Source organism: Gymnogyps californianus, chromosome 1 (assembly GCF_018139145.2).
Source record: "Gymnogyps californianus isolate 813 chromosome 1, ASM1813914v2, whole genome shotgun sequence".
Classification (NCBI taxonomy): domain Eukaryota; kingdom Metazoa; phylum Chordata; class Aves; order Accipitriformes; family Cathartidae; genus Gymnogyps; species Gymnogyps californianus.
The window spans coordinates 29,549,762-29,621,850 of record NC_059471.1 but is presented as its reverse complement, the minus strand read 5'-3'; the positions used below and the strand labels follow the sequence as shown (position 1 = coordinate 29,621,850).

At 42.3% G+C, this 72,089-nt stretch overlaps 1 protein-coding gene across 1 annotated transcript; it reads left to right on the top strand.

Annotated features, from left to right (window-relative positions):
* The first annotated feature begins 56,673 nt into the window (after positions 1-56,673).
* FAM124A (family with sequence similarity 124 member A) lies at positions 56,674-70,385 on the top strand. The gene is made up of 2 exons (XM_050915148.1): positions 56,674-57,468; positions 69,582-70,385. Exons 1-2 carry the CDS (start codon positions 56,674-56,676, stop codon positions 70,383-70,385), a joined length of 1,599 nt encoding a protein of 532 aa, XP_050771105.1.
* The last annotated feature ends 1,704 nt before the right edge of the window (positions 70,386-72,089 follow it).

Below are 72,089 nucleotides of genomic sequence, written 5' to 3'. Positions count from 1 at the left end.
TTTTGCCACTTTTTCAGCCTTCTAATACCAGCATAGACACAATTCCCACTGCAGCTGAGAGCAGCCTAGAGATTGTTCTGAAATACATTTGGCTGCTTGAGATCTAGTACTTGTATAGAGGTATTCCATTACTGATTATCTCCAAAATCCTACTCAGTCCCACAGCTAGGTGATAGATTATGTTGACTTTATGCTAGCATAGACCATTAGAACTATGAAAAAAGATGAAATCTCTCCCCAAAATTACATTTCTGAGATGGAAAAAGTTTCTGGTCATCAGTACTAGCATAGAATAATAATAATTCAATCTACAGATTGATTTCATTTTCAGAGCGAAAGGCTACAAGGGGATTTTAATTTATTGTCCTGAATGAGTGAGGTAAATATCTGTCATAGTTATTCTAGACACTGTGTTTACTAAGTTAGGAAAATGAGATTGTTCCAGAATAACCCTATTAAAAATTACTTAGATTTGCTACACGGGATACTGGTCTTTGGTTATAGATATCATACAATACCAGTGAGCCTCAAAGAGGCACTCTAAGTGACCTCATAGTCACAAAATCTGTGATTCAAGAAAATCAGTGGGAGCTCAAGGAATTATTGACAAAGAGTTGAGTCAGTAAGCTCAATGGGAACTCCACCAAGCAACCACTTATAGGATCAGACATTGCCTTTCAATAGCAGATTGATTTCTAAGCTCATCTGGACTTACAAAGAGCTACAGGGTAAAGCAAAAATAAAAAACAAACCAAAACCCTGAAGATTCTGTTCATGAAACCACAGAAAAAGATACATCTGTGAAGAGTAAAACTGATGATATACACCGTGATTTGAAAAACATTTCATATGGGCCATAGATTTTCCTATCCTGCTTCAACTAAGTAGTTAAAACATATGCTGACATCTCACTAATTTAAAAAAAGGTTGCAGGCTCTTGAGAGGGTTCTCAATTTCAAGCATGTTCATTCCCAATTTTTAAAAAAGCTTACTGGGACACATTCATTCTGTGCCAACATATGTGTGGTTCCCATTGTTCACGGTAGTGTTAAAATAAGGAAGGATTAATAAATGCATGAGACAATACAGTAGCTGTATTATATACCAGAATTTCATTTGGAGTAATAAAGTGTCATTTACAATTATTTCAGACATGAGTATTTTATTCTATGTATTGGTTATGGGCAGTGGCAATACACAATCTTCCTTTCCTATTGTAAAAATGAATATTAATTTGTTTTCTTCAGAGTATCCACTGTAATTTAAATAGCTCCACGGATTCAGAAAGTTAAAGGACAAAATAATGGATATATTTAAATGTCACAAATGTCTCTAGTGTGTTTTGTGAGAAGAGGAATGCCCTATGTCTTTTTAAGATATTTTCCTATAACGCATTTGAAACATGTTTCCTGAGTAGTGCTTTATTTGTTTATAGTCAAACTCTGGTCCCCGTGTACCTGTAAGTGTCCCTGTTTAAGTAAATAGCAAGGCAATTATAATTCAGCCACCACAGATCACAGGTCTCTTCCCCAGTGTTACGGCTGGGGACTGAATATGCTACCGTTATCTAAGACAGCTGGTAGTTAAAAACCAGGGTCTTATTCCAGAACTATTTGCTCCTGCACAAAGACACTCATCAAATGGCAAATATGGTTGAAGAAGAATATTTAGTCTGTTAATTCAAAGTACCAAATTCACGGGCAGCTATTAAATCATAAATAAAGACCTCCCAAAGAAGGAGCTTGTGAGAAGCAGATCAAATAGACCACACTAATCAAATAGACCACACTAAATATTTAATGGCATCTAAGATTACTAACTTCGACAAGGCAATGCTCATACCTTGTTTGTTCACTTGGCTACTTGAATCTGACTTCACTTACTCAGTATTTTTTAAGTGACTTTTTTTTCCATTACTGCTTTCAATGTTTCTGTTTTCTTTGTAGCTAGCAGAGTGATCTAAGTTCCATAGACCACCACCCAATCACTCCCAAAATTGCTTTTGTCATCTAGCCCTGGCATTCTGGCAATTCCTGAGCCGTCATGACTGGGTAGGAAAATCAAGTTAGAAAATCCAATGTATGTGTTCTGTTTAACTAAATTAATTATACGGTTGACCAAAACCCCATGAAATCAAATTTACAGATACATACAATTAAAAGAAAATCACACATCTTTTAAATTTTTCACAATAACTTATTTGTCAGAATGCATTCTTATCTCCAGAATAACATGATATCATGCATACAAATCTATCTACTTGATAGTTACATTTCACCCAAGTGACTGATACAAAGGAATGTCAAATCATCATTGAAACAAAGTAAAGCTCTGATGCCAAAGAAGAAAACCATTGACAAACTGTAGATGACAAGGTATTCTTTCTCTATCATAAAGTTGTATCAAGCTATTATATCTCATTCAGGATAATATATTTCATTATATTTTTTAAATTAAAGTGAAAACACTTTCTTCGCTTTTAAAGAGAAAAAATCCACACATAAATATGTGAGTTGCATAGTAAAGTTATTGAGCCTTGTGTTATTTCAGATAATTCAGAAACTAAAGTGCAGTTGTCAATCTCTGTTGAACTCTGCCATGTCTATATAGCTACATAAAAGAGTAGGTTGTTTGGAGAGAGCTAACTGAAACAGTCCAAACAGAGGAAGAGAGACCAAACAATTCATCACAACAGGTATCTACACTTTGCTCCCTAGTCCCTTACTATTTACCACTTCATGTGTTCCCTTGAAGTTCTGCAAAGACACAAAAAATACACAATCTCCTAGAGATTTAAGAGAAAATCGACAAATGCAGGAATGTTGAGACCACAGCTCAATACTAAAGAAAAATAACATCCCAAGGTTTGATACTTGCATATGGTGGTTGTAATGACACTTACTGTTTCAAAGACCACACATACTCGAAGAGATTAGATGGTGAGGTGTTCCCAAATCATAGATCAGGTGCTGAATGTCGGTGCTTTTGTGGGTAGCAAGAAACATCCATTATTAGAGGTGCAATACCACAGGACTCCTACCTTTCATTGCCTAAAAGGGAAGATGGAAGAAGAATGGACCTTGTTATTAAGCAAAGAAGAATCCTCAGGAATGGTTGTTTCTTCTCTTTCAGCCCATGAAGGTAACAGTCTGGAGTTCGGCCTCCCCAGAACTGCTATCAGCAACTGCTTGATATTATTCCTCTTTTGGGAAGTTCTCAAAGTATGGGAAAGGAGAGCACTTCTGATACCAGGCATTTGAAATAGCTACGATTGCTTCTCTGAGGCATGAAACTGGAGAAATCAGTTTCCCAAGAATGAAAATAAATATTTTCATTTGAGCTGACTTAGATGTAAATGCAGTGAAATCTAGATGTGTTGCACATGTCAGATTTAACGGTGACCTTTTTTTTAAGGGTACATGCTTGAGCCGCACTGTCACCTGGGCAACTCTGACCTGCAAAACCAGCTGAGTCAGAAAATCAAGGCTCCTGTCAGAGGATGAATAGAATTTTTTGCAAATCTGGAGCATCACCTTTCCATCTAATCTAAATTTGAATCTAAGTATTTCCATTTGACTTAGATCCTGCATATTCTCCATACATTTTCACCACATGCAAAATTTGCATTCTTTGAATAGGTTTTGTTGCAGCATGAGCACTGACTGCGACCAACCAAAGCAGTGACTGCATTCCTATCAGGCATGAGAAGATAAAGAAATGCCATTCATGTACAGAGAAATGCTTAGGAAATTATTACACAAATGAGATATCAGTCAATTTTTATTTTTTTATTTCCAATTTGTTATCCTGGTGTCACTGTTGGGAAAAGTTTTGTGTGCATCCTATGACAAAGCAATAAAATGCACTGTAGTGAAACACTCCCTGCTTTAGAGCTATCTCTATAGCTGTTGCCTGGCAGCGTTTTCAGAGGGTGAGAGGTTACCACACTTATCCCCTGCTGTATCTAGCCTCCTCTTTCCCTTTGTTTCCTCGAATAACCCTGCTGTCATTAAAAACTCCATCTCTGTGACAAGCTTGACAAGGGAACTTTGTCTTGTCTTCTGTCACACAAGGTCAAGGGACAACCAGTTGGCCTTGCTTGTTTCATTGGAAGAATTCATGTCCTTTTAGTAGAAACACTGTTAGGACCTTTCAAAGCTTTGTTAGTCTTTGTTGAATTAGTTATTGTCTCGCCTCTTGAGTCTTTTGTTCCAAAGATGGCTGAAGAATTATTGTGATGTCTAGCTTGTTGCCTGTCACATCCATCACCCATTGATAAAGTCTGCCAGGAGAATGTGATAAATAGCTAAGATTCCTTCCTGATAGCTCAGTGAGGAATGGATGTTGTAAGCAGCAGTTCTTCAAGTTAGTTTATAGAAGACAAACATTTAAATGACCTGTCTGTCTTGATCTTTAACTGGATCATCTGTTTCTCATTCCAATTAAATTTTAATACACTAGTTTCCTTCCCACAAAGGAAGGCTATAGGAGGATTTATGAGAGGGGACAGTCTGGATCTTTCGGTAAGTTGAGAGTTGCCAGACCATATCAGTCATCTCCAGGCAAGGCCCACTCATGATACCTACAGACATTTTTGTAGGCACCCTTGGATCCCTACTTCCTGTTTCTATCTCCTTCCTACTCTGCTACCCCAATGAAACAGGGCAAAGACTGCTTTAACTGGAGAAGCAAAGAAGGAGCAGTTTGGCTGGGTATCTGAGGGAGAGAGAGACTCAGTACAAGTAAGATATCATATGAGCACTAGAGAGGATGGAAAGAAAGAGAAGAAATACATCCTGAGCACCTCCCAATAGTTTTTTTGAGCGTATGAGCTATTTTTCTGCTCAGATCACAATGTCCCTGGGGGAAAATATATCTCTATACAGCCTAACACACAGTGGTCCTGCCCTGCCCCTGCCCCTGCTGCCACGACATAATTAATAAAAAGGAATTATTCTCCTTCCTATATGTTTCTTGAACGTATCTCCTACTACGGCTCCTTCAGCACTTGCAAAAGGAGTTTCCAATTGGAGCAACTCTGGTCATGCTAAGGAATACAAGGAGCCAGTCAGGATCCTTTCAGCATACACCAGCTACACCTGCAATGACACCCTACAAGGACTGAGTCCTACAAAACCATCACTGCTATGAGTGCACACCACCGGCTGTCTGCTCCAACAACTGCTGTTACCACTCCATGCAATGTTGGAATGGAAAAGGTTTTACTGATAACAAGTAGCGCTCTGAAGGGGAGCAACCAAAACATGCAGGATGATTATTAACCAGGATTGGCAGCAGCAGGTTTTGTTGCCTCTCTCTGAGCTGTCAGTAAAGAAGTGGGAGAATTCAGATTCCATGTTGTTCTTGCTCGTTTGCCAGCTTTAACAGGAAATACTGTTGCTGGTAGATATGAATTATTTCTCCTCGGCTACTTTGATCTTCTGCCTCTGCTCACTTCCCACCTACCCTTCCACTGCCCTTGTAACACAGCCGTGCCAGTCTGTATTCAGTAAGACACATTTAAAGGGAGGGGGAAAGAGAGGAAGAAGTGGCTATCCAGCCTCACCTACCACTTTCAAGCTACACTTCAAAAAGCAGTTCCCCTATACCCACTGTGAACGGTCAAATCATACACTCCTTAGAGCTGTGGCTATTTGCAGGAGCAAAGAGAGTTCATTTACATCCTCCCAGGAATTTTCAATCAATTAATGTCATCTCCCATAGTAGCTGACCTACTATGTGGGATCTAAATATGAGGGAAAAAATATCATTCTAAAGCAGTGGCTGCACAGAAGTTGTAAAGAGACTCGCCACCAGGCTGTTGGGCACAGGGTAGCTGCTGCTGGAATATCTAGATTCAAAAAGGCTGCATGAAGCCCTTTGGCAACTTACAAAAGTGGACACTTGAGGTGTCCCTGGAGTAGACACTGCTTGCAGCGGGTTCACAAGTTTTAAGTAACTTTGAGATGGCTCACCAATAATACTAAAGGAAGTAAGACAAAAATAACTAAACCTTTATCTACTCATGTTCTTAAAGCAACCTGAAAAGTCTCAGGAAAGGTACCTGGGTAAGATTTCAGTCAGGTCAGAAAAACCACTGAGACATGGGTGCAGGTGGGCATGTGTGCTGAACTGGGTTTGCAGTTTAGCAAGATGTTTGCAGTAATTTGTAAAGCCAAATGACACTTTCCAGGCTAAGCTACTCATTAAATTCACAAAGCTTGCAAGTCAACTTAGCCTGTGCTCACAGGAACATGGAGATTTATGCCTGCACCCTGAAATCAGGTAGAACATGTGCCTTTGACCCAAGGTGGGCAAAGTACAGAGGTGCTAACTATGTTTTTCTCTGAGACCTCCAGGTCAGGCAGGAGGGAAGTGAAGCTAGGTTAACTGAAATGGAAGGAAATATTTATGTGAACTCTGGTGAACTGAAACAGCTGAGTCTTACAGGCCTGTAATCTGAGCATCAGGGCAAACTGAAAGGGACCGTCAGAAAGGAAAGGATTGAGGTAGCCAGCATTCCTCTTGTGATTTTTTCTAAAACCACTATTAAGAAAAAGCATCTCCAGGAAACTGTGGTAGTTACAGAAGCGCACAGGCCAGAATAACAGATCAAATTGTGGCCAGAGCTGGCAGCAAGCAAAGGTCACTGCATTTCTGAGTCAAAACACAGTCAGCAAGGACCTCTTGGGGATCCTTAACACATCCACTGGAGCTAAGCAGATACAACAGGAACATCCAGAAGAATTTGCTGCAGTGGAAATGAACTGCAATCTATCATCCATAATTTTTCCTGCATAAAGAGAAATCCAATTGTCTGAAAACATAAGGCAGCAGAAACTGAGTTGATATTTCAATTTAATTCACTTCAGTTCACCTTATTGACTTCAACAGTATGCAGAACACTATCTTTTATCACTCACGTGTCACTGTTCTTCATTTTTTGCATAGTGAATATGGTTATGGCTATTGATGTGCTTATGAAACATACACTTAGATTCCTCCACAGTGTGTCTGGATGTGTGCCTGTGGATATCAAGAATTGTTCTGTGGTGGCTGGGTGGTTTTTTTCGGGGGGGGGGGGGGGGGGGGGGGGGGGGGGGGGGGGGGGGGGGGGGGGGGCTGGGGAGGGGTCAGGGGGAAAGAGGTAGGCTAATCTTGCAAAAGCAACCTCCACAAGGTCACAGACCTCTTTCTTTACAGAGTTCACTGCTGTTGCAGAGCCTATAATGTCATTATAGTTTCCAAGAAGGGCTCTATTTGTTCCATCTCTTTGGTATATCCTTGCAGAAGTGATTATGAGCCAGATTACAATTCTAAACCACGTGAGAGAAAAAAGATTATCAAGAGCTCTTGAGAGGATGATCATAACCTGGAAAATGTCATTCTCCTCACCCTCCATGACAGGCACATTTTTTTCTGAAAAATGAAATCTGAAAATACAGATTACCGTGCAGAGACCAGGCTTTGCTTTCTGCCATGCCTGAGGCTGTGGGTCTGGCTCACAGCTCATGCAGTACACCCGACTACTGCCAGTACATCTGCAGAATGTCTTGCCTGGCTTTAAGTAAAAGACAACACCCACGCCAGTGAACTGTATTCCCTTCTTGCCTGAACTACACTGCTCGTCCCAAACCTCGGAGATGTTGTGGGTTGCCTGGCTTTTTTCTCCTTTCATTTTCTTGCTTTTCTGCGCAGTCAGTTACGGTTTGGAACAAGAAGGGGGATGCTCACAAGGACCTCAGCCATCCTCATTCCCATGATCTGCTCCTTTTGCACCTTTTAGTTTTACCACTAGATGGAAGCCTTGACCTCCAGAGTTACTCCGTTAGATTCCTGACCATTCAATTGCACACCCGAGCTTCTTGGCGAGCTGTTTATCTACACTGAGTCAGACATTCAAGTAACAATTCGCTGGGCTTAGCCATTTCTGTAGATCACTTGTACATGGAAGGTATAAAACCATATAAACCTCCCAGGTGTGGTAGCATTCTCAGATAAAACTGTAGAGGTTACTAGGGCTATGTAAATCTTTACTAATGATATGGAGCCAGATTGGATTGGCCGTGGATAAGCAAAGGGAAGAGAATGGAATCACTGGTTCCCACCAGTCTCAGCACAGGGAGTAGTCACCGGAGGTATATAGTTCGGGTTGCAAAGCCTCTTGCAGGCTATTCCTTTCAGCAGCACTGAGCTCCCTAGCACAGTACTGAGGTCCCAGGACATAACATAAACAGTGGCTATATACTCTGAGGTTCCTACAACGTTTCTTATTGCAAGCACCACGTGAATGAAGAGTGAGGTTTCAATTGTTACTATAAGAAATTACTCACCAAATACTTCCTATGAATGAATATTTTTTATATCTTATTTCCATGCAGCTCAATGTGAATTTTTAGGTTCAGTATTCAAGGTGTTTAGGATGTACAGCTCTCATGGGATCATTCTCTGACTGAGGAAGTAGCTCTCAGTAATGGGATACGAACTGCTGAATATTCACGATTATGAACTCAGAATTTGCTTTTGAAGAAAACTCATGTTGGCTGTTAGCCAACATCAATGAGATCAATGGGGGATATTTCTGCTCCCAAGTGCCAAGTCAGATGCTGAGAACTCTACTGTTTTAGCAGACAGCAAATTCACTTCAATACTTAGACAAAGCAAACAGGAAACACAGTTTATAGAAATTTGCTTAGAAACTCAGAAGGCTATTTCTGAAAAGAATTTCTGATGCTCATGCATCATTAGTCCTTACTTCTATAAGCCTATAGAAAGCTCCAGGGGCAAAGGGGTGAAGTTCCTTGTTTCTTGCTCTTCAATTATTTTTTGAATAAAAGTGCAAACATCTGATGTGATCTTGCTGTTTATCCCTGTGGTTGTTCTCCCATACAGTACTACAACTGTTATTTCTGTAGTGCTACTAAACTGCAGAACAGTTTAGATTAGATGGTGTGCCTGTCAACTGGTGGCATGTGAGGCTACATCTGTGCAGGTACATCAGATAGTGAAAGGTCAGACTTCTGGCTCTGAGGGCAACAGACATAGGATGGATTATGTCTACTTAAATAAATTATCTTCTTCCCCCACAATATCTGGCTTTGTCTTTAATGCCAGCTGGAAAGATTGTGCTGTTGCCCAAATTGTGATGGGCACTGTTTGATGGAGTGCTAGGTGATTGTCCTGGTTTTGGCTGGGATAGAGTTAATTTTCTTCTTAGTAGCTGGTACAGTGCTGTGTTTTGGATTTAGGGTGAGAATGATGTTGATAACACGCTGATGTTTTAGTTGTTGCTAAGTAGCGCTTATCTTAAGTCAAAGATTTTTCAGTTTCCCATGCTCTGCCAGCAAGCAGGTGTGCAAGAAGCTGGGAGGGAGCACAGCCAGGACAGCTGACCCGAACTAGCCAAACGGATATTCCACAGCATGGAACGTCATGCCCAGTATATAAACAGGGGGGAGTTGGCCGGGAGGGGCGGATCGCTGCTCGGGCATCGGTCAGTGAGTGGTGAGCAATTGCATTGTGCATCACTTGTCTTTTCTTGGGTATTTTATTTTTTTTGTTATATTCCTTTTCATTACAATTATTATTATTATAATATCATTATTATTATTATTCTTAGTTAGTAGTGTATTTTATTTTACACTAGTTATTAAACTGTTCTTACCTCAACCCACGAGTTTTACTTTTTTTTTCTCCTCCCCACCCCACTGGGAGGGGGAGAGGGAAGCAGATGCGTGGTGCTTAGTTGCTGACTGGGGTTAAACCACGACAGCGATACAAGCTAAAACTGCTGAAAAGCATGTAGCCAGTGTGGACAATCACAGGCTAGTCATGATTCCATGGTGCCATGGACCTGTTTCATCTACCAGTATAGGCATAGCTCTTGAAGTCTAGGCCCTGAGCTGGTATAGATAAGTTAATTCAAAGGATTTACACACATTCACTCTAGTCAAGGATTTGGTACACACTAACACAGATCAGTACAGGTTAGGAAAAAAAACCTCTATGGATTTGTTTTCATCATAACACACCTGGGAATTTCACATTGCCATTTGCAAATGAATTGTGTGCAACACAGACAGCAAAACCAACCCTCTGATGGGCTTCATGGGCAGCTCTTTTCTCTTGGGCTCTGCTTGGAGTTAGGATTGTGCTGTCATTACTCTAGATGTCACTAATCCCTTCTGTTCATTTGAGTCAATCTGCTTCATAGTCCTGCTTTTTTTTATTGGGTGTCTTTTTTGTGGATTGGGGCAGGAAGGGGAAGATGTACCATCTCTGTGAAACAACTGCATTTTAACAAGCAATACTATTGCTTATTACAAGAAGAAGAATGCCTTATGTGTATGAGCTAGTCCACACCATATACATGTTATCTCAGTGGGACAAACTACTTAAAGTCTAAATGTAGTATGTCCGAACTTCAAAAAGACACTGTAAAAAAATTACTTTTCTGGAAAATTGTTTGTTTGGTGCAACCACAAGTAACACTGGGGATTATTGTAACTGAAAGGGACGGAAAATCTTGGGCTTGGGCATGGTTTCTTTGTGTACGCATTCCCGTTCATTCCTTGTGGAGCATACAACATGGGTTAGGGCATAGTCCTGGACCAGCTGGAGTTTCTGGCTAAGCTCGCCTCAACTTCGGCATTACAGGACAATAGCCTGAACTAATAACATTCAGCTTGTACACATCTTTTATATGGTAACAAGGAAGGGAAGAAGCTATAGCTGAATGCAAAAAAAATCCCAAAGCACCAACTGGCAGGAATCATGAGTGGCTGCACCATCTGAAAATACGTTGAATTAATTTCTGAAACCAAATGCACTTCAGGAGTGCCAGTGTCCCTTTAAGAAGTGCCATTTACTGTGAAAGCCATTTGGAGAAAAGAAGCAAAAGTCTCATTGATAATGGTATCAGCATGGAATGAAGGATGATGTCACTGTATTTCATCACTGCCTTCTGTGGTAGAGCTTGTGTTTATTGAATGGAAAACTGTAAATAATATGTGGTAAGCTTCTATAAATAGCACCTTTTTGTTATATTAATCATTTTCAGTTTTCTGTGATTTGCAGATGCCTCGGATTTTGCAAGTGGAAAATGCACATAAACAGAGTGGACCCTGCTGTACGGGAAGAGGTGAGAATGCCAGTCTGATGACTAAAATTTGAATTCATAATTGATTTCAGTTTTATTTTAATCTATAGTTATAACACAGTCATATGAACACTCATTTTATGGGCCAAACTGCTTAAATCTTTTCTTTCATTAATAAGCCAGCTGCTCCCCAGACATGCACCAAATTCAGTAGATTCACAATCTGTTCCTTAATCTAATTACTAATAAAGGCGTCCACAGAAAACTTTTTTGGATTGCTCAATTTTATGAAGTTTAATGTAGTTTTACCAGTCAGAGATATAAGTCAAAGGCTGCACTGGTTCCAATGTCTGATACAATTAGGTTAATGGCATGAAGCCACTGGAGTGTGGGGATGCAGGCAGACTGCTCTGTGCCCAGGAGTCAGAGCCATGGTCATATTCGCCCTTGCTGTCAAAGAGAAGAGAACAGCAGTGACAACAGTGGCTAGAAGGATCTTTCTAGAAATAAAAACTGTCAGGCCTTCCTCACATTCTCACGTTCGTAGGCAGCTGACCTACAAAGTACTCCCACTTCCCAGAAATTTCAGTAGGTTTTTCTGGGTGTGGACAGAGAACTTTTCACAAAAAAACCCGAACAATGTGGTCTAACGAAGATGTGAACCGCTCTGCTCCTCAGGTCTGAGTCTTTCCTTATGCAGGCAGTAGCATGAGAACATAAGGAGAGATCAGAATGAGGTCTCTCTGCAAGTGAGAACTCATCTCAAATGACTTGCACACCCCTGGAAAAGTCCCTAACTTGCTAAACTTCTTGCAGCAGCTTCCTAAATACAGGAGTTTTCTCCCCATTTCCTCCCTGCTCCTTACCTCCATTTTTGTGGAGTTTTTTCTTAGTTTCTATCAGCCTGCTTCCAAGCTGTGTTTTAATTAAGCTATAATAAAGTCAATACTGGAATGAGCGGCATACTGTCCTCCTTGACCATTGTTCTGGCTATATAATGGCTTACCTCATTCACCCTTCAAGTTTGTGACCAAGATCAAAGATGCCAAGTTTGATGTCACATCTATACACTCCTCCCACAACTGTTTCTCTTCTACAGAGGTGTAGATACACGCAATTTCCACCTTGAACAATACCCTCTGTCATGTGGACTTGCCTGTGGATTATATGGAAATTATTACTAAGTATTACTGAGAGCCTAGTTTGTATAGACATGAAGCATACTTTCATTAGGGCAGTCAGATTTCAGCTATTTATAGACTGGTTCTAGCTTTTTCTTTTCTCCACAGAAAAAAAAAAATTACTCTCAGTCATAATACTGTTCTTGTTTAATGTGGAAAAGGAGGTGACTAGGAAGGACTAGAAAACACAGAGCAGATTAGGTGTAACGTTCTCATTAGAGAGATGAATGATCACCATGCAACCACTCGTGCAAGCGTCAGACTCTGACTTCTCCCTGGCCCTGAGGGCCAGATTATCCAGTCTGTTAGGGATGTGCTATGCTGCATAAGCATGATAAAATCTCAGTCAGAGCCTTAAAGGAGCTAGAAATGCCTGGAGAGAACCCCTTAATACAAACCAGAAGTGCTGTGGAGGTGGAAGGAAGGTATCTCAATATGACACCACTCAGGTCCCAAAGTAGTCTGTGTTCACATGGCACTGCACCCAGTTTCACAACCCCTGTTTCAGATGCACTGTTACGTGAACTCAGCATGATTTGGGACTTGAACTGGTAAGTCTGCATGGCTTGGGAGTGTCCACACCAGCTGGGGAATCTCAGTACTGTGCTCCATTCCCAGGTACAGACATCCCTTCTGACATCTTCCCTCCGCAGAGATGGACGGGGAGATGTCAGACAAGGACCTCTGCCAGCACCACAGGAGTGGAGGTCGCATTAAGGACATTTAATTGTGGAGTGGGAAAGGAAGTGCTTGATAGTTTTCTAGCACACAGGCCTAGGCTCCCACTAAGTGACAAAAGCTAGAGTGGATTTCTAATGCTCTACAAGCAGTCCCTTTCTTCTCTTGCCCATGTATAACTTCAAAGCAGTGGAAAAAGAAGTCCATCATTTAAAGAGAGATATTCTTACAAAAGAGCTCTTGAGCTGCTGGAGGCTTTTACTGTAACTTGAGTGCCTCCAGGAGTCCTGAGGCATACGACTTCTAAAGATTTTATTGTAAAATGGAATTCGGATAAACACCAGTAGCACCTCATCACTGAACATCTACCTTCCTTGTGGCTTCTTTCTATCTGCCCTGGCCACCCTGCTGGAACTGATCAGTGACCCATGAAGATCAATAAAAGATCACGTAATAACAGTATACATACAACTCAGCATCCCAACAAACTGCTTGTTTGATCATTGTTGTCTAGATCTTAATTTTGTGAATTTTCTGCTTTAGGGCATGAAATCCGCCTTGCAGGTGCATACATGGGCTGTTGATTTCACTAACTCTAAGCAGTGAAATTAGGTGTTTAAGATACCACCTACTTGCAAAAAGTGTGCTGGCTAGTACTTGGAAGGGAACAAATTCCTCTGGAGGTGACTCAGAGGACCTATTTCTCTTCACTGACTTTGAAGGAAGTCCAGAGAGATAAGTTTCCCAGCCTAGGTGTCTAAACTTCAGCAGTTGGACCACTTGCCATGAATCTTCTCCAAGAAGCTCTCCTACGTGGGAGCGAGGGAGATGTCCCAGAGCACAGCCACAGTCCTTCAGCACCATGTCCCCAGTACTGTGCAGGGCAGCAGACAGACAGCCCGCAGCCAAAGGCCTTACTGCAACAGGCATAGCGATACCCCGTTCCCTGTCCCCTAGGCAGGGCACTCAAAATCAGGAGAGCTCCCTTCCGTGCAAGGGCTTTTTGCTCACCTGCAATGCAGAGGAGTGAGGGCTGGTCCTCGTACATTTCTTAACTGCATGGAAAAAGAAAAGAAAGCCAAGCTGTAACTGAGGAGCAGCCCTAAAATTAGTTCAAAAAACAATGTGATGAATATCACGGAAAGGTTTCCTCTTACAACCAGATCTGTAGTAATAGTGAGAAAAGCAAATAGCAATGTCTGTCTGTTACAGACTAAATAAATATTCTGCTACTGAGGATGCTGTTGAAAGTTGAGCTTGCACTTGGCAAATAAAGAGATCAGATTAGCAGCAGGATTCATAGTCTTTTAGATTTACTAACATATGCAAAACAACAAAGACAACACGCTTACAGCTCTTCATATCTTCATAGCACTGTGTAAACTTTACCTAGCCATATATCTCAACAAACCTCTATATCTTCTCAATGCCGCAGCAAGACCAAGCTTTAACCAGACACCTGCTCTGTGGGAAGGCTGGCTTCCCTATGTGTCCAGCCTTTTGCCTCCCCTACAAGGTGGCTAGATATGGCTGTGGTCTTCTGTCACTCACACTAGAAGAGAAACCTACAGCAGATAAATCACTATATAGTTATTGGACTGTAAACCACTGCTGTTTTTTGTTGGCTGGTGAAATGATCCAGAGCCCACACTCAGTTCCCTGAGCCATCTAATACCCTTTCCACAGCCATTGCAACGTTAGTCACAAGCTACACCATAAGCTTCTACCATTATCACCCATTAAAATTCTTCCTTACTTACAGAATGTTTAAACATGTGTTATTATATCCTGGCTGATATAATCATGGCTGACAATGTGGGTGGGGAGGTGAATAAGACTTTTTTGGTCCATTTACTTCTTCCAGTGCCCAAAAGCTTTGCCAAAAATGCAGGAAAGGAAGCAATCACTCAAACAATCCAATAAACATTTTCTTCATGTGGGTGATCTCACGATACAGCAACCACAGTAACTATAATAGTTACTAGAAGAAACTTTTCTACCCCAGATAAATGATCTTATCCCACAAGAAATGTTTGTCTAGCAGAAATAGGCAGTATGCTAAGACAGTTACATTAACTGCAGTTTATTGGTTAGTATTATAAAGCTCCTTCAAGAATGAGGAATTTGGAGGCATCTGTCTATATAGGAGAATACTATCATAAGCCTGGACACAGTTCCCCTACCACCCACATGTAGGCTTCTTCTTTAACAATGAGGAGAGACACCATGCAATGAGAATCATCCTGAGGGTGCCTGTCTTTCTCCATTGACTAAGGAAGGCAGATGACTAGGTCAGCTAAGCTCCTCACCTAACAGTGCTCAGAAGAGTGCCTAATATTAAGCAAAATTCATTCTGTCCGGTATCTGTTTGGCATGGTCACTGTTCCCCTGGAATACAAAATGGAGCTGCACGCAGGTCTTCACTCAATGAACTGCTCCCTGCTTTCATGCATAGACAATCTCCGTTCTTCTCTTTCACATCTTCTTTCAGATAAATCATTTCCTTTAAACTTTTCTCCAAGTGGAGACTTTTCCTCTATCCTGTGCTTGTACTCTGGGCTGCTGACTAATGCCTCTGGCTTTTTTTACCTAGAAGTTAACACTACTAAGCTCTCTGGGCAAAAAACTGTTTCTCTCATATGTTCAGCACAGACTTGTGTAGAGTGAGAGTGGAAGGAGAAGATGACATAGCCCTTGTTTATAGCAGTACAGATTTTCCTGTACTCCTGCACTGCTTTATACTAAACATTCTCCAAACTTCAGCTGACTGTCTGAGGACAATAGGCAGATGCTGAAACTTGTAGTAAGAGGCATTTTCGCTGTGGTTTCCTGAAAGCACCAGGAAAACAGTGGATTTTTGAGGAAGATGAACAAATAGGGCAGGGACCCTGAAGATGAGCTAAAGGAGGTCAAACTGTGGCAGTTTAAACAAAGATACTTCGAAGAAAGTAATCTCCTTAGGGCCATAAGCCAAAAAGAAAGGGCAGAAGATGGCAATTTATATGAAAATTGGAGCAAAATAGAGGGGTGGTGTAACCTTGGATGGGATAAGAGGATTCTCTGCTTTTCTATTAATCACTCCATCCCTTTCTTACATGCTTGAGAGCTTCCTTATCCTCTCCAACCAACATTTGAACTAATGGCTCATATTCAGAGCAATAAAAGAGATGTAGATTTTGAAGAATGCTGAGCATCTGCATTGCCCATGGACAGTAGGCGCTGAAAATCTTGTCAGTTTTATGTGGGAACCTAAACACAGTTGTAGATACCTAACTTTAAATGGATAGGCTTGAAAGTGATTGTCTAAATGTAGGATGAGATTTTATTTGACAAAACCCACGTGAATAAACTTGGCATCTTTATCATTACTCCATGAACAGAACTTCTGGAGAGCAGTTATGGGAGCAACTTCTGGGCAAGCAGAAGTAACTTGTAAAACCTCTTTTCACATTCTTGAGCAAAGGCAAGTGCTTAAAACCATATATTTCGCTTCTTCCTTTGACAGCCTTGGAATAAAAATTTACAAGTTTTTAAACCTTTTTTTTTTCCTCTTAAGTTTTTCTTAAGGGTTTTTGTGGCCCTTACATCTATAGCATTATCGTGGAAAACAGCTGAAAAGGAACTATTTATGAGATCAGTCCTGCAAACACAAAATACTGTCCATAGTGCATATTCCAAAAATACTATGTAGATCCATAACATACTATGCAGTAAAAGGCCATAGTAAGTAGTCCCAGAAATACCAACATGCACACACACATATAAGGGTATAAAGGATGTATATATTCAAAATGAAATTTAACATTTTTACATAGTAGTGCCATTTGCTGAGCAGATAAAAATAATGAAGAGTGTTGCCTTAGAGTTAAGATTAACAGTGCATTTTCAGACAATTAACATAACAGTTTCATTGGTTTAATGCATTTCTATTTTGCCCAGAATCCGTATCTAAACCATTTCATGAAAGTCACATGCCATTTCTTTGAGCATAAACAACATTGCTCACTCACAGACAAGAACATGCTGATCAGCTTCCTTGAATAGCTACTTAAAGGAGAGATGATGAATTTATTCCCTATTCTCTGTGGAGTGGCATTTTTTTACACACTGACATGCCATGATGAGCACTTTATGATGCATAGCTGACTGGCTCTAATACCACTTGATCCTTTATAAATTAAGAGACAAGAGGCTGCAGCCTATCGTGTAACTTCATTACTGGGATTTGGATTAAGAGTGTCTTGCACATGTTATTGTCTTTCTTTTAGCTGCTACATGTTAGGTGCCTTGAGAATAGCTTTTGGAAACCTTTTTCTCAAGTCATCCTTTTACTGCCCATCTGGGCTCTCTGAAAGGATCTATTTGCCAGTGAGCTGCATGGGCCCAAGTCTGGGGGAAAATCCAGCAATCAGCAGAGAAAAAAAGTAAGCTTGGAAAGAAATTTTTCTATTTCATTTCCATCTGCATTGCAAAACCTGATCCTGACTACTAGAGTAAATGCTTTTATTTGCATAATTATTTCTAGGTTCACCCTATAAAGATTTTACCTGTTAAACTATAGCAGTGACTGTTTTCCCAAGAGATCTGTCATAGTAGGTATAACAGCGGGTACAGTAACAGTTAGGCCTTTTCCTTTCATCTTTGAGAGTTGGTGGGTTTTTAAAGTTTGACTACAGCTTGCTTGCTCCTGCATTCTCCTGAGGTACAGGGCTTCCTACTGCAGCATACCCCTCCCACCCCGAGTCACACAGCCCCTGTACACCTAGCAGATCGGCCATGTGGAATTTTATGGGAAGCAGTAAAATGAAAGGGGAGGAGGGAAATGAGAGTTTAGACGCCCTCCTCCCCTCTGCCACAACAGAGAAGCCAGACTGATACCCTTATTCCAGCTGTGGCCCAAGGAAAACAAGGCAGAAGGCCAGCGGGACTAGGCAGGGCTGTGCAGGGCCAGGCCAAATCCTGTAGCATGATGGAGAGAAGATACATTTCAATCTTATTGTCATGAACAGAACCTTCTTCCTGAAAGGCAGAATGTTTAAATTCAGCTGGGTTTCCTTGCACTTGCGGGCAGCTGGGCTTTTGTTTGTGCATCAAATAGCTTGGAGCTAAGAGGTGCAATTAGCAACTTTGATAGTTGGACATTGTCTCTTGACGTGTCTTCCATGGTGATTGATATTTTTACCTTTATTCTTCCAGACAATCCTTTTCCCCCATCAAATCAAACCAACATACCAAGAGAGGATATAACCACCCATCTGTGTACAGGATGATACCTACAAATCACTAGAGGCCAGCTCCAGGCAGTAACACTGCCAGCCACTGGTGTGGAGGTCTTGGCAGATTCACCAAGAAGCTTTTGCTACATCACAAGACTCTGACTGAGGCATATCAGAGCTGAGGACAACAACCATTAGATGCTCTGTCACCTACACAGTGCAGCTTTCCAGGGGGAATGAAATTAGAGTGTAACTGCTGCCAAGACAGCGTTCCTGTTTCGTTAAGATTTTTTCCCCATCACTAGCTATGTGATGCTACTAGAATGCTACTAGAATGTGTAGCATTCACAAAATCAGTCACATATTCTCATAGTCAAACGGTTACCAAAACCAGAGGTGGGCTAAGCGTACCTATGCTCTGATCCACTTCATACACTCTTATGATCTCTGGCCTTCTTAAATATTAAAGTTGCATCTTGAGATAAATCAGGGAAGTATCATTAGAAGTTTGCCATGTCCTTATGATTTTCTTAAACATCTGCTTTTGGCTACTGAATGAGAGAGATACTGGACTAGATGGATCTTGGATATGACCTAGTATAACTGTTCTTATAGTCTCTAATGAAAGAAGATTGCAGAGCAGCCAGGGAATCCAGGAGGCACTGCTGTTCGAAGGGAAGGCACTCACACGCTCCAGTGATGGGCAGCCATCCAAAATGCTAAGGTAGATGGGCGGTAATAAACTCCAGAGATAAGCAGATGGCTCCCAAGCTACAGAATGCGTTCACAACAATAAATACTAATGGTCTTAAGCTATTTTATGAACTTCTTGCAAAATGCCAGAGCCAGCTATTACATGTCTGAGCTTCTTAAACATCAAAGCTTTTTTTTTAAAGTTGATTTATACAAGACAAAAGAAGTTATGTAATTTTCAGTTAAAACTTGCAGACCACAGAAATAGTATCCAAATTTTTTTGCTAATAATCCTTTCTGGCTAATGGATTTTTGGGCCAAGTTTCTGCCCTTCATACTTTTATATAGCCCAGTTATAGTTCTGCAACTCTTTCAGCGCAGTTTGAGAACACCAGCTGAAGTTAAATTGAATCCGGGCTGCTGTGGTCCTGTCCTCTGCCCGGGAGGAGCCGTGCACTGCCAGCCATGCTGTTCTGTCCCTCTCTGGTGTCTTGCTGCTGGCATTTGTGCAAGCAGAAGGTGAGTCTCTCCAGGAAACTAATTTGGCTGAAGACGAACCACTTCTTTTTTTTGCTGGGCTGGTTTTCAGTCAGATCAGCTCCTTCAAATTCTCCAGGTAGTGTGGAGATGAGGAGGTGGACATGCATGGTCAGGGACAGCAGAGAAGGGCAGAATTTGCAGCCTCGCTTTAGCTGAGTATTAGCTGCTGCGGAGCTCTGCTGCTAGTAAAAGTATGAGACACCCTGGTTCTGCAGGTCGTTGGATGATGCAGTTTGCAGGTTTAGTCGAGACCTTTAATTTGATCCATAAGCTCTCAGAAAAGGCCACCCTGGTACAAATGGACCAACCAGATAACTGGGATGGTTTACATTCTTTCAGTGATTTGCCTGCTGTGAGAGGACATTAAAGAACTGTCTGGCCCATATGTTGGGACAGACTTTTTCTCCTCCTTTTAAGTCCCAGTGATGTTCTTTCTATGGTTCCTGTACAAGACTCTGCTTTCATTCCTTGCCAGTTTTTAATAGAAGCACACATTTATATCAAGTACGATTTCTCTCTTGCACCTGCCTCTCCCCATGCCGATTATCAGCAATGATGCCTCTGAAGCAAAACACTCTTGACTCACAATTCACTGGCAATCATTGCCTCCTAATATTCTCAGCACAGGTAGAGACATCATATATATACAAGGTTGCTCCTGACATGAGAGAAGGGATATTTTAACATTTCTTCTCTCGCCATATCAGTAAAAGGAGTAGTTATAGCCTCAGTCTAATGAGGGAGGGGAAAGGAAGGCTGTACAAAGCCACTGGACACAGGAGCTCCTACACCAGCCAGAGCAAATGGGACTTTAACATCTCCCTCTACACCAGTAAATCTACTCTTGTTTACAGATCTCAGAAGTGGAAACAGAATCAAATATCTTCTAGCAAAAATTATTTAAGTTTTATTTCCGTGATCTACTTCACTATGTTTACCATGGCTTAGATTACGCATAAAACAGGCATTCCTGCTGTTTGCTTAATAAATCAGTTGCTAAAACTCACAACTACTGGATGAAGAGTTTGAGTAAAAACATTTAAACCTAATAGGACCATCTGACTGTCAATCTTACGATTAAAAATTTATATCACAGGTAATTCAAAACTGGATTTTTTAAAATGTGGTAGAACAATTAAGAAATAAAATCTCCCTTGGAGATCCAACAGTGTTTTAAATGTAGCTGCTTTCCAGAGTGAAATGTTTTACTGTCACGACCAGCTGCAAAGGAAAAAAACTGAAGACCATTTTCCCCTTCAGAGGAGTCTACACGTAAAAGCTGCTATAATATTTACTGCTGCTGCCATAGGGGTTTAATCCTTCCTCTTTGAACACCAGTGGGTACAGGATTGGTCCTTGAAAATAAATGTTTCCTCTGCCTTGTAAAGCACACTATTTCATGAAAAACTTCATTTAATAGGAGTTGCCGTGGTTACCAGCATAGGAGTGGTTTTGGGAATATGATGATCATTCACTGAGTATATGTGAAGGGCTCAGGATGCTCACCAGAAGCCAGAACTGTCTCACTGACCTCATAAAAGTGACACGAAGTCTGTTGTCTGCTTCCCTGGTAAACTTTTCACACATGTGGCACCACATGACACTTGCTAGCACTCCTTTAAACATGACAACAGAAACGTCTCCACTGTGCTTTAATGGATGTGTGCCAATACACTCTTAACACTTCCATCAAGGGAGAAACCAAGCAAACACTTGAGCATCACCTAACACGCACTCTGGCTCAAGCATTGCCTCCCCAACTCAACAAGTCCACAGAAGACAACTACATTCTCCATCCATTCACCAGCACAGATCAGAGTAGCCTCTGGCCAAGCATGCTTAGAGTACCTGGAAATATGTACAAATTTGTAGGTCTATATCCAGCCACTGAGATCTTGAAAGCACCTCTCCAGTCCCAGTGGAGTCCCACATGGTCTTGTTTGGATTGTGCTGGTGCACTCTCTCTTGCGGGGCACTAAAGGAGAGGTGCAGTGTAACACCAGCAGCTGGTGACCAGAAAAAGGGGAATTCACCTGCATGACCTCTACATCCCTTCACATAACTGTGGCATGCAGCCCTTGTACACCAGGCTTTCCACATTCAGGGCTGTCCAAACTGGTGCTAAGCTCTTCTAGGTTCCCTCACACCAGTGAGGGCTGGGTCAAGATTTGGAGCAAAGGCTCACCTCTGCTATTTATCTAGGATGTCTGTACCGATCAGTCCATTTACAGAGCCTGGGGACTGATTAATTATTGCTTGGCCCAGAGCCACTGCCCTAAAGTCCAAGCCTGGGTGCTGATCCTGGCACCTATATGCAGCAAACCCACTGATTACATCCGCTGAAAAGATCTGGCTGAATGGGATCATTTGCAATGTGAGGGCAAGATTAATTCCTTAAAGTCCAAGACACAGAGTCACCTTGACTTTACTTCCCCTGAAAAGGGCTTTCCAGCTCCGCTCCCCCTTGTACTTCCATTGAGTTCTGGGCTTCAGGATGATACAGAAAGGGACTCCAAATACTCAATTTTTTATAGCAGTTGTTACTGAGTGCTAGAAGTTTTCAATAAAAATTTTAATATACTAGAATTCAAGTAAAAAAGAGCAATTTGCTTATAAAAGACATATTTGCTGCACTGTACCATGAACTTTGGTAGGAGTGTGCGTGCTAGGGTTTTCAAATGAAACTTAAAAGAGTGGGACCTGGGAACCAAACTCGCTTGAACTCCACTGAAAACCCTTGCCTCAGTGCTTTGAAGAAACAGCTTTTTATTGCATAGTTGTATTTTACCTCAAAATTGTAGAATTTTAGGAGGTTGGGTGTCTGGCTTGAGACCTACCACAAATGAAACTGACCTCATCATAACCCTTAAAAAAACCCAACAACCCAACAGCCTATGTGAGAAACTGCCACAAATATTTTGGCAACATCTATCAGCCTGAAAGCCAGCCTTTTAGGGCTGACCTAGCATGAAGACTGAACCACATGCCAAGCCGTAACTCTGCTCCTCCTTCCAAAACTGCAATTGTCTCCATTTTTTTTTTAATCCACAACCCAGTGTCTTAAGTCCAGTAGTGAATGTTAACAAAGTCTTGACCTGCAGAGTGCTAATTTCCACCGGGACCACTAAAGGAGAAAACCTTTTCTGTAAATGCCAGATCCTGTAAACTGAGAAGTTCATCACTGCAACACCTAGAGTGGGATGGAAAGTGCCAGGAATGGAATCCAGAACCCCTTATTAGGGGCAAGATTCTGCCTCCAGAGTCAGGTAGCAGAGGATGGAGACAGCATGATTATAGTCCATTTTGAAAAGTTTTAGTTGAGAATGAAAAATCTAATCCTTTAACATCTTTGTCATTTCTTTGTCTACGGTACTGAATCCTCTGCTAAGCTAGGTTCTTGGTCTGTCTCTCAAAAACTAGGAGGACTCTCTAATTTATAGCATAATGCCAGAAGGAACTGCAGTGGCATCTGTCCCCTCTTCTTTTGGAATTGCGCAGAAAAAGGGAGAGATCAAAAATGCTGCATGAAAAGAACAGAATCGAGTGCTTTTTTCCCCAGCAGAGCACCCCTATCACCAGAATTTCAGTTACATGAAAAGGGACACATTTTTCTCCTCTCTCCCTACCCTACAATGAAGCTCTGCCACTGTATAGAAAGAAATAGAGGGGAGAAGCTAGAAATATCCTGTAAGTGATACCAGAATCGGTAGGACATTCACACGGGGCAATGAACAAAAGAGCCACTTGTTTTCACTCACTTCTCTTTGGGCTGGAAAGCCAGACTCACACTCTTCTGCTTACACTCCATCCTCACGGCTGGTGCAGGAAAGATGATATCCCAGCAGGCAGAACTCAGGGAGCAGAAAAGAGATTGAAATTTGAATCCAGGTCTGGATTCATCAGGGAAATCGATGCTTTTGCTTTCTCTTCTGTTTTAGCACACGAATGATCTGATGCGGTTCATCTTTCAGCTTCCCACTCTGCCTTTCTTCAGCTCGAGGCTGCAGCTATCGCTCTCCTGCACCGCGTTCTTGGTTACTAAGACCATTATGTGAGGGATGAGGAGGAGGTTCTGCTGCCTCCATTTGCTTCTGCAAGGACAGAGGTGATAGCAGCTGGAGGCTGCAGCTAGGTGATGCTTAACTTTGCCGATACGAACTAAAACGGTTAACCTTATACAATCTGGACATAGAGCACCAAGCACATTGAAAGTTTCCTTTGGAAGGTAGACACCTCCTAATTAGCCACTGTGTAGGACTTATAATGATAACAGATTTGAACGCAGTCATAAAAATTCACTTTACATCCTCTTTTAAGTACCTTAAATCCTATTTTAGGTCTGGCCCTAGGCAACTAGAAGCAAGAGAACTTTCTGCAGAACTAGCATTAATTTCATGTCCTCAGTGTTTGGTTTTGACAGCAGAGTGCTTTACTTTTTTGGCATCTTTGAAGATGTCTCCTGATACTTTTGTGTCTCAGCTTTTGTGACCACTGCTATTAAATGCTATTTAATGAAAAGCTTGAAATTTGAGGAAATTTAACCTAGGAATATTTTCACTATTATCCTTATCCTTAAACTGATATCACAGCCTCATAAGTATAAGGAAGTAATTAAAACTTAACTTCTCTTTTCAACAAACCCTACAGAGGAGCTAATGTGAAGCACAGGTAACAGAGAAAATCTAGGTAAAAGCCAGGACTTAACACCTCATTCATTAAAATCTCTGAAATGCCTGGAATTTAATGCAGAGAAGTCTCCTTTTCACCATAATTATGTGAAAGACCAGAATAAAACAGAGTTAAATGAGGCAAATATATAAATAAGAGAGCCTAGAGTTTGTGGTAGCTTTACTTACTATCTTAATTATATATTTCCTTCAAATGTTTCTTTTTTCCCTCCCTGGGACAGATGGAATAAATTAATCTTAAATGCAGCATAAAATCTATTCCAGATCCTCTCATATGCCAGTGCTTAAACATAACTGACTAGAATAATAAAAGTAAGAGATGGAAAAGATCTATTAGCTGACCACCTAAAATTTTACATACAGAAATGTATCAATTTAACTAAACCTATTTCTAAATATTTAAGGAGGTTTGGTTACATCTTAAATCAGTTCAACAGTGGCTAGAGTCAATTTATTTCACTTTGAAATCACACTTAAAAGCAAATGGAAGTGACCTGCTTTTAAGCACTGTTGCACTAACTAAATAAATGCATGCGTGTAGACTAAGAATCAGAGAGGCAGCAAGGTCTGTCCGGTCCTGGTAACACAGACTACTGATACCTCCTTTGGGGGGCTCAGGGTCCTCCATGGCCATTGCAGTTGATGGAGAATAAATATTTACCCAAAACAGAGGCCCAAGCTGGGAATCGAGATATACTGAGTTGTTGTCTCAGTTTTGCCTCTCTCTAGCCTTGGACGAATCTCTTAATGACATGCTCTGTCTGAAAGCACGTTAATGCCTTTTGCCTGAATATGATGATCCAAATATTAGCAAGCTGAGAACCAGCTCATGCCACAGTTACCTTCACAGCCAGGCACAGCATTTTGGTCCCAGTCCTAAAAGAAATCGTATGCATTTAATTTTGTGAGTAAATTTGTTTGGATGACAGTTTAGCAGTCGCAAATGACAGAAGAGTTTGTTTCCATACTTTCTGAACTACTATGTAGGTGCCCGTACAGGACTGTTCTGTATGAGTACTTTTATAACATTTTGTCCAAACTAGCTTTTAGCAACTTGCTGGGGGAAAGACAGAAGAGGGATTGTAATTAAAGGAGCTTATTCCATACCTAAAGCCTTATATATATGGGAATGTCTATGTGAAATCCTCCACATAAACTGAAAAATCATTTACCTGCTTTCAAAACGACATGCATGCAAACCTAGCCAGATACTCAAAACAGATTAAATACCAACTTTCCTATACAATGATTTTTTTTTTCCTAATTCTTGATGAATAGTAGAGGCTGAAAGTTTCTTCTAAAGATCACTGGAGACGCACAGTGGACTGACCTTCTGTGATGCCGAGAGGCCGCAGGACTGCACACAAGCCCAGTGTCTCTCCGTGGTAGAGCAGTGGGAATTCACCAGTTTCATAATAAGCATTTCTGGGTTTGGTGCCCGCTCGTTGTTCCTACAATATGCTAACAACACCTTGACAGCTCTTCCCAAGGTGTTCTCCTTTCCTTTGATTTCACAACGGTCCTACCCACATCCAGATTATTTTAGAGAACCAGGGCCATACACTATTAGAGACAACAGTGGCATGAACTACACCCAGCGTGAGCCTGTTAAACAATGTTAGATGTTACTATTAATTTGTGCTACTATATACAGCTTGATAGTAGCTTACCACTGGCAAGCATGAGTGTATCTTGAAATGAAGGACATCAATGCCATGCAATGTAGACATAGCTAAAAAAGTACTGGTGGCAAACTAAACCAGTTTAGCACTTCTTATGCCAATATAAGATTATCTTATGCAGTATATTTTTATATTCTGGTCCATTTTATGTCTCAAATGTTGAGATTTTCTCTATTTTTCTTCTTTCTTCTAAGGCACAAATAATAAAAGGCAGAAGAAAAGAATCTTTTTTTTACTTCTGATCACTTTCTGCAAGTGGCCATCTCCTGCAGCTGATAGAAATTTGGTAGTTGTTAGAGATCTTTAATGAGAAAATGCCAATTCATCAAAGCTGACATTTTCCACAAAACATTAATGGCAGAGGTTTCCCAGTTCTGGGATAGATTTATTTTTTTAATTGTCCCACAATATCCAGATTGTGGGGAACACAGAACACCACCTCCCAGTTTTGTGCTTGAACCTGATTCAGAAGAGACATGAGTGCTGGTCTCCCAGCTTGGAGACACAAGCTAACAAATAATTTCTGCCTCTTCCTCCGGTAATCTGCTACAGCCTGAATGACTGAGTGGATTAAGGAAAGATTGATTTTTTTTGGCTGAGATCTTGGTTCACACCTACATGGGTGAGTATTTGTATTTACGTAAGTGATGGAGAAACAGAGAGGTGTTCACCTCCAAATACAAAACAGGGAGGCATGCATGACATGCACAGACTACAGGAGCTCACCCCCAGGTTTCCCCTGCACTCTCATATTATTGAATACGACTGCCCTGCTTCCTACATCAGCATTTCTTCACAGGCAGCATTCAAAATGCTCCTTTTGCATCACATCATTTTTTGTCATCATTACAGACATTCTCATGGGGTTGGAAAACCATTCCCTGCCCACTTCTGTGTGTAAGTTCAAAATGATTGTATTCGATGTAATGAGCAAGTGCCAGGCAGCACTAAGGGAGACTGGAGGAAGCTCAGCACAGCGAAAGACTTCAAATAAAAGGCTGTAACAGCGGATACTCCAAAAACAGATGGATAGTGAGGACGTCCATCCAACAGGCTCTCTTAACTTTCCCTGGATATGGGGCGCCGCACCTTTTAGCCCTTCTTCCAACTGGGAAAACAAAAGTGATACAATGAAGGTGCTGAAGTAGTTTCTAGAATACGAGCACCTAAACACGGTGCCCTGTCGACAAGCGTGGATGAAAGGTTTTCTCTGCGGGACGGGGGTATTTTGAGGGGACCGGGAGAAGCAGGCGGTCCCCCTCCCCTCCGACCGGGCTCCCCCGCGGCAGGAGGGCGGCGGGAGAGGGGAAGGGGGGGCTCGGCGCCCGCCACGGGCGGGGAGGGGGAGGCCGGGCCGGAGGAGCGGCTCCGATCCCCGGGCAGGCGGGCCGGGGCGGGCCGGGCGGCGGTAGCCGCTGCCTCTCGCACACGGCGAAGCGGCGGCGGCAGAGGCAGAGGCAGGTCGGGGCAGCCGCCGCTCCCCCGCGGGAGGGCGGCCGTGGAGCCCCGCCGCCGCCGCCGCCGCCGCCGCCGCCGCCGCCATGGAGAAGGAGCGCGGCGGCGAGGACGACTGCGTGGACTCGGGAGCCGAGACGGGCGGGTGAGTGGCGGGGGACGGGCGGGGGGCTCTTACCTTCCCCCCGCGGGCCAGGCCGGGCTATGGCGGCGAAGCGCTGGGGAGCTCCCTCCCGGGCCGGAGGGCTGCACTTGTTGCCGGCGGCCGCCGCCGAGCGCGTCCCGGCAGCGGCGGGGCTGGGGCCGGGGTCGCGGGTGCGGCTGTGTGTGCTGGGCAGAGCCTCCCTCCGACAGACGGGACTGCAGCCCGGGCAGCACCCCGCTCAGGGCGATGTTTCCTTTCCTCCTCCCACCCTGAGGCTGGGGGTCCCGTGTGATCCCCTGGGGAGACGGGGAGCGCTCCTGCCGCCGGGCATTACCGTGCTCGGAAAGCCCCGGGGAGTTTACCTTCTCCTTCGGTTGAGTAGGGGAAGGCTCCCCGTCATTCTCCTTCTCCACATGGGGAGGAAGCTATTAAGAGATCGTGGCCGTGGGTTTTAAGTTTGAGCTCCGAAGCACGTTGTGCTACCTCAGCGGCAGGGCCCAGCGCTGTGCTTTATGGGCTGTAGACATATTGGTCAGGGCTTGGTGCCGCACCATCCCTGTATCCCAGGATAACTTGTGTTGAGGATAGTCTGGCAGCGTGCCCAGCTACCTATCCTGTCCTTGTGGCAGTGACACCCAGACAACATCTGGCAGACAGAGCTGACTCCTTAGAAAGACCATCAGAGAGCCACCCACAAAAGCAGGTTAGATTTGTAGGCACCCTGAAATTGGGTTGCTGTTGTCATGATACTCATCATAGTGACCTATGAAGTGCTGTAAACTTTGCTGGTAGTTGTCCAACCTGTAAGTGTCATATCAGAGTCAAGGAGAATGACTTTTTTTTTCTGACTTCGTGACCCTGCTGCCAGAGGTGTGCTGTGTTCATTAGTTGGATGATGTCGTGGTTTAACCCCAGCCAGCAACTCAGCACCACGCAGCCGCTTCCCCCTCCCAGTGGGGTGGGGAGGAGGAAAGGAAAAAAAAGTAAAACTCGTGGGTTGAGATAAGAACAGTTTAATAACTAAAGTAAAATATAATACTAACAATAGTAATAATGAAATATAGTAATAATAATAATAATGAAAAGGAATATAACAAAAAAAAGGAAGGGAGGGGGGAGAAAAAAAACAGTGATGCACAATGCAATTGCTCAACACCCACTGACCGATGCCAGAGCCACAACCCGCACCTCCCAGCCAACTTCCCCCTGTTTATATACTGGGCATGACGTTCCATGGTATGGAATACCCCTTTGGCTAGTTCAAGTCAGCTGCCCCGGCTGCGCTCCCTCCCAGCTTCTTGCACACCTGCTTGCTGGCAGGGCATGGGAAACTGAAAAATCCTTAACTTAGGATAAGTGCTACTTAGCAACAGCTGAAACATCAGAGTGTTATCAACATTATTCTCACACTAAATCCAAAACACAGCACTGTACCAGCTACTAAGAAGAGAGTTAACTCTGTCCCAGCTGAAACCAGGACAGATGACTTCTCCTAAGATCATGGAGCTGCAAGGATGATCCATGGGATCCCCCATTCAGCTCCCACCTTCAGCCCATCTCTGTGGGAGAGAGAGGGAAGTGCTTTCCAGCCCGTCCTGCATGCTGCTGCTGTGTCCTTTTGTCGGGAACGACAGTGAGCCTTTGCTCCTTCTCTGGCCCCAAAAGGAGATTGCCCACTCCCATTAACACTGTTCTCTCGTAGGTCTTCTTTCTCCTCCCTCCTTGGTTTCCCAATTGTTTTTCTCCCAGCTCCTTGTCTGGTGTCTCTCCTTTGGTCTCTAGTCTGGCTGTTGCAAAACTGTAAAGCTAATTCTTCTTTGCAAAGTGGTGTCAGGTGCATGGCACCAAACCTGAAGTAGCAATATTACCAATTTAAAAAGAAAGGTGGAAATGGAATATGGTAATCCTTTTCATACATCCAGCTATTAATGCAAATCAATTTTTTTATCTCTTCTGTGGTCTGAGAAGTTAAGGACTTTTTCCATCACCTTGTATTGTGGGCACACCTAACAGTGAAAGTTTTAAAATATTTTCTGTGACATGAGCTTAAAGGAAAAAATCCAGACCTTCTTTCCAGATATTGGGACAACAGGGTTTTAGTTCATCTTTGGGGAACATGGGTAAAAGGAAGACAAAATAACCAGTGAATTCATGGCTGGTTCAAAGCTCAAAAAATCCTTGATGGCTCAAGTCACTCTGAATTTGCTGTCTATCTGGAATAGAAAAAACTGGGTTTCTTTGCGGGGGGCACTTGGAAGGATTTGACCCAGCTGGTGACATTAGCCTTTAGACCTCAGTGACCAGCATGACAGCTGCTTGTGTCTGGTGTTGATGAGGTGCTAAAGCTGATGATTTTATGAAGCATCCCTGTCCCAGGCTTGACACTGGAAAGTGTAGGTTAGCGGAAGAGTCTGTCTGAGGAATTTGAACAATGACATATGGCAATTAATAACTGCAGTGCTTTGCACTGAAGTTTATTTTGAAAAGCAATGGGTCTCTGCATTTCGATTATTATTTTTAGTTCTGTTTAGCAGCTATTTTAGTCTGATAAACATGTTGCGTATGTCTCTTTCACAATGTTTATATTTCAGCTTTCTCACCAAACCAACTGTTCACAGCACTTGCTTTTCCCTCTTACCAGAAGATCTGCTTTTTGCTTTGTCTCAGTCCCATCACAGCTATTGCTAAATTGAGCTGTTTTCCTTTCTCTCCAATTACTCAATGGTAAAAAAAAAAAAAATTAATTAACTGTTTTGAAGTTCAGCCGTCATCCTCTGAAAGTATAAGGAAAGACAACTGTCAGAGTAATTCAGTAACAGTTTTACATCAAGTGGTCCCTTTCTGTCACTCAGGGAACAATAGTGGATAGTGACTGTAGTAAATCCAGGCGCTGCAAGCCCTTGTCATCTTGACGATCGTATGTAATGATGTGTGAGCTCTTATACAGAGCCTGTACCGCTGAAGCTGCTTATCGCAGCTAACCAATCGAATACATCAAGTACTTTATGGGGCATGTGTTCCTTAAGGTTTTGCTGCGGCTTCCAGCTACAAGAGCAGGCAAAACTCTATGCTACAGGCAATATCAGTTACAGTTTGAAGCCTTCATTTTCCTAATCCATTGGAAAATATGTTCCTCTTACTGCATTTGCCTCAGTAAATAGGGTTAGCAAAGAGGCTGCTGAACAAAAATAGTGTATTTTGAGTTCCTGAATCCAATAAGAATGGATTGAGCTGGTGTTGTCAAGTACCTAAATAAAGGGAGTAGAACATATAAGCTGATTAGTTTATGTTGGCTATTTATTAATGAGATTTGAAAGAGTTTGACCATCCTTCGTCTGAGAGACTTTGCCCATACAAATTGTATCTTCTCAGGAAATGTATTTTTGGGCTTTTTAGTATAAAAGCCTTATTTCATCTGCTACTGAAATGTTTTAGCCCAGAAGTATGGAAGACAGAGAGCTTTCTCTGGTAATAATTTTAGTAGTGGATTTTGTACTATAAAACCTGACATTTTAGGAAGAAGAAAATGGTCTTTCTTTGATTAGAAAGAAAACAGAGGGAAAAACAAGTGGAAGAAAGAAATTGAAGGGAGGAGAAATATGTATGTTTAAAGAACTCTAGGTAAATTGTAAAGAAAAACAAAAAAAGCTAGAAAAATTAATACTAAGTTACTTAAAATGAGTTGTAGAAATGTTCATTTTCAGATTTTCTTGGTTTTACAAGGCATGCAAATGCTGTTATTTCACTATCCTTACTCTGAATAGCAAAGCAAAGGTTTTTGGGGCTAAAACACCTAAGATGACAAACTAAGACAATTTTAGAAGTTGTTAGGCATGTAATTTTGAAGCAATGAGACAGATTCTTGCTACCACTGATGTCAAGTGCAAAGCATCAGCTGAATTCATTGTATTCAGGACTGATATCCCGAGTGACGCATAGTGAACATGGAAAACAGGCAGTTTCTTGGACCTAAAGTCTTAAATTTTTTATTCCTAAACCTTTCTTTGGTCATGTTAGCTGTGTTCAAGGATTACGTCTATAGGAATGCTCTCTGCTATTTATCAAGCATATATGCCTTAACTGAGCATAACAGTTCAGTGAGACAGCTGGCATTAATGAAGATTTCAATATATGTGACAATTCCCAGCAGAACTTCACTTGTTCCCTTAGACAGCTGTAAGAGCCCATGTCTTAAAGGGTTCACACTTTAATCATTAGCTTACTAATAGTATCAAAGTTTGCCTAAACCCTTAGTTTTCTCCTTCCTCACTTACAAGTCATTTAAAGTTTTGAGCAGTTGTAACTTTTAGCTTAAATTATTTGAATTTGCAACTTTTCCATTTATATTTCAAATAATTTATTAATCTTTTCAGAGAAAGTGGGGAGACATTATTGAAGTACAAGGGGTTTTTTTCTGTATAATAAGTTTAAAACCTAAATACCGATGAAGCAAACTGAATTAATTAGTAGTTAATTGCTGAGTATTTGATGAATTTTAGGAAGAAGGAAAATTATACTGTTTCTTTGGTAGCAGGCAACTGTGAAGGAACAGTTCAACGATATATAGAGAAATCCATTGCAAAACAGAGAAACAAAAGATGTTTGAAGCTTAGGACACTGTACCATGCAGCAGCTATTTTTAACATATATTTAGCAAAATCCATTACTGTTTGGTTACAGTTATTATTCGGGGGGGTTGTTCCCTCCTTTTCATTTTCTCCTGTGGTTCTATCCCTCAAATTAATTTTGCAGAGATTATGTTAATTTTTTGACTGTGCTATACTTGTTTGTTGTTTTCCTTGTGGCTCTCACTAGCTGCATGTGTGATTCTGGCCAAATCACAAATTATTTGAGCTTCTGTTAACTTATCTGTTAAGCAGATAAAAAAATCCTTTCTTTATTTGTTGCAGTTCTGTACAATGTGCATGACTCTAAAGCAGAAAATACAATTGTTAATAGGAGACAAGGCAACCTATAAAAAAGAGGGTGTACCCCACTTAAAGGTAAAAATACTAAGAATATTGTAATTCATGTGTGTACTCAGTCAGAATGGGTTGCTTAAATTATCAAATGAATAGTTGAATGGTTTATTGGGGTGAGAGGTTGCTTTCATGTCACATGTTTCTAGCTTAAAGGGATTCAACACTTATGACTTTGTCATCTGTATGGTAGTTCTTCAGTATGACATGTCAGTCTCTTGTCACATATTTCATCCATCTATGAGAAACTCTCAGGAATACAAATCACTGCTGCTGAAACCTATTTTAAGGGCTATTTTTACCTTGGGGTTTCTTTTTTTTTTTTTCGCTGAGACTTTCACTTCCTATATATCCATCATTCCAGATATGTCAAGGTAGACAACTTGTCTCTGACATTCGAATAATATAAAGTTGAGCTATTTGTCACAAATTGGGGTTGAGGCACCATTTCTAACCAGTTTTAGTCAGTGGAGCGAAGCTGTTTGGTTGAACCTCAGGGCAGGCAGACCTGCCAGCGCGTGGCACTGGGGCTAGGCACTGAAAGCAAGGTTGAAACAGAGTTTAAATCACATTTGGGTGGCCAGTAGGTCTGTGCTGACACCCTTGATGGCTAGGTCCCATCAGGCAGTGAGGTTCACCTCAGCTAACTGTAGCTGTGTGAAGGTTAGATGCTTGGTATAAATTAGGCTTCTTCTGTTGTTAGTTAAGAGCACCAGGACCTCGGGAGGGTGACTAACCCCCTGGCTTTGGGTGGGTAGGTACGTGCCACCTGAGCCCTGATGCGTCCCTCTGGGGAGTGCTCTGTGAATGAGCAGTGAGCGGGGTGCACAGGCAGGTGCGCTCACTGAAGCACAGTGTAGTCCTGCCTCATCAGATGCTTTTTGGAAGATTACAAACAACCTTTCATTCTTATATGGTGATGATGATGATGTCTTTCACGTGGGGCCTCAAACAATACTGTTGGTAATAAGCTCCTGAGTGTAGTAGTTCGAGCTGAGTGATGGGAACCCATCATCTGACTTCATCACTCTACTAGAAATCCAGAGCAAGGCGTTTTGAGACAAGTGGCTCTGAGTTATTCCATTGCAGTCATCTTGATTACACAAGTAGAAGTGCGATGAAGGTAACGGATTTGCGTTGGACTGATATTAGTGAAGCAGATTGTAATCTGACCAACAGGAATTTGGTGAGAAGAAACCCAAGACAGAGCTACAAAGCTAAATCTTCTGACTCACCCATTGTGCTTTAACTGCTATAAAATCCTCCCGTGTGCCCTGTGGAGCACCTTCTGGGGGAGGGAAGGCAAAGAAGCTGTTAAATACAGCTCTTAATATGAAACAGTGAAATCTAAAACAACTCTAGGTAGAGAAGGCAGGGGAAATGCGAATCCAGCCGGTGCTGTTCCATCAGTCCTAGGCAAGCGAAGGATGCAGACAGCAGAAGAGCTAGTAAACTTTCCACGATTTCATTTTGGGGAGGGATTAAGGAGTCCTTGCAGTGGAGACCTTGGGCATATCATGGTGTACTATTGTGTTAGAATAACTTGAGAGATGTGTGTTCGTTTTATACAGCAGACTGCCTTGTGGAGATGCTGCCTGGCTCGGAAACCCTGGTTACAGCCATGCCAGTGCATTAAACAGCATGTGGGGGTGTCCCTGACCACCGGGACAAGAGTTGTCCATATTGTTGAATACTTAAAATGGTTGATGGCATCAGTTTGGATGGGGCCATCTAGCTCTCTCTCATGTGATTCTTGGTTCTGTTTTACTGTGGGCCAGGGACTTGTTTTACCACGTTACCATGGCCCGGGGACCATTCCCAGCGGACCACTTGCCAGTCTGTTTTGGAAGGCAAGAGGTTTTAATGGCACAGGTGCAGACTGTTTCATGGCAGTTGGCCTCGGTCCCAGACAGTTCTCTTGAGCCTATTTGTTTATTACCGTAGATGTCACTGCTGTAGCTATGTTAACGTGATGCTGTGCCACGACTGATCAGCATGCCAAAGTAACCCAAGCACAGTACAACGCTGGTGTAGCTACGTTGCTTGTGTGATTCAGAGATGTAACATAGCCGTGCTTCTTACCCAAAGAAACAGGTTTAGGGTGTTTTTGTATACTGTACTCCATAACTGCAAGTTGTGCTAGCAGCTACTTACTGGTATTCAGTGGGCTATTTCCTTTTCTTGGGTATTTTGAGGCTCTGTATTACTAATCAGCAGTGAGCAGTGCATGCTGATCTCAGAGGATTGCTCAGGATCTTTTGTGCTCCTGATGGTCTTACGGTCTCTGATAACGCACAGTCCTGATCCTTCAATGGCACTAATGGGAATCGAGGTCCCACATTTATCTCAAGCTTCTACATTCCTATTTTAATGTCTCTTGACATCTTCACAGCTCCTCTTTGCTGGTGGGCTGACCGTTGAGCACAAATTCTTTGCAGACTGATGTGTCTTTTGACTGAGCAATGAGCCCTCCTTTTCAGTACCTCCCACTGCTTCAATACCCTTTTTGATCATTTTTTTCCTCATTATGTGCCTATAAAGGGAACAGTCCTCCATTTGTTCAGTTTCTGTCCTGAATGTCTCTTTCCTTTTATCTATAATGTAATATCTATCTGAGGAAATAGCTTGCTGCAAGACCATGTAATTGGCCTGGAACCTCTGAGCCCCAGTATGGCCCCAGTCTGTCACCATTAAAGCCCATGAGTGCTTTACTCTTGAGTTATCCTAATGGGAAAATCCTCTTCCAAGGGAACTGATAGAAGCCGATACTCAGGATGTTTAAAACAGGGATGGAAAGAATGGGAAGGAACAAAGCTGCTTCATGTCCAGAGAATCTACATGACCCAGGAGATGTTTATTTCGGCACTTAATTTTTCTCATGCATGATCTTGTCAAACAGAATGATTGTTGTGTATGCTAGTGTAAAAAGCTTAAAAGACTTATAGAAACTTCAGAATTTAGTATCCTAAATAGCGAAGTATTTTGTAAGCCACTTATCAGTGCATGTCATGAATCTGAATAGTTTGTGCTAATGTTTTGAAAATATTAAGGATTTTACTAACACTGTTATTTTTGTTCTTAAGGACTAGCTTCCAGACAAAGAAATTCTAAGAAAGAAAGGAGTCAGAGGGAGAACAAAAGGTGATTCAGGTCGGCCCTGAGAGCACATACAGAGACTCATATTCATTGAATTTGCTTTTAGGCATGTAGCTGAGGGTCCTACATTAGGAATGTGTTTTCTGTAGGCTTCATCTCTAGACAACAGCTAGGGAGAGACACACTTCAGACCTCCCTTTTTATTGACTATAGAGGGAGCTTAGGGAGGGCACAGTCCTCATTTCGGCATCTGATGTTGACATAAGCCTTTGAGCTTAATTATCCTTTTTTTTAATTCTGTGTATGTCAGTTATGCAACAAACATGAATTAAATATTAGCTTGAACCATATTAGAATTACAAAAAACCCCCAATACAATTCTAAAGCCTATTAAAATGTGTCTGTGCAATTAGTCTCCAAGCACACTGTTGTCTCCTCCTTTCTCACTCCTCATCTTTTTATTTTTCCTCTTGTCTCATTTTTCATGTCCTGCCTGTTCGTAGACTGCCACTTCCTCGGTTCAGGACTCATTAATTCTCCATGTCCTATAATGTGCCTGCAGCACTTTGGGATAATAAAATAACAGTGTGAAGTAATAGAAAGCTGCTTCTACTTCCAGTAAGCAAAAGGCAAAATGTTGTCTCACTTCTATCCGAAATACAAGCAGTGCAGATTCATATGGAATTAGCCACCAACTGCTGAACACAGATACATTGAAGGACAGCCCCGGGCTGTTTTCAAACAGAAGTGCAGACTAAATGAATCCTTGCTTGGGATGCTTGGAGGCAGCTGGATGTGTATTGCTTGCCTCTGGGCTTGTGAAGAGTGACATGTCACACAGTTTTCACACCCTTCCAAATATACATGGTGCCAAATGATACCGACGTGACTTGCTGCTGAAAACACCATGCAGCTTTATGGCCCGCACAGCACTACTCAGCCAGCCCCTGGAATCGCTTGCCCTTGGTCCCTGCCCAGAGCCAGACTGGTGGTGTGTACGTGGCCCAGCAGTAGGAAGAAGGAGGTCTCCTTCTCTGCTTATGTCGTTACTGCCTCTGCCTTTCCCAACTACACAAGGGTCCTGGGGGAGGTTGGTTGAGGGATAGCATTTTATTCATGGAGGAGATGCTATGTAGCAGGTATATATGGGGTGACTGAGAGGGGCTACTAATGACTTAAACCTGTGGTCTCTGCCATGTGTGACAAAGATGTTTCCTTGCTCCCTAGAGTTATCAAAGTGGCTGGGGGTGCAGGATTTAGTAAAGGAGAGAGCAAGAGAGAGCTGCAAGCCCCCATCAGCAGCATTGCACAGACCTTTTTCAAAAGCTACGATAACCTCATGGTACTTGATGGTATTGGTGGATTTTTTTTCATGAGTATTGTGAAAAATTCAGATTGTGTCATCCTTCACCAGTCCAGCAGGATTGGCAAGAAGAGTTGGGGGTAGTTCCTCGTGGTCTTTCTCACCTAAACCAGCAGTCTTAGCATCTGATCTGCAGAATACTGAGTGCTAAGCACAGGGCTATGAAATATGGGGATGACTGTAATTGCTTTGTTTCTTCTGCAGAGATATGTCCATATTAAAATCAAAAGCAGCTGCTATAGTTATATAGGGTTGATGTCCTTTATTCACTTGGATGCCTGAGAGCCTAGAGTATGAAAATATCCTGAGAATATGCTTAAATGATATCCATTTCCAGACAAATATCTTAGGAGTCAGGGCTCATGTGGTTTTTTTAATTTGAAGCAATATTACGAACTTGTTGCAATTATTTATATAAAACAAGCATTTAGGTTTGGATCCAAGAACTGTGTAAAGGCTCCCTGAACAGTTTGCCTGTTATGTTCAGGGCACTGCAGGGCATACATGCGAGACGTTAATTGTGGCAGAGAGCTCTGGTGAGTGGGGTCTGTTTTGGGGACCCAGCGAATCGGGGAGTGGAGGCTGCGTGGCTGTGAACTCCAAAAGCAAACACTCAGAAGTCATAGGTAGGGCCTCAGAAGTGCAAATGAATTTTTTTTAATATACAGTGATGGCATATTTGTTTTACCTTAGTATTTCTGAATCTTTAGGACATAAATAGGCCAGGTTTTAATCAACCCCGAATGGGGTTTTCAGGAGTTTGGGGTTATATGCAGCTGCAAAATGATTGCACTGTTGCTCAAACTACTTAACTGTTCTGACTGACTCATGGGTAATCTAGTATGCACTGAAGTAGAACCAATGGGTGTATGGTTTTACTGAGAGATGTCTTGAAGAGACACCTTTAGGAAAAGGGTTTCCTAAAGCAAAAAGCTTTGTCATCTAAATGTTTATATTTTGGTACTCATTTTTTGTCTTCCCAGCCAGTTGTGACCAAAGAACAATAAAAATTCTGCTCTTTGAATAGACTTCTCTTAAAAAAAGAAAATAATCTGCAAAGCAGCATTTAGAAGACATAAGGTGAGGAGGATGAGGAGCAGAGACAAAATCTAGTAGACTTCTGCTGCTAACCTGTGTCTGAAGCAGCCTATTTTTTGCTTATAGAGACCCTTCTGAGCTTTAATTTTTATGCCTAAAGTTAGGTAGCATGACTAGCCCCTAGATAAAACCCTAGTTGCTTTACTCACTCTACGTAGGTGTTTTCAAAATTCATGCGAGATGCCAGTTTTTCTGAAGCCATGGTCAAAACGTGTGCCAGTTATTATCTTAGCACAAAAATAATGCTAAATGAGCGTTAAACTATTTTAATATGCAATGTGATTTAGATTTGGTACATTTTTCGTTATCTCTTTTAGATTTAATATGGTCTAACTAAAATCTTTGTCTTGCAGGTCTGAGTACAGCCGTATGTCCTCTACCAGCAGTGAGTATAACTTTGAGAATTTTTTTGAAATGGATTCTCATATTTTCTTTTTTCTGGTTGCTAATATTTATTAGCATCAACCTAGTGTTATGATGGAGTTCACTTTGACACACTAAAGTCCCCATTCCTCCTCTTCTTGGATCTATGTCTAGGAACAGTTTAGAAAATTAAACTGATTGGATGTTTATGACCAAAATACGAGCCATGTGTAAAGTCATAAATATTGGAGCTCACAAGAATGCAAGGCAAAATGAGAACAGAATCTGTAGACATGGTGTGGCCAGTGCGAATGGGTCCTCCAGCCAAATGAGTTTGCAGTGATGAATGTCATTAGAGCTGGGAGATGCAGGAATAATTGAATGCTTACTGTAAGCTGATGCCAAGGAAGCACTTGAGAGCAAATTCCATGAAGCATTTCTTTGATTTCAAAGATGATAGATGCTCTAGTAAGTGTCACAGTCTTTCTAGATGTTTATGATAGCCAGTTGAATTTCAGGTTATCCAACTGATAAAAGATGAATCCTGGTGTCTGGATTGTTCTTTCTTTTTCACCAATGCAAAATGGCAATTTTTTGAGGAACAAGGAGCGTTTTTTCAGTCCTCTATCTACCCATTCCAACCATTTTCTTAGTTGTAGGACATACTGTATCCACAGCACTTTGAAATGCAATAATGCTTATTCATGCACAGCTACTAGTATCTCTCTCTTGTCAAAGTGCAAGGTGATGCCTGTCTCGCTGATTCACACGTAGACGTGAGCTTTATTTATGCCAAGCAAGCCGATCAAAAATTCACAGATGACAAATTGTGTTTTATAATCTGGATCTTTAAGCACCATGAAAATCAGAGGGGAAGAAAGCTGTCAGTTTTTTCTCATTCACACATTCTGGCTGAAGCGTGGAGAGGGTTATTTTCCGTCTCCCATGGTCTTCAGTGGAGAGCTTTTATTGATTTCAACAAGAGCTGGATCAGACAGTGTTCGTAATGTCTGGCTCCTGAGCTGATGTGACTAGCAGGGAGCTCGCTGTCTTTCCTCCATCTGCTCAGTGTGTGTGTGTGTGTGTGTGTGTTTGTGTGTATCTGAGAGCGAATTTAGTGCAGCTTTTTCATAAATTCTGTTGTTTAAATAGATTTCTGGATTCCCACTGTCAGACATAATTTTTGAAATGATTGGGAGGCAAAAATCCAGGCAATCAACTTTTCTGTGAGAGTAGAAGCATATTGGATTTGACTGGTTGCACCAGATGTGTGCCCCACCACCCCCTCAGCTCACAATTTTGGGTGATGGCTTGGGGAATATCCTGCTAGCTTCCTCTGCTTTTTGGGTGGTGACTCATAATTATTTGCCTAGTAGAAGTGCTTATTTGGCAGATAAGTTCAGAAGACAAGGTGTAAGTAAAGTATTTCTCATCTAAAAATTTGGGTTTGATCCCTTACCAACTTTGCATGACTGCTGCACATTTTACAAATAAAGGTAACAAATTACCTTTGTAAGTCTTTGTTTTTATTAAATGAGCTGTTTGTAAGGGTAATTTTTGGTTGTGTGGCAGCTACAGTGTGTCATGTTAACTGTGGTCACCTCAGTGTCTTGCTGGCCACAGCTGTCCAGAATATGTGGGAATTACAGTTGTATTTCAACACCAGTAATTTGTCAGTACAAGGAGGTATTATCATTCCAGCAAAGACACAAAAGTTCAGGAGACAGGACTGTCTCCTTCTTTCTCTTTTCTGCTTCCAAGGCAAATTATATTGATACAGCTTCACAAGTAGCAGTATTTAACTTTTCATTTTGTGGGGTTTGTGTGGTTGCTTTGGTCAGACAGTGCAAGAGTAACAGAAACAGCTACATAAAAGAATTTCAGTAAAATAGAAACACTTTCATGTTGGAGGCTGGTGGTCAGGGGGTGCATAATGCATTTGAAAAGATTATTGGGGAAGAGGTATTGGGGAAAAAAGTGATTTGGCCATTTTAATTTCTTTGGGGAAAAGATTCAGCAAGTGGTATCATTCATAGTACAGAAAGCAGTCTAATCAATGATGCTGTTAGGCCCTAACATAATACAAAGTAAGCTGTTGTAAATTAAAAAGTAAAGAATCTCCACTACCTACAGCTGCTTCATCTGAAGCTCCTGTTCTAATGAAGTGGAGTTTATCTAAACCAGAAGGATTACAGGCTAATTTGGTTTTACAGGGGTCTTATTCGGTGGTACCAATGAGGCTTCGATTTCAGTGTTTAATAAATGAATAATCTTCTAAATTTCTGGATGAACTCCACTGGACAATGGTTTTCCACAAACATGCCAAGAAAAGGATAAGAAAGATTTAGCAGGTGAATTAACTACAGCTGCCTATATCACTTGCTGCGATGACAGCAGCTGAACAAACTGTAGGACTTTGCACCAATGCAAAAGTATACAGGAACCCTAGACCCCCCAAGTCAGAAGTAAAATCTCATCGGCTGCTATATGACAACGGAAGGATCATTCTGTACCTGCGTTATTTTTAGTACTGTTTTTTCCCTAAGCATATGGCAGCAGTTATCGTGGGCGACGTACTACAGCAGTTCAAAGCCCTGCCTGGTGGGTTGGTTGGACCTTGGGTCTTATGCAGCATCTCAGTTCTTTTCTTCTTTGCCCTCGTGTCCTGGCTTCGGGTAACCCAAAAATACTTTTTACTGGCAGCATTCATCTAACATTTGTGGTTTCGTACAGCAAGTACTTTGGAAAAGAGTACCAAAGTTTGCAGAGTGTGTTTATTTCTGCAAGAAAATGCAGCAGTTATCTGCCGTGCAGGCTCTGGCTGTTGTCAGGGTGACTGTGTGCCACTTTGCCTTTTCTTATTGAGCAGAGTAAATAGGCCACGCAAACCTGCCTGCTGGATGCTAGGTTTTGAGGTATTACAGCTTTGAAAGGTTCAGCAGTGTGATTTCAAGGAAGAGAAGTGCTAAATTAATTTTGACATTTTTTTCCTGAATTCTGGTGTGTATAGCCGCTTTTCCCTTTGTTCTTTAGCAGGAGGTGTGCTTTGTCTTATTAGGATGTTTTGCCCATTGGTGTGCTCTTCATTAATCTAGAAAATGTATTAAGCTTCTTTTTGTTCATATTTTCAATTACCTTTTCAATTACGGTTTTCAATTACCATTAGAGATCCCTAATCATACACGAGAGGGAATTGTTCTAGGCACTTTACACACACAGAAGAGACCTTTACCCAAAGTACATAATACCAAAATATAAAGACTATAGGTGGCATATGGATACAGACAGTTGGAATCACAAAGAAATAATTAATTAGGGTTGGTCAGCACAATAAGCAACAGCGTCTGCACATCAGCATTTTAATTATCTTCATATTGCTTTGAGCTATGTGTTTCAGGGATGATTTTCGACCAGGGAGGAGGAGTTTTGATGGGGGCTGCTTATTTCCTCCTCTGCATAGTCTTTGCATTTATGATAATGGCTCTTCAGAAAGACTCAAACCAGAAGTGGGCATTTTGAAGCAAGACTTTTGTGATTTGTAACATTTGAAATATTCCATACCTAGTCAGCTGTGGAGCCAATTTAACCAGGTTGTCTTAGAAATAATTATGGAAGTGAGTGATTTTTTTTTTTTTTTTTCTCCTGACATTTTTCAGCTAGGCAATCAGTAGGGAGCTGCCTGGATATACGTTTGTACCATTCCAGCTAAGTCGGTAAATGAAACCTAAAACTGGCCCTATTGGATAAGATGCAAGTTTGTGGCAGATTTTAGAGCATTTGAGATAGCAAAACCCTGTAGCACGCAGTGGTTCATGTTGTGCTTCTCAATGAGGTAACGGGCTTGTCGCTCACCTGCTTTGCAGTTGGAAAGCTAGTAATTCACCTTCCCCTGCTCCCCTGTCTTTCATTTAGCAGCTGGGAAATGACTGAGTCCTTCTGGGGTGTTTTTAGGTTGTTCATATTCCTCCACGGTAAACCTGAGAGCTGGGATAGTAAAATTTTATTTCTGTGTTGCGCATACTTCCTAACCCATGGAATCTCACCCACTTTCTGGTTCTAAAAATTAAGCGCAAGACAGTTTCTTTTGGCAGATTTACAAATATGTGGGTTACTGATCAAGTTTCTTTTTAATAATTTTTTTTTCTGTTTGGTATTCTGTTCCTATGCTAGTATAAATTCAGATCTTTGTTTTGGGATTTGGTCAATGTTTTGTCAGTGTCATCTGCATCGGCTCCCTGGGCTGGTTTTGGACTCTATTTTCTCTACAAGTGGCAAGAGTCCTCATGTGCAAAACTTGCAGTCTTTATGGAGGGCTAGTAAGGGCAAGGTTCCTCTTATTCTTGATTCCAGAGGCAGGGTGAGGTGCTAAGGCTCTATCTTACCTCCGTGCACCGACTCTGTGTTGAAATAGGCTGCCCTAACAGCACTTTGGATGGTAGATTTTATTTCCTGAGTGGTGTTTGCTCTTTGTGCTGGATCTGGCCATGGGGAACGGGAAGTCACCAGCACTACAGTACTTGCTGTTTATGAAAAGCCCCTTGAAACCTTGTGTTTGTGTATGCGCCCTGAACTAGTCCAAGATGACATACCCTAATCAACGTCCTTTTTCTTTTGGACTTACTCCCAGTCTTTTTTAGACACTTAGCAATTCTCATTAAAGACAATTAGGGTAAGTTAATGGCATGTAGTCAAGTGACAATATTCAAATAAGAAAAAAATGGTTACCCAAAAGATAGTGCTGTCCTGAATTTGAGGTAAATCTTTGTTTTCCTGAAGCTGCGTTACCTTTCTTTGCTGATTCAGTGCTGTATTTATCTGCTCTCATTTTGAGTAGCCGTGTTTATTTTGAAGCCAACTGTGAGGTTAGGGCCTCATTAGAAGTAGAAAATAGGTATTTGTATGCACTGTCATTCTGAGGACCCATCAAAAGCTACTCAGGTGCTGAAGTAGTCCATCAGGTAGGTTGTGAGGGGTCAGTGTTAGGCCACCTGTCCCATCCACGCTCAGAGCTTGCCAAGGCACAGTTACACGACAGTTTTCACACCACTTCCATACCGTGTGCATGTGAGAATATGTTGCCTCTCTCTTTTGCTCTTTCTGTTTTGTCTCTTCTTCTCTTTTTTTTCCCCCCACCATGGCATATGCTTCTCGATGTTACCTGGCAAGAATCTTCCTCTTCCCTCTCTATTTGAGTTATTAGATTGTAAGCGTTGTTGGAAGGAAATGTGAAGAGGAAAATGTATCCCTAAATAAAAAAAGAGAGTCAGATCCAGCCTGAGCACTACGTCCTTTGTAGAGGAGAACAAAGCCAGTGTCTCCAGAAGTTCTCCCATTTCTAATTCTTAAGAATTTTTGTTACCAAACACTCCAGAGACCGAGGGATCGCATCTGTCAAAATGGGCACTAATGGAGCTTTTGACAGAAAACAAAAGATGTAGCCTTCCTGGTTGCAGAGATAATGGGAGCTACAGGAGTGTAAGCATCTATAGTATTATGCAGATGTATAGGTGCCTTGTAATAATAGCATATGGAGAAATGGCTTCCCGTTACTTGTGTATCATTTCAAAATCTGGCTGCCTTCACTTAACTGTTAAAGGTGATGAAAACTAACCAGGAGCAGGAAGGGGGCTGGGTTTGATTTAGGCTTTTAAAAATCTGTCACAAAGCTAAAATTTCACAATATAGTTGTCTACTTTAAGTTAGGTTAGTTCAAACCAGTTCTGACCCAGGCACTGCTGGACTGGGTATCTTCTAAATATATTTGTCCAAACAATGTAATTTAATAAGTTTAAGGATATAATTATATTCTTTTACTGCAATACAAAGATATACTGTAGTATATTTTTTCTTATTTCCATAGAGAACTGAGATGCTTTTACAATGGCTGGCAACGAGCTGTATTAAATACAATTGTAAAAACAATTTACAGTGGGCTTGCCAGCGTCATGCTGCATTTCCAGAAGGTGTTATTATAAAAGGAAGACTAATTAAAGTATGAGGAAATATGGAAGAGGAAGTTGGACCCAAATCATGTAGAGCTCTTAGCCTGCAGCATCTGTCAATGTTGCAAATTCAGGTGTTTTATACAGTAGTGAAATCTGAAGTGTCAGCTCCTGTGAAAAATATAGTGAGCATCTTCTGCATATCTTGCCTGGCCTGTGTTACGCTGCAAGAGGTAAAGAGCAATGCTGTTTCCCACTGTGGCTGTGTGAAGAAGGAAAATGTCATTGCTACATGCCACCTACCAGTCTTTGACTGTGCAAAACATGTTTATGTAGCTGCTTGTCATCAAATTCCACCGCGATGAAGGAGCAAATGCTTGCGTACAGGATGGAAAAGTATAGTACTGAACCACAGAAATTTGAGATTGGAAGGCACCTCTGGAGATCATCTAGTCCAAGCCCTCTGCTGAAAGCAGGGGCAGTGAGAGCAGGTTGCTCGGGGCAATGTCCCATTGTGTTTTGAATATCCTCACAGCCTCTCTGGGCAACCTCTTCCAGTGAGTGACCACCCTGACAGTAAAAAAGTTTTTTCTTATGTGTAAACAGAATTTCCTGTATTTCAGTTTCAATCATCAGCCCAGAGCAAGATCACCAGGCCCTGTTGCTCTCCAGTCCCTAATTTTCCCTCTCAGTTGCATAATTTTTAATCAACTTCTTCCTGTTTTGCTATGGTATTTGATCACACAGCACCATCCCCATGAGCATCCCAGTGTCATCCACAAGCATCCACAGATGATGCATCCTGATTTTCAGGAGGTGCAAATGGACCCTTGCCTATGTCAGGAACGGCACAGAGTTATCACTGCTGCCAAGCACCATTTCCTGGAAACCGTGCTGGAGATATTGATATCGAGTTAATACTGTTATTTGCACTTTTACCTTTCAAGAAGCTGAGGTTAGGATGCTGTTCTAGCAGGGAGATAGCATGTTGAGGTTGGTCTTACTGCACATGGTTATTTAGAAGCATAAGGAGTAGAGAGGAAATGTGCCCTTAAAGACATGACTAAAGATGGCTAGTGGCCAGAAAGAGAAGATAAAAAAGAAATGAGGCACAGTCATGTGTAAGGACATGCACAAATGAATGTGTAACTGTGCTTGAAATCAAATCTAGATTTGATTTTTGCATGCCAAGTGTGTCGCATTAACCACAAGCATGCCCTTCCCCTTGTAGAGACTGAAGTTCCTGTTTAAATGTATTTAGATTGGAGTAACCCGTGTATCTTTGTTCTTTGTTAAAATCAGAGTTTCACTCTTTGGGATCATTTAGCATGCACCAAACTGTGTGTCCCATGGTTAAATTACTTCCTACTGGCTTAGTGCTAGCTTGTGATTTCTGTATCGAGGGGGTGTAAGTGTACCCTAAACAGTTAGTGGACCAGAGCTATCAAAACTCTGTTTTTCTTGTTTTGTATATTGTTTTCTGACCACATCCAGTCAGGTTTTTTCCCTGTCATATAGATACAGCAGATGAAAACTGGACTAGTTATTAAAAAAATAATAATAATTCATGTATGAATGACAATCTGAATGTTTTTCTAGCTCCTTTTTTAAGCACACATAGTCATAATCAAAACCACATAAGCAAATCCTCTTTCTCATTACCAAGCATGATTCAGAAGCATAGGAAATCTCTGATAGACACTGAGTTAGCGAGTGCCACACAATTCTAGTAAAAATTTACAGGAAAGATTTCAGAGAAAGTTAAATTGGATTATTAGGTGATGTGGGTTTCCCTCTGTGGAATTGTTACTGCTGCTGTCCCAGAAAACCACAAGGAGCTAGGCAGCCATTTAGTGGGTCTTTTACCCTGAGCAATGGGTTGCAGGAAAGATCTTGGCATTCCAAGTTCAGCTGGTACAGTGATGAGAATGATCTGGAAATTGTTGAGACGTCTGTCTGAATTGTTAAAGCCCAAAGAGGGAAGCTAAAAAAATAAATCTGTCCCATGGCAACTCCTGATTCAGAGGCACTAGTTGTGGTAGAACGGGAAAAGCCACCTGACTCACTGAGTCAAATGACAAAACGCTTGTGAAGACTGAAGCTATTAAGGCAGTTTCTACTAAATGTGTGCTGTTTTGACAATGTCAACAATTAGTTTCCTCATTTTATGGCCACAGTACATTATCATGGTATATTTTCTTTAATTTGAACTTTTAAAAATAAATAAATAAAATTTATTTATGCAAGCTCAGTGGGGAACTGGGACATTTGGTAATTGGTGCATGCCACATTCTAGAGCAGTAGATGTCCCCTGCCTGCCTCATTTTTGTGGGTACCACATATTTGTTAATCATTTTGGAAAAAAATCTTGTATCTGTAATTTCTAAAAGGTTCATGAAATGTTTACCAGGTGACTCCTGGCTGCCACCATATGGGATCACGATGAAGCACCGACGACAAAGCATGCTTTCTATTACCGCTTCCCTTTTCCATCAGCTGGTATGGGGTAGGTCTTTTGAACCGCACACTGCTGTCAGCTGAAACGGTTATGAGATTCAAAAGAGTTTTCCACTACTGTCAAGTCCAAATGGCTCCTCTGCTGTGATGCTAATATTGTTGATTGTCTACAGAGACACAAACACGGCAATGCTTGACCATGACTCAGGATTTGATCCCAAATTTTCTTTAGATGTGTCTTGAGTGTAGATGCTTTGTTGTGGCTTCTGCCTTCTCTCTGGCTGGGTTTCCCTGCCACCTCTTTGTGATACCAGGAAGGTTTGTGCAAAAGCGCAAACTGATTAAAAGAAGAGGTCTGCCTGAAAATTAACATTTTTAGTCAGATCAGTTCTCTGACTGCCACCAGAAGGCACAATCGTGATTACTCCTTGTCTGAGGACTTCTTTTCAGTCTGTTCAGCAAGCTGTTTCAACTTGCACCTAGACCTGACACATGGGAAGCACTGGGAACACTTAGCTGGGAATAGTAGGGGGAAGAGTACCAGCAGTGAAGTCTTAAATTGTCTTAAGCATATCATAAAATCACACAGTTAACTAGAGTACATTGTGTGAGGTATGGAGCTCATTGGTGGACCAAATTTGTCAGCTGCTCAAGTGTACAGCGTTTCTTGGGGGTTTTTAGGCCAATGTTCTTTCTACCCTTTTATAAAAACCGTATTTTTGAGAATCTCAGCTTTACACAGGAGTTGGATTTTAAGAAAATACAATGCTTGCAATCAAAGGACTTTGAACAGTATGGTGTTGGATGCAGTTTGAATGCTGACATGCATTGTACAGTGTTGTGATTTAACCCCAGCCAGCAACTAAGCCCCACACAGCCGCTCGCTCACTCCCCCCTGGGGGGATGGGGGAGTGAATCAGAAGGGTAAAAGTGAGAAAACTCATGGGTTGAGATAAAGACGGCTTAATAAGTAAAGCAAAACCCGCGCACGCAAGCAAAGCAAAATAAGGAATTCATTCACTACTTCCCATCAGCAGGCAGGTGTTCAGCCATCTCCAGGAAAGCAGGGCTCCATCACATGTAACGGTTACTTGGGAAGACAAACGCCATCACACCGAACGTCCCCCCCTTCCTTCTTCTTCCCCCAGCTTTATATGCTGAGCATGACGTCATATGGTCTGGAATATCCCTTTGGTCAGTTGGGTCAGCTGTCCCAGCTGTGTCCCCTCCCAGCTTCTCATGCACCCCCAGCCTACTCGCTGGTGGGGTGGGGTGAGGCAGCAAAGGCCCTGACTCTGTGTAAGCACTGCTCAGCAATAACAAAAACATCCCTGTATTATCAATGCTGTTTTCAGCACAAATCCAAAACGTAGCCCCATACAAGCTACTATGGAAAAAATTAACTCTTTCCCAGTCAAAACCAGCACATACAACTTTTGATTTACTGGTGATTGCTGATGGGAGTTTTACTGAATTACTACACATTGCAACTCTGTACAGAATCTGATATTAATACTGAAGATTGGTGTCTGGGTTCTTGCCAAGTGCAACGATCCATATCTTTCTTTAGGAAAATTTTATGATTGGGAAGGACATGCGTCTTTGCAAAGCTTAACTCTTCTAAAGTGGAAATCTGGAGTCATTTGGAATACTGCTCTCTCTGTGTTTCGATTTCAGGCCCTCTTCCCTTCCCTACCCCCCCTAAAAAGTGAGGCAACTTTTTTTTAAATTCTACATACAATATAAAATAACGATAAAACAAATTAATGTAATAGTTGAGCATTAATGTACCTTCCCTGTATTTCTCCACTGGACTGAATTTAGCAGCAATATGGACTGTTACATAAAAGTCCCACGTCTTACCCTGATGGCCCACGCTCATTCATGCCAGTAGCGTCACCAAACTCACTGGGGCAAATCCTGCAAGCAGCAGCTCACCATTGTGGTTCAGTTCCCCACTCTGGGGTTTCTGATTACTGTCTTCTTGTGTGTTTATGAAAGACACAGAATGACAATTGCCAGCTGTTTTCCACAAATCAGGAATACTTTTCAGAGTATTTGAAAAGATTTTCCTTACTGTTTCTCTTATTTGGGTTTCCTGTGAGAATTAATCTCTATGTGATGAAGCCATTTGAGCTCCTAGATGGGCAAATAGAGGTAGATTGTGGCTTTTGAGTAAAGACAGCTAGGACAGCGAAGACAGTTTGAAGATGCCAAATCATGTGACTCTGTTTTGTGGCATGGACACGTGTGCAGACTGAGACACCAAGACAGCTCTCGAATTGTGGTGAACTGTGTTGGAGGGAAGAGGGGAAATGACAACAGTTGACATCCAGGAGAATATCCCTTAAGGTGTATGAGTACACCAGCATTTTGGGGTTCTTGCTTTTCAGCAAGTTAGTAGCTAAACCTGTGGTTGAGGAGAGTATTGAAGTAAGACTTCAGTGCTCTCCAGAGGATAAGTAGATGATAAGGATTTTTTTTTTAATTGAAATTCTGATGATTTCTAACACTGCTGTTGCTAATGTAACATATGATGTCAGCATTATATTTTGAGAGAGGAGAACGCCAGGTTGCAAGAGCACCATGCAGCAAGAGTAAAGAGCTCATGGAGAAGACCACAGCATTGGCGGAAAAATCCTTATCTTGGGGGGTGTCTGTGAGGAATTGCCAAGCAATTTGCTTGCTTGTAACCATGATGTGAAAGCACCCGCCGTGGCTTCCTACGTTCTTCTGCGTGAAGATCCCATAGACCTTCTTCTCAGAGTTGGGGGTCTTTTTTTGCTGGGTGCTTAATATACAGTAAAGCACAGCCTCTGCTTTGACATGCCTACAGGCTCCATAAAGCCTAGGTAGAACACACAGACACAGCAAAGAGAAGGCTGTAGTGTCAGGGACATGGCATTACACAGCCAGAAACACAATATGGCACTCCCATCCCTTTCTTTTTAGCCTGTTTTTGAAGGGAAGCATGATGTGAACGTGTACCATCTTTCTTCACAGAGACACTAACTTCCCACAGGTTTCATTGGAACCGGATGAAAGGCAGTGGGACAAACTTTTGTCTCCATGGAGAAAAAAGGCTGTAATGTGAGTTCAAGTTACCTCTTCTCCTAACATACACCGGGACAGTCAGCCCACAGGCAACACACACTTACCTTTATACCAAGTTTGAAATGCTTCTTGTCTGCCAGCTAGTTATGGGATAAGTGAGAAACTGCAGTACTCTGAATGAGGAGATGAGGGAAATAGGGACTGAGAGTATATCTGTGACCTAAGGAGTCCCTGACTCTTCGCCTTGCTATAAGCAGTCAACAGCCTGACTAAAGGAGTCAAAGAAGTTGGTTTTGGAGGATGTAATGGAAGACATGACAATCACATAGTTCAAGAGCATTTCTTCCATAATGCTCATCACAAAAGCACGTCTCGTTTGTTGACAAAGTGGTACAGCAAGATAAGATACTAGAACAAGAATGATCTTCAAGATAAGCATGTAGGCCCACAAACTTTCCCTCCAATTTTAGTTGCATAGCTGAGGTGCCCAAGATGGAAGTGGAGTTACTTGGTTCCCACTAGACTTGTGGACAGTGGAGAGTAATGGGCCTTATCTGAGGTTTGATTCTGTCTCTCACCATGGACTACAAAAGGAGCCCAGGACAGCCAGCCTCCTGCTGGAGGGACGTCTGTCAGGTACCTAACTTTCCATGGGATGACTCTGGGCCACAATGGTTGTGTTTTCTGTGAAGAAGATGATGGTCATATGGTTCTGAAGGCAAGCTGAGATGGCAATCTTGGCACCGTAGACCATCTGACTGCAAACAGGAGAGCGAGTATCAGGGTGCAGTTGCATGATCAGCTTAAGATATGTAGCTACACAAGTACCCAGGCTAACATAGGGAGTGACAGGAGTGCATGGAGAGGTGAAGGATGTGAGATGGAGTGAGACGGACCCTTTCAACAGCAGCTTAAGTTGATCATGAAAGGTTACCCTTAGGCAGGTCAGGGGAACATAGCTGGTGGGGGAGGGATGAGAATTCACTGGGGGCTGTAGCCCAGTGGGGAGTTTCAGCAATTGCTGCACCATCTAACAGCAAAGGTACCACATGATGAGATCTGCCATTGCCTTTGCTTGATCATGCAGGGCCTCTGTGGGCATTAAGTATCACTTTTTGATAAGATTCATTCCCACAGGGTTGGCTGCATGCTGTACGCTAAGGGCAATGACACCTCATAAGACTGTTCATATTAAGGTACCAGAGAAGGCTTTTTATCTGCATCAGGCAGATAATGGGTTTAATTTTCCAGCTTTATTTTTGCTCAATACTTTTTGGTTTTTGGGTTCTACAGCAACTGGATAACAGCACAGAGAGCCTATATCATGTGCCCATCTGGAGGAGCAGATTGACCATTTTGCCATGCTTGTCAGTATGCTGGTCTGATGTGCATTGTCTATACTACCTTAGTACGGATGGAGGAGTGAGCATCCTGGCACCATTATCTCCATTACAGAACATTCAACTGCAGCTCCGCAGGAGAACGCTGCTCTGATGGGAGCGTGAAAAAGGTTTCTCCTCTTGTCGCTGTGCTGTGTAGAATATCCCCTTTCTTATTGCTTCTGAACATCCTTCATGAGTTTGAGGTGGTGTGCAAAGCAGGGCTTGCTGAGAAGCACATTATCCTGCAGCCCTGCATTTGTCAGATGCTATTAAACAGCAGGGAAAGGGAGTGCAGGAGCTGGTGAATCTGTCACAAAGATTATTGATGCTGCATGATTCATCAAAGCACGACCTAGCAGTGGGTTCTGCTGCCAGAGGTATCCAGTAACCGCTTCTGTTGCAGCTGCCCATAAAGTGATGCTCCTTGTTTATGAAAATAGCCTCTGTCTTTGTGTCTGCCCATGAGCCTTTCAGTTAATACACTTGTAACGGTCAGTCTTGCCTTGGACTCAGATAAAATGTGAAGGTCCTGTTCAGTGAGAAATGCTACCATTTTGACATTTCTTTGTGTTTTGGAATGGGATTGAAATAGGGAAATATTGACGTTTTCTGTGCAACAGAAATCCTGGGAAGTTTCAATTAGGAAATATTATAGTGCTTTTTTTCTGACATTATTTATACAGTGATTTTTTTTTTACATTCCCGCAGTTGAAACATTTTGATTTATTAACAGTGAACAAAATATGCTGATCTGTAATGTTCAGTTTTGAATTATTTCATTACTTCCTGATAGCAATTATTTCCTGATAATGAAGCACTACTCGATGGGAGTTGCAGTTCAGAAGCTTGGCACATTCACTCTGACCCTCTCCCATTGCCTAATTTACATCTCCTGTAGTGCATCATGCAATTTGATCAGAATGAAATGTGAAATCTTACTGCCTGATGTAGCGATAAAGGAATCTAATCTGTATGGTGTAAGAGAGGTTCAGGTGTTGGTTCCCATGAAGCTGCATGCCGCAGTGGGAAAATGGAAGTTCGTGTTCCAGTGTTCAGATTGTCAATGCAATATTACGGGTCAGCTAAAAAAAAATATTTATGTCAAGTATTTATAGGTTGAATACTTCCTCTGAGTTTCCTGAATAGAAGATTGAAAATGTAGGTGGCTAGAAGATTACAAATATCTGCCACAGTTTGGAAATGCACTTTCCCATGCACAAACTGGGGCCGGGATCCAGTCTGCCTAAAATCTCTCTTTGCCATAGACTCCATCCTAGCTCACATACTTACCAGGTTTGCCTAACCCTGTAGGTAAGTCTTCATTAAATATCTCCTGGTGAGTTTGAGAGGTCTTCAGGTCCATATCTTGATTCACCAACACAGGGTTAGGAGAGACGTTTCAGGGAGACAGGTACTTATCTCCTTCCTGAGCTCTGCTATGGGCTGGTTTTAGGCAGTCAGTGGATTTCCAGCCAAGTCCACTGGAGAAGCCTGGAAAATCAGATGTCATCAAGACTGCTGAAGGTGGTGACTTCTCCTGAAATAAAAAAGTGGTTGGAGCACTGCCCCGAGAAGGGACAGGTCTTCATGCAGGGCAGCTCCATGGGGAATGCAACCTGGGCCTCTCACAGCATAAAAGAGGGACCAGACTGCCAGGTCGTGGCCAGATAACCCAGTAACCATTCTGCTGGAGCCAGGTGTGCAAGAGTCCTGGGGCCAAAAAGCAAATGCAAGAGGGAGACTTCTCTAACCTAGGGTTATTCAGATGGCATGGGAGAAAACTCTACTCATTTCTTCTAGGGACATTTTGCCTCTTGTGTGCTTTAATGTAAAATGCATACATACTCCAGGGAGAAGGAGTTGTAGCTCCAGTTCCCTATACCTCCAGATGAGCCTAGCTGCTTCCCAGCTGCTAGGGCTGCTGACCTGAAGCTACAGCTGCTTGTGCCTGCTTTGGGCCAGGCACCTGCCTTCCTGTCCAGCTGCAGCAAGGATGGTGTTACCAGGTACCGGAGTCTTTATGGCACCTCTCAGGGGTGGTGGCTGCCCCCCCCACCTCCACCCCGAGGGAGCAGAGCACTTAAGCCATTGCTTCCCGCTTCACCCATGGGTGTTGGTGTCACTAGATCGCCACTGTTGTCATAGCTGTCCCGCAAGGCACCTCTGGCCAGGGGAGGGCTGGGCAGCTCTGGATGCCAAGAGGGTTGTCCTCGGCAGGTACCGCTGTTCCCTAGAGTGAGGGGGCAGGAAAGGAATTAGGAAGGCAAGATCATCCTCCGCAGGTTTTTCAGAGGCAGCAGCCTCTCTCCGTGCACTCAGCAGGGGACGTAGGCAACTGGGCTAGACAGACAGGTACCTGTCCTGTCTGTCCCCAAGACAAGGCAGCTTGAATTTCAGTGAAGTTGTGCCGAAATGAGGCAGCTGGCACAAACAGACTTGACAGCACCCACTGCTTTCTGTCAGATTGTCTTTCTGATGAAAAGATCCTGGTTTCTGGGCAGGGAAAGGAAGGGAGGAAGAACCACAGGGCAAGACTGCCATTCTGCTTTGCAGGACTTTCTTTTTTCTCCGCTCAGCAATATTGCATCAACAAAATAAAAATAATATGTAGAGGAGGACCCATCCAAGGCTCAATCATAAAATATCAGGCCACCTTCAGCTCCCAGCTTTAGGACATCAAGTGTGACAGCCCCGCAGCATTTGCGCTGACTGTTTGCTTTAACCTCTCATGGGTGGTTAAAACTGCCTAACAGAGGAGTAAAAAGTTTAGAATTGTAAAATACTCTTTCAATCCTGGTAGTGATTACCTCTTAGCAATGTTAGTGCTTTGCCAACTCAAAGAGAACTAATCCCGTTCTGTCATAGGAAAGAAAAAAATGTAATAGCTGTGAGAACTGTGGGGCTTATTTTCAAATAGATGCCTCAGCATTTTGATATTTTCTGTGGGATTAACTAGTAACACAGGAAGGCTAATACATATGCAGAGCTTTCATTTGCTTCTGTGACAATTTGCTGGGGGCAAATTGAACTGTGTCATGAGAAATGGTGTCGTTTCCCCCCCTTCCTTGTCAATTGAAGCAAAAAGACTTGTTAGTAACATGGAAACAATTTGCAACTTATCATCAGTTAAGGGGAAGTTTCTCTTAGCTCCTTGCCTCATATTTCTGCTTTTCTTATGTTTCTCTTTTTCTTACCAAAACAGAAAGGGCTGCCATTTTATAAGCACAGAAGCCACATAATGAAAGGTGTAAAAGTGTTCCAGTAAAAGCATCTTTGCTATCATAAAACAGATACTGAAGCTCTTTCTTCAGTATGTAACGGATTTGTTACACTTTTCCCCCTTCAGCATAGTTGCTTCTAGCTCAAAAAAAGATTATTTGCTCTGCCGTACGTATAACCCTAGCTCCTAACGATGGCTTTGTGCCATGCTTTGGTGGTCTTCTGAGGCTGGCTCTGCGAGCATCTGGTGCTGATGGGCACAGGCAGCAATGGCTGCAGAATACTAATGCTGGGGCTGGCTCCCACAAGGCTCCACTTTTGAAAAATGCTTTAGCCATTCAGTGTCCGTGCACCATGCTGAGCAACAGGAGGGCAGAAGCGGCACGCTCAGGGATTTTTTTTTCCATGCAGAGCAGGAAGTCGACAGGAACGATGGCTCTTTGCTTCATATTGTTGTGCCCAGGCTTCTTTCAGAGCTGCAGTCATTTATATGCATAAATATCAAGCCTGTCACTTGTTGCTGGCTTTGATAGCATTTGTGTAACAAAGGAAATGGAGGGAGAAAAGAGCTGAACATCTTCTATTCCAGTCTTAGAAAATGAATGACCGTGTAGCTATGGCAATTACTTTCTTTCTGGTTTTATTAGATCACTGTCCTCTGCAATTTGTTTTCCTTCCTGTCCTTCTGTCCCATGTAAAGGACCACAAGAGGACCTCCTCCCACACCCCCTTTGTCTTTCTCCCACACTATGACTAACCACAGGGGATATCTCAAAGAATTACCTACCAGTAACGATTGCCAGAGCAAAGCCTCTTGCCGTATACTGACACAGATATTTTTTTTGCTTCAGTGTTTTTCTTCCATTAACCATCTGACAAAGTCACTCTACATCACCCATTTCATGCAGAGATACGAGAACTCTGCTGTAATTGTATTTTTTTTATTTACTTGAATTTTCTATATCTCCCCTAGGCAAAATGCATGCTTGCTATTGCTCTGCGTACCATATCTTTCTGCAGCTTCTAAATAGAGGCTGATGGTATGTTTACCGGTCATCTCTGGAAAGCTATGCAGTTGCATCTAGCTTTTCTCTGGGTCTTGCAGCTATTCTGCATTGAAAGACAACTAAAACACACTACTTGTATTATACTGCTTTTCCATCAAAGCAATTGCTGAAGTATCACAGGAATGTTATTCTGATGCCAGGAGGGAGGAGGGAGAGGTTCGTACCGATTGCCAATAGGAGGGGAAACAGCCTGTGAGACAATCCCCCTATTAAATGTGGTCTGCACAATGAAAAGCTTGGGAAGCCTTTCTAAGGCTTCACACATTTAGGCTTTGTGCCCAGGCTTGGGGTCTCAGACATGGAGGTGGTTTCAGAACACCACACAGGGGGAACCATTTCAGCAAAAATATCCAGATTACCTGGATAATTTATTAAACTGTCTTGGATCTCCATTCATGCATCTTTATTGGCATGCAGCTCCAGCAGAACAGAAGTGAGAATTTCTCCCCTGCCCTCCAACCAGCCATTGCTCTGCTTCTGAGCTATCAAAGAAGTTTCAGGCATAACAGCAGATAGAGCCCCCGTGAACATTCCCAAGGCTAACTAGAGGTTTCTTTTTTCCCCTGAGTAAGTGTAATTTTTTGTGCTTCCTGCTTTTAGCAGTTTTCCCTAATCGTATAAAAACCTTGAAGCAGTAGTATTATAGTCTTGATGGTCTGAAGATACAAACAGTGCAGGATTTGTAGGGACAAGTAATATCTTTTCCTGAAGAAGGACTTGTGTGCCTGAAGGCTTGTCTGGTTTTTTTCCCAACTGTATCAGTTGGTCTAATAAAAGATATTACCTCTCCCTACAAACTTTGCCTTACTTATTAAAACAGTTGCCTCCAGGACACAGAACACTCTTAACTGGGTGGAAAACTCCAACATCAAGGTGATAGAGTGGAGTTCAGTGATGTGATTTCCATGCCCTGAGCCAACTGGCAGAAATTAAAACAAGGTGGGATGAACACTGTCCACCTTGATCATTCTGCACATCATTAATGTCCCTTTCACCCCCACTCTACATCAGTGTTTTTGTCTTTCCTACCTCTCAGCTGTATGGGACAGCTCTTTTCTAACACAGAAACGCACACTGGGTAACGTCTTTTGGGTGCTCCCTCAGTAGAAAGAGCAACTCTTATGGTATGCTTGATGAAACTTCTCTGTCTTGTGATTATTTTCTCGGTTGCTATATCTTTGTACATTATTTTTAGTTTACTGCAGGTGAGCTTGAAAGAGATGAAAAAAAAGCCCAGTGTGACTGAGTAGACTGTTTCTCCTTTAAGGATCACCTAAATGTTGACAACTTGGTTACAAATCTTAGAGGATATTTTTCTTTTTACACTTTCAGGTGAACTTTCTGTGGAAGGCATACAAGACCCATTCCTTGTTAGTGTACATATTATCACAGACCCAAGTGAATCCAAGACTCTTCAGCAAGCCATCGATAAGCTTCTAGCCTGGATCCATCCAGACCTTCAGCTGTTTCGAGTCTCAGAAAGACGAGTGCCCAAGAAGCGCAGGAAGCCAGGTAAGGCTGGTGTTTCTCAGCCAGCCCTTGCCATCATTCTGTTTCTGCAGGAGGAATATGGAGAAGAACCAATCTTGCAGCTCCATGAAACTTTTCAGCAGCCACCTTGGCATTACCACCACACAGAGCGAGTGCATGGGAAGTTCCTCCCGTACATGCCATGCAGCCAGGACTTTTACACTTTGGCTCCAGAGACTCCTCTGTGGGCCATTCGCCCAGTGCACTACGGGAAAGAAATTATCCGCTTCACTATATACTGCAGGAGTGAAAACTTTGTTGACATTTTAAAATTGTACGAGTTAATACTGAAAAGACCAGTATGTCAGAAAAAAGTGGATTTTTGTGTTTTTCCTGTCTATTCTAACATGGAAATAGACATTCAATTTTCTTTAAAAAAACTTCCGAAGGGCCAGGTGCCAATGCCAACAGAGTCAGCGGTGCTGGAGTTCAGAGTAAAAGATGTGGGGCAGCTTGTGCCTCTCTTGCCCAACCCTTGCAGCCCCATCAGTGAAGGCAGGTGGCAGACAGAAGACCACGATGGAAATAGGATCCTTTTGCAGGTAAGTTCGGTACACAGGGAAACAGAAGCACATTTATTGGTTTTGTGCAGGAAAGCTTAACTTGCAATGGCAGCCAGAAAAGGAGCGTTGGGTTTTTTTTGCTCTATCCTAGGAGAAAGAGCCAGGACAGTACAGCTAAAGAAAGAACTTGAAACGCCTTACTGTGTGTGTAACTAATCAGGAAAGCAGTGGATGATACTGTCCAGATATCAGTCAACCTCAGTTTATGCAGAGAGTGATGTGAGATGAGGTAGCTGTTTAAAAGAATGAGGAGAGAAGGGATTATGAGCCCGAGTGGAGAAATGATGGCTGATGGGTATAGTTTTATAAGAAATACGGGCACAGAACTGACAGGGGTTTATAAAATAGCTCTCAGTTATGAGATTTTTATGGAAGACAAGCCGAATTCCTGATGGTACTCATTATTTTCTAGCATCGCAGGGTGACAAACTGCATCTCTCTTTTGCACAGTGATTATCAGGATGGGGAGAGAGGTGGTGAAGCAAAAGAAATGAACCCTGAAGAGCAGCCTAAGAGAGACATTCCCACACACTCTCTTTTTGAACTAATCTCAAGTGCTCGTAACCAAGTCCTGAAAGAGAGTTTATTTGTTAGGACATCTGTAGGCACCATATCTGGGCAATGTATCAGCATGCTCTGCTTCACTACACCACATCCGAGGGAGATAAAGGGGATAACAAGCAGCAAGCTTTTAATAGCTGCCTGCCCTGCAGAGGGGGTATCTGTGGCAATCCAGAGCCAGGTTAATGTGCATTCCTGCACTGCAGAGGTATTTATTGCTGCTTAGCGTTTGAATCAAGGAGCACAGACCCTCACCCTTGGAAGACTGTTGTTCAGATTTCGAAGAAGGGTATTTTTTTAGGGTGAATTGCATTCATGAAGCTTGTCAGATTGTCTGACCTTGTTTCTGTGGAAGAGGCATTGTGGGTGCCATCCTTCCACTGTACGGACCTCCCAGCGTGCAGAGAGGTGTGTACGCCCCCCTGCAGCACAGTGCCTCTGGGTTTGTAGCTCCTGGGACTGAAAATCCAGGTACATGGGGCATCTGTGCTCTGGTGAGTCACATCCAGGTGGTGGTGAAACATTTCAATGCCACTTGGCAGATACCGCCCACAGAGACATCCCGTGCCAGAACTGAACAGTGCACATGTAGGGCTCAGGAGGCAATTCAGCTTCCCTGCCCATCTGCCAAAATAGTCACCAATTTGTCAGGGTTACTGCTTGCACCGTAGGTATATCTGTGTTAGCCTGAGATAACTTGTAAACTTAAGCTTACAAGAGCCATCACAAAACTTCTACACAGCAGTCACACTCACCTACGTTCCCTTTTCCTTGTTCTTTTTCAGGAGGTTTCTGCTATGTGATATAACTTTGGTTTATGGGCTCTTGCACTGGTTTCAAGTAAATTGAAGGGAAGGGTAAAAAAAAACAATAGGGCTTCTAAATAAGGCTTTCAATTCCAAAACAGCAAATTTTCAGAAATAACGTGTGCCAGGCAGTACAGAGGTAAAGTGAGACTTGCCAAACAGCAGGCTGAGGTAAACCCTGCAAAGAAAATCAGAATAAGATTTTAGCTATATGCACCAAAAGAGAAGAGCGAAAGCCTGCTAAGCGTGGCCTCCAAGTGCAATTAATATTCATTTCTGCTTTCAGTGAGGATGATGATGCTGAATAGGAGGGCAAAATGGCAAATGGGAATGAAGTTACAGAAATGGAAATTATCACATTGGAAGTGTGGTGAAGCAAAAGAAGTTTAATATATGCAAAACTGGGGGAAAACAGAGACTAGGTCCTGGTATACAGGTTTTGAACAAGTCTGTACAATCAGAAGTGGAGCTCTATAACTAAACCAAAGGGAAAATGTCCTGTTTGTACTCAGATGACTACAAGCTGCCAGTGCAACATGGCCAAGAAAAGCAAAGCAAAGTACAGTCTCTGGTGTGTACCAGAGTTAGTATCCCCCAAGGAGTGTGGGAAGTGCTTGTGCCATTGCACAAGGTCCCACAGGCCTCGCCTGTCTTCAGCCCTGGGCTCCAGAAGGGTGACTTCAGAGAGGTGCAGGTACAGGGAAGGGCTTTCACCCCGTGCAGAGGAATGGAGAGACTGTCTTACAAATGGAAACTGGAAGAGTAGGGTCATCTGAGCCTAGCCAAAGTAAGTCTGAAGGGAGCTCTGACTGTGCTCGGAAAACATACCAGAAGGTAAACAGCAGGAACGGGAAAAGGCTGTTTCACTAAATGACTCTTCTGGCACAGGAACAAAAAATTGTCAATAAATAGATTTAAGTTGGCAGTTGTACATATTGATGGCCAACTACATAACAGCCACCCAGCAGGTGCAAACGGGTTAATACCCTAATTCAAGATGGGATGGGCAGTTAAGGAAAGGGGATTATATGACGGAGCATGGGTTATAGGAAACATGGTGATCCATGGACTCCTTATATTCTTTTAACTCATTCTGAGTTCAAAACAATTATAGGATCTACCTTTTCTTTTTTTAAAGTAACAGGACTACTTTTTGACTTCTCATGGAGTGCTGCTATTAACAATATTATCAATGCCACAGCGTTGGTAATAACTTTCACTTCTTGCCAGTTATATGAACTCAAACAATGACCTCCTAGTATTTTTCAGCCTGCACATCAGTTGGTACTTAGTAATCATTAGAATATTTTTATGTACTTCATATGGATACTTCATCTTTTTAGAGATTAAAATTACCAATTATACCCAAAATGGTAGATTAACATCCCTGTTAAATTACAGGCAATGTTTAATGTTTGAAGTTTGAATATATCTCCATGATTAGACTAACAAGATGTGACCTCTGTGTTTTTCTGGGTGTGCTTACAGGGACTTGGATACTTGCCAGCCAGGTTGATCCATGTTCTTAACCCATTTTGCAAATGCAATTACCAAGGGGCTTAGATAAAGTCAGTGCAAGAGAAAATAAAGTTATTCATGGGCAGGATAAGTCTGTTTAATACCACAGAAACTATTCCTTCATTTGCAAGGAAGCCCTTCAAAATTATTTTGTCACAGTAGCTTTTCCACACTGGCAAGTTAGCTCCAAGGGTGCAGCTATATACCAGCTGAGGCAAAGGGTAAGCTTCAGTTGGCTTTAGCAAGAGTAAGGCTTAAGAGCTTGTTTGCATCCTGCAGGAAGACACCCACACTGCTTCACCAGTGCTAAGCCCAGAAGCAGGAGCTCTGGGGAGCTCTTGTCAGAGCAGTGGGAAGAATATGTAAATAATGTAGCTAAGAATATACCATATACCGGTATACTGAATGTACTGCCAGTTTTATAGGTCTTGTCCAAATTCCTGGCTGCCTCTGGGCATAATCCGCACAGAGACAGCTGAAGTGCTAATGAACTTGCACTCCTGGCAGTGCAACGTGGGAAGGAGGAAAGGTTAATAACTGATGGGACTGGCTTGGCCATGCATGTATGGGAAGCAGGGATAGTGAGCAGAGAGGAGAAAGTGCACAGATGGCTTCTTTAAATTATGAGAATGTCTTTGGATAGCGTAGGAAAGGTAAAATAAAATTTTGGCGGAATTTCCGAGCTTCTCTGCATGAGGGGAGACATGCAGACATACTTGGGAGGAAGGTGGGCAACTGCAAATGAGTATCTCACCTAGGTAGTGACTCAGTGCTTAAGCATAAAACCTAACCTACTACCATTTGACATGCCAAAGGGTACCTGAGCCACCCAGAAGAGGTGTCCTGGCAGATTAGACTCAGGACCTACAGGAGGGCTGTGCCCTCGTGGAATGCCAGGCAGGCACCCTAGGAGATACCAGAATGGACCAAACACCTATATTCAGGCACCTGATTCACCCTGTAATAACCAATTTCTTGCTGAAATCCCTCCCCCTCCACCGTCTTCAGCACCAAGAAGCAAACAACATTGCCAGAAAGCCAAGACAAATAAAAATCCCAAGAAATGTGTGATTTGTTACCAGTCTATGTTAATCCTGCCTGAAACAGGGTAGTCAGATCTGGCAATGTAAGGCTTTTATGCCAGTTATTGTGCTAATGAACCTGTACTGTTTATGTGGTGGCTGTTTTCTACCTAGTGTTGCTTTATAGAGCATCCTTGAAATAAGAGTGCAAATGTTAACTGATCACAGCTTTTAGTTAGAGGGATTTTTTTAGCTGATTTGCTGAGTTAATCAGCCAATGTTCTTCCTACCTATACCAGGCAACCATAATCTTGAGTTCAGAAGTGGTATAATCATATTTAGGAAACATGGTTTATTATCTGAAGCTTTGGTTCTGAGGAAAGATTGCGTGTGGACCCAACCATTAAGAATGATTAACCTACTGCTGTGCTACCTGCAAGCTCAGGTCTCTGCTACCTTGGAGATTTCTCCATCGCTTGGTGTACAAAATGAGTACTCTAGATCTGTGGTCAGGCAGTAGTCATCCCCTAATGAGGTCAGCTGCAGTCATTTATGTACAAGGTCAGTATGTTACTGTTGAAAATGTCCTTGGAGTTGCCAGAAGTCAGTCTGGGGTTGCAGATGTCTGCCAGCTGCATGCATGAAGGCATTCTGTGCTAGGCATTTGCAGTGCAAAATGCCTGAAGATGGGAAGCAGCATGAAGGTTACATGCCTACACGGACATCAGCAAATATGTTATACAGAAAAAAGAAGCAAAAGCTTATAGCTGAAAACCTCTTTGTTTATTCAGTGTACTATATACCAGTGTCTGTGAGACTCATGAACTCATCTCTTCATCCCCTTTTATCTGGGGCCACGATGAGAATAAAAGTGCCTTTATTTCCCTCAGCTTATTTAAAACATGTACGTATCTGCACGAAAAGTATGGTCGTAGTCAAACCTCACACTCAAGATAGCTGAACGCAGAAATGAGGGAGAGAGATTTTTCCATGATGCACAACTGACCCAATGTGTTTTAAGGAGCAGAGACAGTGCCTCCTTGCAGAGTGCTGGAGACTGGCCGTAACTGAAGCAAGGAGCTGGGACAAGAGGACTCAGTCAATGCAGAAAATACCCTGTCTTAGATATGTGGGCAGCAAGGGTGGGTATTACTGAGCTGCTGAGGTCAAAATAATTCCCAGATCTGAGGTTAGGACAAAGCTTTTCCTTTTCCTCTCTCAGCCCCAACTGAGACTAAAAGAAACATTTTGCTCTCCTCTGCAGCATGAGGAATGGTTTGCCTCTCAAGCTGATCTTGGCCAAGAAGAGGCAAATCTTGGAGGCTCAGGGTCCACTTCTGTTTCTGTTGAGAGGTTTAGGACACAGATCAGTGTGGTCACGGTTGCATTTACTTCAGCTGACCCACCAAACCCTTCCAGACCTCACCTGGCTCTGCATTTCCTCTCTCCAACACACAGCAGTGTTCCTTCTCCTTCCCTTAGTTTCCAGTTTGAGTGCCGTGATGGTCATCCAGCATTCATATGATCTTGATAAAACATGTAAATAGTCTAGAAGCATTAGTCAATCTGCTGCCATTTTAGGGGCCTTGGGCTTTGTGGCACCTCTGTCTTATGCTCCTGCCTGAAGCATACAGCAATTTAGTCTCCTGAAAACTGAAATGCTTTCATCCGCCTAAAGTGTCAGCAGGCTCAGTAAAGAAATGGCTTAATGATTTGTAAAATGATGAAGACAAGGTCAGACTGGATGATATAATGTACCCCTGTAGTCTTAAATGCAGTTAAATTCTCTCGTCCCTGTTACTCAAAGCATTACCAACTACAAACTCTGGGAAATAAAGAAAAGAAAGCGCAGTCCCACTACTGCAGTCTTGAGTCACTACAGTTAAGTACAAGTAGAAGCGAGAAAGATGAGCAAGGAAACCAGGAAGCAGAGAAGGTAAAAAGGAAAGGCAAAAACAGGCAAAGAGAGGGTACTTTTGCAGAGAACAGTTTGGTCTGCAAGAAGGAAAACAGAGGTGACAAAAGAGCTTCAAGCTTGCTTGAATTAATAGTGCAGATAGAGCAGATCTGAACACAAAGAGGAAGAAAGGCAAGAAAAGCATCAAGGACAAGCGAGGATGTGTACAGGACACCTTTACAAAAATTACTTCTAGTTTCTGTTGAAACCGGTGAAAAGGACAGACTTTTGGAGTAAAAATTGACTCAGTCAAAGGAGGTGCCTTAAGCTGATTTAATTAATCTGTAAGTCTAATACTAGCCTCCTGTTTTTAAAAATCTTCTACTCTATTTTTCCTTTCCTTTTAGTGCCATAGGTGTTTGGTTCTTCTTAGTGCTAGTGATTAGTTTTGGGGGGGACACAGCAAATCAGTCACTAACTCAAATAGGAGGAGATTTTTTAGTTGTTTTTCTTCATCCTAAGGTACTTTCCCTCTGTCTTTTCCATTAGTGCAGTTAAGTTTCATGGCATAGTAAGATCTCTGATGACTCTGTACACCCAGCAAAAACTCCTGAGCGTGAATATATTTAGCATTACAAGGCACCCACCTGTTCTAGTTTTGTAAACACAGTACATGCCAATTTTCAAATATGTTCAATTTTAAATCAAATTTGTGCATTTTGCCTTTTGATGTGCTACCCTTCTGAATACATTTTGCCTTTCAAGTAAGACTTATTATGGTGATACTGAGGACTAACCTCTGCCACTTTTTCTTGTGTTGATTTTTTTTTCCCCCTGGATCAATCCCACTGGTTTTAATACAATTAAGCAAACACCATCGCACTCCTGTTGAGCAAGGCAGGCAAAATCTGGGCTCAAGATGGTGATGTCATTGCTGTGCTGGCTGTTTGGCTGGGTTGTGACCTCAGCGGAGCCTTGCTGGCAGTGCTTAATACAGATAACGTGTAATGAAATCACTATCTGCTTTCTCAAAAAGCAGATAACTTAAAATAGACTACAGGAGCACTCATGGATTTTTTGTGTCAGGTATAGGCAGTCCAAGTGAAGTCGAAAGTGCATTTCTGCGAGGTTCGCCCCAAGTTGTTTATGGTGTTCCCGGATATTCGTCATGAAATTCTTCTGCAGCCCATTGTAATACACAAAGACTCTAAATCCCTCCAGGCTTCACAAAGATTTGTGCAGAGATTATAAATGAGCAGCAGATTAGCGCCAGATGAAAAAATCTGTTCTGTTAGAGAGCTAATCTGTTCACTCAATGACCGGGTTTGTTGTGCATCTTTGTGGCGAGGTCTGACAAATCTCTCTCCCTGTATTTGGAATTTCAGTCAAAATCAATGTGTCGGTTTGGATCGAGCCTTTGTCCTCTCAGATGGCCGACCCCCTCTCCGGCATCTCTGCCGCGCTTGTGCCTGATGCAGGCAGCATGGCTGTACCAGGCAGGGCTCTGCCAGGCTGCAGCGAGGTAACAGGCAATGCAGAAAGCAAGCTGTGAGAAGGCTGAAGATAAGGACTTAAAAAAGAAAATAATTCAGCAAATTAAAGCAGATGCAACTGCTTCCAAAGCCAAGGGCAGAATTGAGGAGGCAGGAGAAGGCTGTTCTGCTGAAAAGAGTAACTGCATGTGCATCACGTTGTCGTCAAGGTACAAAAGTAGGTCTTGCTGTTTTCAGCATCCCATGGCACAAAGGGCAGTGGAAGATCAGCACCACCCACTTACTTGTCGTGGTTTCTCCCATGAGCAGTCACATCTGGAAACCTGGTTTGAACTTTGTGGGACTGTCAGGTACTGTAAGGTTAAAATGAAGAGGAGCGATCACACGAACGCACAGGCTGCATGCAGCTCTCCGTATGCCATGCCAGGGTGGTACAAGGGAGCACAGTCAATGGCCTTGGCACAGGACTAGGAGCTAATTTTGCCTGAGTTTTAATCCTGACTAAATCATTGAATCCTCTCTGTGATCTCTGACAAGCTACAGAATGTAGATATAGAAAAGTCTTATTAGTCCACATAATCCAGTTCTCTACAATATAGGATTAGCCTGTAATCTTTATTCACTAGTGTTTTATGAGATGGAGCTTCTGACACTTTACCTGTATTACAGTTGTGCAGTCCGGTATTCTCAGTCAGGAAAGTCTTCAGTTATGTTGCTTTAAGATGAAAGTATTAAAAAAATCTCCCCCTATTATTTCCCCTTTCTGCCCATATCATGAAGAGCAGCGTTGGAAAATAGGTCTTGTAAATCGTAACACATCTAAACAAAAAAGGGTTGAGGTAAACAATTCCTCCTGTAAACAGAGCTGTTCAGAAAGAAGCTGTGTTAGTGATGTCTCTTGGCCTGCCCTGCAGGCAGCCATCCTAAGGGCAGGCTGTATTTGTCCCCTTGTCCTCGCTGATCCACCATTACCTCCTGCCAGGTCAACTGGGCTTGACCAGGAGCTGTGACCCAGTAGCAGGAATAACAGCAAATACCTTGTATAAAATGAAATGCTCTTATCTGTCCACAGGAACATTAGAAGAGCTAGGAAAAAAAGTTTGAAATAACAAAACCCTAAAACTAATGTCTTACCTAAAGTAGATTTTTCTTGTTAGCGTAAGCATGTTCCAGCTAGGCTAGGTACTTCTATTTGGCTGCACGGGGCAGGTTGCCCCTTCCAGGTGCTCCCACTTAGAAGTGCATTTCCCCTTTCCTTTGAGTCTCTAGTTTTTATCTGTATTTTGGTTAGAAGGTTCCTACATGAGAGCCCCCAGGGTTTCTAGCAGGGGTGTTTCATCTCACCTCATCCATTTATCCTGGCGTTGCCCTCTGCTCCACCCCCTCGTAGGTGATGCCTCAGGTAAGCATCCTTTTGAGTACTGGTAATTTGGTTGCACATGTAGTCATTGTGTTGCATATCTGCAATCCACAACTAACACAAGCTGATTTAAACTGGAGGGTTCATAAACATTAGAAAGAGCTCAAAACAGCTGTTCTTGTGTCTGTGCTTTATTCCCAAAATGCTTAAGACTTTACCTGTATTAATAAATTAAACGTGCCCAGGACCTTGCCAGGCACTGAAATCGCTGATACAGAGTGGCCTGTGCGTGTGCTTGCAGGCCAGGCAGGGTACAGCAAATACCTACGATTAGACAACTGAATCAGACCTAGTATCTCTCACTAATGGTGACCTGAGAGACCAAATTAAATTACTTTTTCTTTGGAACACATGTCAAAAGTTATGTCAACAAATAAGAATAACAAATTATTACCATCATCTAAATGCATGAGACTTTTAGTAGGGTGCAAAATACCTCCTCTATACACCAAAGCAAAATGAACGCATGGGAGTTAGCGCTGCAGGATTTGGTTCAGCTCTAGATTGTAGACACCTAAAACTAATGTCTAACGGCAGGTATTTTTGTGTGAGCTACAGTCTGTGTTCTCACTGTAATCGATGAGTATGTACTCAGTACAGCTCAAGGACCTAGAAAGCAATCCAGCCAACCAGACACAGGAATTTTCTTCAGGGAAGGCTGAATTGCTCTCCAGACTCCATTGGCTGTATTAACTATACAACTAAATCCTACCTGTGATGTCTGTGGGCTCTGTCTTATATACATATAGACAGATGGTATGGTCTGCGCAAGGTAAAGGCAAGGCTTTTGTACTGCCCACAGAACTCTCCTCAGTGCAAGTGTCAGATCTGTCCCCAAAAGCCTTGTGTTTTCAGGTGCAGTTTTGTCTGAGTTGTTACCAGTGCTCGTGGTCCCAAAGGCCTCCTTACCCTTTCACAAAGAAGACGACTTCACTTGCTTGGATCCTTGGTTTCTCTGATTGCTTGATCTGCCAAATTATCAACTAAGTCTACAAAGCACAAGAATATAGCATAAAACCAAACCATGGCCAGACAATCCATGTTTTTCTCTCTGAGAGGCAGGAGAAGTGTTCTGGAGGTGCTTCTGTTGATTCACCAAGCGTGGTGGTTGAGTCCATGTTCTATATCTGATATCAGAGCTGCTGAACAGAAAAAAATAGTACCTTTGGTTAATGCAAACAAAATATAATGAGAAATGTTTTCTTGGACAAACCCATCAAAAGAGTGGGGTGATTTGGTTGTGTACTTTTCAGCATGTCATATTGTTATCGCTGAGTTATCCAGAAATGTCTTCAGTTAAGAAACAGCTGGTATTTTCTTCATGGACACAAGCCTTTTATCTTGCTAAGTAATTTTTTAAACAAATTAACTCACGTATTGCACAAATAAAATAATGTTGCCTGTAGAGGTCTAAAGTGATTTCTGGCTAATGTTTTGTTGACAGTTTGACCCATTTTATTTTACTCTTTTGTACTCAATTTCTTATCAGTTAATGAAACTGCTACACTAATGTGGTTAATTTCCCCATTAATTAATTTAATTCTTTATGGCATTAGGGCAAACAGCTTATTATATTATACAGAAATAGATTATGAATTAACATACCTCATTACAGATACATTGGTACATATATATTCATCTACAACACCTAAGTGAACTCCTATGGTTTGGCTGTCCTATAAATCACCCCTAGCTCGGCAATCATGAATGAGCAAAACATTTTTTGCGGATGTGAAAATCCTTTTTTGCCCACAAAATCACTGCAATAAAAACCAGAAGATGGTTTGACAGATCTGGGTCACTAAGACAACATGATGTGCACTAGCAAGACGTCGGAAGCAGCGATGTATGGAGTCCTTTTAGAGACGGGGGATACAAAGCACCTCCTTGCTTGCCAGGTCTCATCCCTTTCTGTCATGTCATATAATCTCTTTGGTAAAATGATCAAGCTCCATCTTTATCCATTACTTGCCTCAGAAGACTCTTCTACTTCAGTTGTGATTAGAAACATTTTATTGGTTTGTGATTCAGGTTTTTTAATGGGTAGTTCATTTTTTTTTGTTTGTTTGTGTTTTTTTTTCTTGCGGCTGCATCTTTTCCAGTTTGATTTTTTTCTTTTTCACATGGGCATGATTTGAGTCATGCGCAGCATTCTGGATGAGGCCTTAGCAGTGTTGTCCACAGCGCATTAATACTTTTTAACTCACTTGAGACTGCCCAGAATCATGTTTGTCACAGTCTTGTCACTTTAATAGCACATGGTGACCAAGATACCTGGTTCTTTCTCCTCTGTTGTTTCCAGCTGACAAGTCCCCTAGCTGAGATTATTGTTTATTCTCAAGGGTTTGATCTTGCACTTTGTCCCATTAGTTCCTGTCCCTTTTGGGACAGAAATCTAGCATTTCGTATTACGTGAGAAATTCCAGTAAGAAGATTTTAAATTAAAATTTTTAAAATGCAAACTTATAAAAGCCTTACCGAGATAAGTGGGATGACAGAAAACCTTAAGATTGCTTAGACGCTAGGGCCTCGGTTCAGTTACCCACACATCAGTGTCTAATCCCATAGGAAGGCCACCTGGCCTCCAGCTGCTTCTTGAGAAAGACATTGGCTCCCCATTTGTCACAGCTGCTGTCCCTGTGCAAATGCTCAAGTATCTGGCAGGTAGGCAACTGAATCTTGGCCTAGGGATGAGATTCAGGTCCCGATTCAGATCATAACCATCAGGTTAGGTCTTCAGTCTAGGTGTCTACAAGCAAATTAGATGTTTAAAGCTGTGCTTAAAGTCATTAGGAACTAGTTAATAGAGCAAGTGGGTTCTAGAGCGCACTGCTCAGCTAACCAGATGTGAAAGAGAAAATGTGAAAGAGTTGAGAGAAGTAGTAAATTCCCATCGAGACAGCAGAGTATGAGGTTGCTTGCTAAAGGCTTTTTGATGTTTTGGAGGAAAAAGTAAAAACATTTACACCACAGTAAGGAAGAAATGAGAAATAATAATGATGGTAACATACATCTCCCATTTCTTCATCCTTGTTCTTCAGCTGTCCACTAAGGCAGTAATGTTGGAAGACAGAATATGAATGCATCTGGACAAGTCAATAGGAAGTGAGAATTTTGAGCTAGTGTAATTCAGCCCGCAAGGCAGGGCTCCTCTACCATTTATTCTTGTTGTCTTCAAGGCTTCTCATGTAAATATTTGGGATTTTGGCAGGGTGCTTTCTCTTTGTTATTGAAGTGAAACAGTTGCTGCAAGCATACTGAATGAAGTCTGCTTCGTAATTATTTGCAGTAACAACTCGGCAACGGAGACTTACGGTTGTAAGACTGCCAATTCTGTATTAATATGATCTTCTTTTCTCCCTCTCCTGGCTGCAGCAAACACACAGTTGGTGTAGGAAGTCTGCAAAGCAGAACAAGCAACCATATCCATCTGTGTCAACAGATTCCCACTTCACCACTCTGCCAGCCTTTCTTCCTCAGAGCCACCGATCTGTCCCTGAAGAACCAAAAGAAATGGGTCAAAACAAGGTGCATCACGCAAACGGCCTTGGTCATTTTCTTGGTTTCTCCCAGCAGGACTTGAGACGCAGTGATCGAGGAGACTTCACACGCAGATCCAGCAGTGCTTCCAGCATTTCATGGTCATTTCAACGAAGCAAGTCGCTGTTCTGCTTGCCCACAGTGAACTCCTCCTCAGCCTCAGAGACTTTTCATTTCAGTGAACCATTTCAGTTTTTAAATACTGGGTCACCTGCAACCAGGTTAAAAACATGGAGATGCAGCCCCAGGCTTAACATTGACGACTTGGAGGGTGCCCAGGAGACTGATGTAGACACAGGGATGAAGCTATCCTTCTCAGACCTGTCTGTGGTCTCTGCATACTCTGCCCTTAACGGATTTTGCAATGACTTGGAAGCCTCTCTTCCCCCACAGAAACAAACTGTCAGTAAGGCTAAACAGGCGGCCACCAGTGGAAGGCCTGTATCAGCCATGTGCAATACCTTTGAGTCAGTTGATGGTTCACTGCCTTCTCTTTCTGAATGGTCTTCCAGCTCATTCATGTCGGCGTCTCTCTCCAAGCAGCCCAAACAGTCCTTGAGAGCAGCTGCTTGTTCTCTGGGTGGTCATGGTAGTGTTTGCCCAGCTTCACCAGCTAACGAAGAGGAATTTTACATCTGAGATTTCTCTATCTTACACCTTCCAGGGCAAATGTGTTCTACTTCTGAATGACAGCAGTGGGCCCACCTTCAGCTTGCAGAAGGTTCCTCGCTGAGGAGAGGTGATGCAGGACAGCATGCTAAATATTTGAAGAAAGCACTCAGATCCCTCAGAGGTGGGTGTTCCCAAACTACCTACAGTAAAGCCGTCTGAGCTTGCGCCCTATATTGGAGGAGATGATCAGCACAGAGGATTGTCCATGGCAGTGCAAGGTGGATGGTTTCTATGACTGACCCTTGGACTGGTGGTGAAGGAAATACCAGAAGAGGCAAATTTGGCAGAAGACAAACTGTAATTTGTGACACCAAACTCCTTTAACTTTCCTGAGAAATTCCCTTAAATCAGGAAAGATGGGAGGAGAAAGGGGTCTTCTTTCCCCTTCACAACTTCCAAAGGCAGCTCTAAGCACAGCAGGTCCCAGTAGCACGTCTCCAGTAGAGTCAGGCAAGATGTTTCCTGTGAGGACACACGTGGTTCCTTCTAACCTCTGAGAGCTGGCAGTGCTGAGGCGGGGAGAAGCTTCACTCCTTCCCTAGGGAAGAGGAGGCTCTGCTGTATCTCTTACTTTGACAGTCCAAGATGCAGAAAGTGCCAAAAGGGAAACCTTACAGAACATTTTCAACCCATCCCCTCAAAAAGCCCATCCTTTCCAGTTGGAAGGGAGCCATCTGGGCTGTTGTCTGAACCACTTGCGTAGACAGTGGTAACCCAAGTAAACAATATTTGCTACTTCTAACCCAGGCAATGCAGAGCTTACCTTTTTGGAATACAAAACAAGAAAGACAACCCAGCGTTTTTTATATTGCTACACCACTAGTCCCAAATATATGGCAGATCCCTGTTTTTTAAGGGGTTATTATTTCTCTGTTAAAAATAATTAATATAGAAACTTATTCTTCATATTTCCAGTGCAAGCATACTTCCTTGTGAGTAAAACACATTTCTTCTCAAATACCTCTGTCCAAAGGGAGAGTAAGTCAAATTTTACTGGCTTTGAAAGTGATCTTTTTAAAATATGCATTCTTGGTAACCTGTTTTGCTCCAATTCATTTGGTATTTTAAAAAAAAAGTAAGTAAAAAGCTGTTCGTATGACAGCTAAGTACCTTCACCAGGATTTAAGTTGTATATACAGATTGCATCATGCATGTTCTGAAAAGTTACATTTTTGGCAGAGCAGTGGTGCTGATTGCAGCTCTGGTCTAGCCAGTGAGAAAATGACCGTGTTAAAAGGTCTATGTGTAATGCTGTATGTAACTGATATACAGGTACAGACGCTGAAGACCTACCATGATGGCATTGTGGTGGATGAAATAAAAACACATTTGTGGAGAAAAATGTTCACTATATTACCAGGTAGTTTTACTCAGAATAATTGCTGCTTTGAAAAAACAAAACAAAACAAAACAAAAAGCACACACTCTAAATAATAGTTACAAAAAGTGGAACAGCTCCCCTGGCCCATTTAAGTAAATGCACAGTTTGTACAAAGAATTCTGGAAGAAAGCCTGGGGGAAATCAAGTACAGGTTTATAGGGGAGGAGGGAGGATTCCATTAAACCTGCAACCCCAAACCAGAAGAGGCCAGAGGGATAGTCAAGGGTCAGGATGCTACTCCTCAGGGCTTTTTCCTTTTGCAGTCATTTTCTCCACACAGGGAAAGAGGC

What these genes read in the sequence shown, in the direction of transcription:
- FAM124A (XM_050915148.1), top strand. Translation starts at nt 56,674, where the DNA reads ATGTTGACAACTTGGTTACAAATCTTAGAGGATATTTTTCTTTTTACA. An exon ending in GAAATAGGATCCTTTTGCAG is followed by an intron (nt 57,469 to 69,581) that starts GTAAGTTCGGTA and finishes TCCTGGCTGCAG; the next exon opens with CAAACACACAGTTGGTGTAG.